At 35.7% G+C, this 55,139-nt stretch overlaps 3 protein-coding genes and 1 pseudogene across 3 annotated transcripts; 3 read left to right on the forward strand and 1 right to left on the reverse strand.

The window, feature by feature from the left end:
* The first annotated feature begins 10,679 nt into the window (after window positions 1-10,679).
* On the forward strand, window positions 10,680-11,739 carry LOC120140520. Its single transcript, XM_039155492.1, has 3 exons — window positions 10,680-11,459; window positions 11,602-11,688; window positions 11,734-11,739. Exons 1-3 carry the CDS (start codon window positions 10,680-10,682, stop codon window positions 11,737-11,739), a joined length of 873 nt encoding a protein of 290 aa, XP_039011423.1.
* Window positions 11,740-23,173: 11,434 nt separating this feature from the next.
* Window positions 23,174-24,754, forward strand: LOC120140496 (annotated as a pseudogene).
* A 1,337-nt stretch (window positions 24,755-26,091) lies between these two features.
* Window positions 26,092-27,311, forward strand: LOC120140497 (berberine bridge enzyme-like 8). The gene has a single exon (XM_039155477.1). The coding sequence runs from the start codon at window positions 26,106-26,108 to the stop codon at window positions 27,204-27,206; it is 1,101 nt and encodes a 366-aa protein (XP_039011408.1). The 5' UTR covers window positions 26,092-26,105; the 3' UTR covers window positions 27,207-27,311.
* A 5,515-nt stretch (window positions 27,312-32,826) lies between these two features.
* LOC120140500 (CEN-like protein 1) lies at window positions 32,827-33,664 on the reverse strand. The gene is made up of 4 exons (XM_039155479.1): window positions 33,458-33,664; window positions 33,319-33,379; window positions 33,158-33,199; window positions 32,827-33,069 (listed from the first exon to the last, which is right to left on the reverse strand). The coding sequence occupies exons 1-4, from the start codon at window positions 33,656-33,658 to the stop codon at window positions 32,852-32,854; spliced, it is 522 nt and encodes a 173-aa protein (XP_039011410.1). The 5' UTR covers window positions 33,659-33,664; the 3' UTR covers window positions 32,827-32,851.
* Between the last annotated feature and the right edge of the window lie 21,475 nt (window positions 33,665-55,139).

Below are 55,139 nucleotides of genomic sequence, written 5' to 3' on the forward strand. Positions count from 1 at the left end.
AGCTATGAGCTTATATGAACAGGTGATATGAAAATGTATATGTGAAATGATACAAGTGAAAATGCCCATGTTATGTGTAAAGAGAGCTAGAGATATAGTTAGCATGTCAAGAGTCGATGGTTCTACGTGGTCTTTCGAGACATATATGTATTCTTTGGAACATTTACAGGGTTTTGTGAGACACATATGTGATCCATTGAAATATGTATATGGTTCTTAAGGAGTGGTCATTCGGGACAAATACAGTACATAGGTTCTTCGGGACAAAATTCATAGCCCTTAGTGGGACCCCATACGAGCTGTGGTGACAACATAGTGCACAACCTCAATAGACTCACATATCTACAGTTCTCACAGATGTACATGAGCTAACAAAGAGATAACAATAAAAATATATTACATGTAAAGTATATGCTTTTGTGATATGAATTGTATTACATGACTGATATGATGAATGATATGTACATTTGATTAAATGAAATGATATATTATTTTGTGTGATAGCATGACATGATATGATATGTTCATGCATGATTAAGTAGTTAGAATTATTTTAATGTGTTTAATGCCTCACTAAGTCATAGACTTAGCGTGTGAGTGTTTCACACGTAGGTTCGGGAAAGCAAGAAGAGAAGTTTAGAGGAGCAAAACAGGCCAGATTCTCCTTTCCACAATTCAGATCAGATATAGGTTTAAATTATGTATTTTGTCATATGAAATGTAGTTAGCATGTAAGATAAGAGATTTGTACTGGAAATACTCTGATCAATTTGTAAAATCATATGTTTTTATATAATAGAAATTATTTGGGTTTTAGTGGAAATGTCTAATTGAATTTCATTGAATTTTGTCAAAGTAAACGTTTTGAACGATCAATGTGATACCTTGGACTCGTATCGGGTCGGGTACGGGTTGGGGGTATTACATTTAATGATATTAGAGCTAAGGTTTAGCCGATTATAGGTTTAAACCAAAGTCAAATGAGGTTTAAAAATGTGTACATGCCAACTAAAAGTAAAAATTTCTGATCTAATAGTGTAAGGAGTATGCTATCTTGCTAATAGAATAAGATTTGTATGATGTAGTAGGAATTGATTATAGAAATTGTCAAAGTAAAGTAAATCGATAACTGACAAATCTGATGGTGATAGCAATTCACCTGCCCTGGCCAGGCAGGATGAAGAGCGGAAACCTCAGAAAATGTCTTATAAGATTAAAGGTTGATTTCAGAAAGTTGAAATCATATTAGACTAGTGAAATAAGATCTTTATTGTTTTGAATCGGAAAAGCGATATGAATTAGTTTTGTTAGTATGTGGATAAGATAGAATATGGTGAACAAGTGTCACCATAAGAACGTTAAAAAGATCGAATGACATGGTGAGTACTTATAGAAGAGCTCAAGGATAAGTGTATCAGTGACAAGTGTATAAGATGTATAAAGTCAGAGCTTATGAGTTTGAAACGAAGTGATAGTATTGATCATAAACAAGAGTATGTTTATGATAAGTGTTTGCAGTTAAGATGGAAAAAGTTAGCATTGGCTAACCAGAGTATGTGATAAAAATGTACTGGAATTATAAGATTATAAGATATTGTCAGGTTATGATAACCAAATATGAAATGGATCTGGATACAGATGTATATTTGGATCATAGTAATGTGGTATAGTAAAGGAAAAGGATGTAAGGATTAGTATATTTGAGTAAAGCTGATGATTGATAAGAAGAGTTTAAGAATGAGTATATCAATGATTAGATTATAAGACAAAGGAAGTCAGAATGTTGAGTTTGAGCAACGAAAATTACATAATGTATATTATTGGTTGATTAGGGCTTATGCCCTAGATTGGATAGATGTTATTGACTAGTTGACAGAGTAAAAGCGATAGAGTTATAAGATTGAAGGAAAAAGATAAAGTTGAGTTAATCAATTATGATGTGAATATGAATATAGTTGTGTATTCTGATCAGATAGCTATGATGTAGAAAGGAGATGAGTGTTTGCATGGAACCTTAAGGAAGGAAAATACAAGTATAGGAAATGATAAAAAATGAAGTTTTGTATAAGTAAATTGGGTTATCAAAGTTATGAGGATGTAATGAAGATTGGTACATAGAGATGAGTATAGATGATAAGACAAGAGTATGTGAACATGAAATGAAAGATATGATTTGTGTATAAGGAATAAATAAAGGAATAATGGAATAAAGAAATGAAAGTGATTGAATTAAAGGATCAGATACGATAAAGGTTATATGGAAGTGTAGATGATAATTTTGATATAGAAGTAAGAAAAATGTGCAAGGTGATGTGAAAAGATTCTTTTAAGTGTATGTTGAATCATATTTAAAGAAGATTTAAGGTCGTGTTCTTGTTTAAATGATGATGGAAAATGAATTTGGTTATTATAAGGTGGTTAGAGATGGATTTATGATGTTAAGTGATGAAATGAACGATAATGTCTATATAATGAGTGACATTATATGGATTTTAGAAATGTCAAAGGAAAATGCAGAATCGAAGGAGATAAACGACATAAATGGATTGAGGTTATGGGTTATTGTGTATATGATAAGTGACAATAGATAAATGTATAAAGGAAATCGGCAATTGAAGAAATAAAGGAAGAAAAGATTAAGTAAAGGAAGTAGCATGAGAACATTAGAAAATATGTTCTTATTGATATGTTCAGTGAAAATTCGAGGACAAATTTTCTTTAAAGGAGGGGAGATTTGTAACATCCTCAATACCGGGTTTGTGATCAAATTGTAAAGTTTCAGAATTTGGTGACTAGAGTAGAACCATGGATTAGTTCAATGATTTATTTGAAAATAAATCATAAAAGTTGTTAGTAATTATAAGATGAATTGAAGGGAAAAATGGTCATTTGATAAGAAAGATTTTTATTTTTTCCTTATAAGATAAGGAAATCACGTGGGAAGAGACAAAAGGTTTCAGAGTTCTCTTCTCTTCTTCATTCTTCATACGTGAAGGCTTGACTCAAAGGTGAGTTTCTTTGTTTGTTGATTATTTATTGATTTTAAGGTTGGGTTATGATCATTAGATGATAATTAAGCTTAAGGAAAGCTTAATTTATTCTAAAACAACAAGATGAAAGATATAGAAGAGATTAAAGAAAATGAGTTTTTAGATGAATTCTTGGAAAATAGTTAATAAGTGAAATTTGAGAAGGAATTTGACTTGTCATCATTAAGAATAAGAGATATATGAAGTTAGAAAGGATTAATAAAAAAGTTGAAAGTTTAGTAAGATTTTTAAAGTTTAAGACTCATGATGAGATAGGGAAGATAAAGATGGTTTATATGGATATAAGTTGGTTTAAGTAATGGTAGTGGAATTTAATGACATAATAGGGGCTTAAATAGAAGAATTGATGTTTTTCGGGCTTAAAAATGAATTATGGGCTATATGCATCGCTGCACATTCAATGTGCACCGATGCATCAAAAGTAAATCTCCAGAAATTTTTCAGTGTGTATCGATGCATAGGAAGTGCATTCGTTAACCATTTTCGATCAAGTTATAATGAAGTGAAGACTATTCCTGTTAAGAGGTTCGATATCCCGATTAAAAGACTCAGTGCTGCCACAAGAAGGATGATTGAAAGTCCGTTTTCAGAAGAGGAGATATGGCTCACTATTTTGTCTTCGAATGGTTTAAGAGCGCCATGTCACGGACTTAATCGCTCAATAAGCCTCGTGCGGCCTTAGCTCCTTTTCGCCCCTCGCGATAGCTAAGTCAGCCTCACTCGAACTCGTGCTAGAGAAAGGATTGGCAAGGAAACAAAGAAGAAAGAAAAGAACTTATAGAGAAAGCTTGTTGAATGCTTGAATGCTTACAACTCTTGGATGATTTACAAATGAGGATTCTACACCTATTTATAGCATCCCACCTCCTCAATGGACGGTGGAGATTGATTTGATCCTACGGTAGAGAGAGATTCTCTAGAATTCTCCATTATTTCTTACCTAACATGGAAGACTCTAGAATGCTTCTAGACTATGTACAAGTCTTGAGTGTTCTAGAATAATCTACACTATTCTATTAACCTCCAAGACCAATTGTGGCCCAACATAGCCAAAATAGCCCAAAGTGTGGGGAAAAGGCCCAATTTCGTGACATTCTCCCCCACCTATTCTGGCGTCGTCCTCGTCGCCTCGTACGCTTTGAGATGTTCTTCGAACTGCCACAAGTCTTCAGCTAGTTCCCATGTTGCCTCGGACTCTGGTAGTCCTTTCCACTTGATTAAATACTCGGTACGCGGTGGGACTCCTCTCTTGCGGACCGTCCTGCTTGTGAGCACCGTTTCCACCTCTTTGTCATAAGACTTGGTTACTACGGGAGGTGCTCGATACGAATACCCTCGGCTTGGGTCTTCCTTGTCGGCATGATATGGCTTGAGCATACTTACATGGAAAACCGGATGAATCTTAAGTGTACTTGGCAAGTCTAAGCGATAAGACACTTTTCCCACCTTGGCAAGTACTTGGAATGGTCCCTCGTATCTCCGTATTAGTCCTTTGTGAACGCTTCGGAGGGCTTTGAATTGTTGTGGCAAAAGCTTCACAAAGACTAGGTCTCCAATGGAAAACTCTCGATGTCGCCTCTTCTCATCCGCCCATTTCTTCATCTTCTTTCGTGCTTTCTCCAAACATGCGCGGGCGATGTCGGCGTTCTCCTCCCATGACTTAGCCATCTTGGCGGCCCCGGGACTCTTACCCTCGTCAAGTGGCATTGTCAGTGTGTGCGGCGTGAGCGGTTGTTGTCCGGTCGCAAGCTCGAACGGACTCCGGCCTGTGGCTTCACTTCGTTGCAAGTTATAAGAGAATTGGGCGACGTCTAGCAATTTAGCCCAATCTCGCTGGTTAGCACTCACAAAGTGCCGCAAATAACACTCCAACAAACCGTTCACCCGTTCGGTCTGCCCATCAGTTTGAGGATGAAAGCTTGTGGAGAAATTTAACTCGGTTCCAAGGAGCTTGAACAATTCCGTCCATAGGCGTCCGGTGAATCGAGGGTCTCGATCACTAATGATACTCCTTGGTAAGCCCCAATGCTTCACGACATTCTTGAAGAATGCTCGCGCGGCCTCCTCCGCAGTGCAATCCTTGGGGCATGGTATGAAAGTCCCATACTTAGAAAATCGATCCACGACGACCATGATCGAACCGTATCCCTCGGACTTGGGTAATGCACTAATGAAATCCAAGGTGATCGCATCCCAAGGTCTTTGGGGGACTGGTAAAGGTTCCAGTAATCCCGCCGGCTGTCGGTTCTCTACTTTGTCTTGTTGGCACACAAGACAAGTCTTCACGTAAAGCTCCACGCTATCCTTCATATGGGGCCAAAAGTATGCCGTCTCTAGCAATGCCATAGTGCGCTTTTGACCCGGATGACCAACCCACTTGGTGTCGTGACACTCTTTGACAAGATCTCGCCTTAAGTTGTCCCACTTTGGAACATAGATTCGTCGTCCCTTGGTGTAGAGTAGACCGTCCTCTACCCAAAACCGTTGGGTTTTGCCATCGCTAGCCAGCTTTACTAATTCTCTTGCCATTGGATCTTGCTCAAGGCCCTCCCTGATGCGCTCCAACACGGTTCCCTTGGCTAGAGAGATCGCGGCGAGCTCCGCCTTTCGACTTAAAGCATCGGCTACAACGTTGGCTTTGCCCGGCTTGTATTCCAACGTGTAGTCGAACTCGGCTAGGAAGTCTTGCCACCTAGCTTGTTTTGGTGATAGCTTCTTTTGGGTCTGAAAGTAGCTCGTCGTCACGTTGTCGGTCTTGATGGTGAAATGCGCGCCGAGTAAGTAATGTCTCCATACCCGCAAGCAATGGATGATGGCCGTCATCTCCTTCTCTTGCACCGTGTACCGTCTCTCGGTGTCATTCAGCTTGCGGCTCTCAAATGCTATCGGATGCCCCTCTTGCATTAATACTCCCCCGATAGCGAAGTCAGATGCATCGGTATGCACCTCGAATGGCATGGTAAAGTCGGGTAAGGTCAAGACAGGTTCTTGGCTAACTGCTGCCTTCAGGTTCTCAAAGACCTTCTGACATTGTTCGGACCACTCCCATGCCTTCCCCTTCTTGAGTAGGTCCGTCAATGGTGATGCTCGCGCCGAGTAGCCCTGTATAAACCGACGATAATAATTTACTAGACCAAGGAAGGACCTCATCTCACTTACCTTGGTCGGCGGCTCCCACTCGGTTATGGCCTTGATTTTGTTCTTGTCCATTAATAGCTTCCCGTGGCCGATTACATGTCCAAGGAAGTGTACTTCCTCGGTGGCAAACGTGCACTTTTCTTTCTTGACGTATAGCTCGTTTTCTCGAAGTATCTTGAACACAATCCTCAAGTGGTCTACATGTTCTCTGATGGAGTTACTGTATACCACGATATCGTCCAAGTACACCACCATGAACTGGTCCAAGTACGGTTGGAAGAGCTTGTTCATGAGCGTGCAAAATGTTGCCGGTGCATTGGTTAGACCAAAGGGCATGACCAACCACTCGTACGATCCGTATCGGGTGATGCATGCAGTATTTGGCTCGTCGCCTTCTGCTATTCGAACTTGGTAGTAGTCTTTTTGCAAGTCCATCTTCGTGTACACCTTGGCTCCTCCAAGTCTGTCAAATAAATCGGCAATCAAAGGGATCGGGTAGCGATTTTTAATGGTTACCTTGTTAAGTGCTCGGTAATCGACGCACATGCGCAATGACCCATCATGCTTCTTTTGGAAGAGTACTGGTGCGCCATACGGTGCCTTCGAAGGTCGAATCATTCCCATATCGACTAACTCCTTGAGTTGTCTTCGAAGTTCCTCAAGTTCGGGTGGGGCAATTCGGTAGGGTGCCAGGGCAGGCGGCTTGGCATCGGGTTCTAACTCGATCTTGTGATCCACCTCACGCCTTGGTGGAAGTTTATTTGGTAACTCGGGCGGCATCACGTCCTTGTTTTCCTCTAAGACTTCACGGATGATTAATGGTAGGTCATCCGTTTTCTCGATCTCGTCATCTTCCTTTAGCATGGCCAAGTAAGTAATGTCCCCTTTCTTGATGCCTTTACCAAGTTGTATGGCCGAGAGTTGTGTGGCATCTCGACCTTGCTCTTTTGGTACCTCGATCGTGGGGATCATGCAAGGAGACCCTTTCTCCAAGATGCAAACAGAACTAAAGGAAGGCATAGGGATAGCGGTTACCTGTCGGAGAAAGTCTAACCCCAAAACGACCTTAAAGTCATCCATGGGAATGACAGAAAAGTTCACTTGGCCCTTCCAAGTGCCTAAGCGTAGCTCGACCCCTTGTGCCACGCCATGGAGTGGTACAGCTTGTGTGTTTACCGTCTTGAGCCATCCTGTGCTCCCAGTGTACTTTAGGCCCAAACGGTTGGCTTCGTCTTTAGACACGAAATTGTGGGTAGCTCCCGTGTCCACCATGGCTCTTGTCGGCTTCTCGTTGATCACCGCTTCCACATACATGAGCCCATTACTTGATGTTGGTGTCAATGGCTTGGCCTTCAAGGCGTTTAGAACTTGGAGTGACCCCATCTCGGCTTGAGACTTTGTGTCTTGACGATCGACGATGGCAGACAATGAACCAAGTTTGGGACAGCTACTCATCGGATGCGGTCCTTTACACAAGAAGCATCCTCCTTTGGGAACGAAGGCCTTTTTTCTTCTCTTCATAGTCCCTTCGGCCCGGACGTCGATCACGATCTCCCTCTTTAGTTTGTGGCCTTCGGGTGATCTCGGTCTCGGTTGCCTTGGTAATTCTCCCGCCGTTCTCCCCCACCTTTGGCTGGATACTTATCTTTATTTTTCGTTGCATTGGTGTGGGAGTAGGGTTGGAAGTCGACGAGTGACTCGGCGATGGCAATGGCCTCATCAACCGTTTTAATGTCCCGACGGTGCATCTCTTGCTTGGCCCATCCTTGTAGTCCGTCAATGAAGTAGAACAAGAGATCTTCTTCGGACATATTGGGAATTTGAAGCATAAGGGTTGTGAATTCTTTCACATAGTCCCGCATAATACCTCGTTGCTTCAACTCCCGTAATTTCTTGCGAGCCTCGTAGACCACATTCTCGGGATAGAAGTGCTTCTTGAGTTCTTTCTTGAACTCATCCCACGTATCTACCCGACAAGCTCCTCGCTCAATGTCGGCATGTTTCCTACGCCACCATAACATAGCAGTATCGGAAAGATATAAGGCAGCGGTCTTTACCTTGGCGGCCTCGTCGTTAAGGCTGATTCCCTCAAAGTATTGCTCCATCCGCCATAGGTAGTTTTCGATTTCCTTGGCGTCCCTTGCCCCGTTGAACCCTTGCGGCTTGGGGTACTCGACCCTCGGGGTGGAGACATGGTTAGCACCCCCGCTAACGGCGGCTCTCTTGCAGAGCGTCAAGTCCTCCCGCATCCCCTCGATGCTTTCACGGACGGCTTGGATCATATCCTCTAGCTGTATGAACCGAGCTTCCACCTCGTTGTTGGTCTCTTCGACATTTTCTTTGAGTGTGTCAACTTGCTCCAAGACATGGTCCTCCAACGTCTTGAAGTCGTGCTGGACCATTTCCAGCTTCTCGCCAAACTCTGCCACCATCGGTTCCACGGAAGTGCTCTCGCGGGCCTTACTTTGGTCCCTCTTCTTATTCTTGTTGGTGGGTGCAGCTTCTCTTCCACATTCCTCAGCAACAGTCGACTCGTTCGAATTTCTGACCATTCCTACAATACACGTGCACGATATTGACGCCTTTACCGGCTCTGATACCAACTGTCACGGACTTAATCACTCAATAAGCCTTGTGCGGCCTTAGCTCCTTTTCGCCCCTCGCGATAGCTAAGTCAGCCTCACTCGAACTCGTGCTAGAGAAAGGATTGGCAAGGAAAAAAAGAAGAAAGGAAAGAACTTAGAGAGAAAGCTTGTTGAATGCTTGAATGCTTACAACTCTTGGATGATTTACAAATGAGGATTCTACACCTATTTATAGCATCCCACCTCCTCAATGGACGGTGGAGATTGATTTGATCCTACGGTAGGGAGAGATTCTCTAGAATTCTCCATTATTTCCTACCTAACATTGAAGACTCTAGAATGCTTCTAGACTATGTACAAGTCTTGAGTGTTCTAGAATAATCTACACTATTCTATTAACCTCCAAGACTAATTGTGGCCCAACATAGCCAAAATAGCCCAAAGTGTGGGGAAAAGGCCCAATTTCGTGACAGCCAGGTCCGGATGGCTTCAGCTTGGACTTTTTCAAGAAATTTTGGAAGGATATTAAAGCTGATGTGTTGAAGTTTATGGAAGACTTCTATTGGGGTAAAGTTACTGATTTTTCTTTTAATAACTCATTCATCGCTCTCATTCCGAAGAAAATTCAGGTTGTCTCTCCTGAAGACTTTAGACCAATTTCTCTGGTGGGCAGTATGTATAAAATTATAGCGCGTGTTTTAGCGAACATAATGTCTCCTTGTTTAAATAAAGTGATTGATGATAACTAGTTTGTGTTTATGGCTGGTAAACATATTTTAGATTGTTCTTTGATAGCGAATGAAGTTCTTGATGACCTATACAAAAATAAGAGTTAAGCTATTCTAGTCAAGGCAGATTTCAGCAAAGTATACGATACAGTCGACTGGAGGTTTCTGAATTTGATATTAAAGAAAATGGTATTTGGTAAAAGATGGAGGAATTGGATCAACATTTGTATTTCTACTCCCAAAATCGTTATTTTAGTAAATGGGTGTCCTTCTAAGTTTCTCTATTAAGAGGGGTCTTAGACAAAGATGCCCGTTGTCGTCGTTTTTGTTTAATATTGTGGGCGAGGCTCTTAGCAGACTGTTAAACAAAGCGGTTTCTCTTGGTCTGTGTGGAGGAGTAGTTATTGGGCAAAGAAGAACGAGTGTTTTCCATATCCAATTTGCTGACGATTTATTTTCGACAGCAAATGAAGAAATGATCAAAAATCTGTTTCGAGTCCTAAAAATTTTCGAACTGTCTGCTGGGCTGAAGTTAAATATGCAGAAGACTAATTTATTCGGAATTAATGTGGTTGATAGTATAGTGCAAGGTGGGTAAAGTTGTTTTCTCGTGGTTGGGCAAGTCTGCCTTCAACCTATTTGGGGCTTCCATTAGGCTTCAAAAAAAATATTAAGGTGATGTGGCAACCTATAGTGGATAAAATCAAAACGCGTCTCGAAAGTTGGAAAGGTAAATTACTTTCTCTCGGGGGACGTATAACTTTGATTAAATCTGTGTTGGTGAATCTCCTGGTATATTATATGTCCCTTTTTTCGATCCCTAGCTCCATTGCAGAGATTATTAACAAATGCATAGCCAGATTCATTTGGAATGTAAAGGATTGCAGAGGTATTCACTGGATTAAGTGGGATACGGTATGTGGTCCGAAGTCTCGTGGTGGCCTAGGTTTGTTTGATGTTAAGATTAGGAACCGAGCTTTGTTGAATAAATGGATTTGGCGATTTAGTGAGGATAATGAAAGCTTATGGAAAAAGATTATTGTTGCTAAGTATAATTATGAGTCGGATGCGATTTTGCCTATTGGCGTTAGCTCACGTATTTCATCAGGGGTGTGGTATAATATAGTGAAGCATGCCTATTTGAATGCTGACGCTTTTTATCTGAAGTGAGGTGCGTTATGGGGAATGGTCGCAGAATCAATTTCTGGAATGATCATTGGACTGAATTTCTGTCATTAAAAGTAGCTTTTCCGAGAATTTATGGAATTGCTATTAAAAAATCTGGTGCCATTAGTGAGTTTGGGCAGTGGGTGAATAGTGACTGGGTATGGAACATTGAATTGAGGCGTAATTTGTTCGTATGGGAAATGGTTATTTGGAGTAATTTTATTCAAGTTCTGAATAGAGGTACTGTTGCTAGTCCAGGTGTTGATAGATTAAAGTGGCTGGGTTCTTCAAATGGTAAATATAATTCTAAAACTTACTGTATCAAGCTGGAAACGATAAATAAGTCGGAATACCATATTTGGAATTATGTTTGGAACAAGTTCGTTCCTCCAAAAGTGGCTGCTTTTGTTTGGAAAACTATTTATCAAAGGCTGCCGGTTGCATCAGAATTGGTTAAGAGGGCCATCACTTGCAATGTTAACCTTTTGTGCTTGTTCTACAAACATACTACAGAAGATGTATGGCATGTGCTCTGTCATTGTGATTTCGTCTGGCAAGTGTGGCAACGATGGTGCTTGTTATGGAAAGTTCAGTTAGTTTTCCCCATGAAAGTTAGAGACCTATTAGAAATATGGTTTTCTCAGAGAATTAGAAGACATGTAAAGGATTTATGGCAGCTTGGATTTTTTGGATTGATCTGGCAGATTTGGTTGTGCAGAAACAAAGCAAGGTTCAATGGATTGTCTTTCACTGTGGAGCAGATATACAACAATGTTTTATTACAGATAGGGGTTTGGGCTAATATTTTATGGCCGTCGTTAGTTCCATATGTTGTCGATTTCGTTCAAAGCCCGGATTCTTTTATTTTTAATGATTTTGATAAGCTTGTTGCTTTGTGTGTTGTTTAATTTCTTTTCAAACATGGTTGCACAGGTTACATTTGAGCCAAAACTGAGGTTGCAGTTCTGTTTAAGTTCGTGCTTGGTCATGCGCGTGTTAACCATAGGGGATCGACAGCAGGTTTGAGGCTTAGATCTGGTTGGGTTACTGATGTTGTTTTCACAGGTTTAAATTGATCAAATACTGAGGTTGTAGCTCTGTTTAAGTTTGTGGGTGGTTATGTGCATGTTTAACCTGTGTATTCCATAGGGTCTCGATAGTAGGGTTGATGAATAGCTCTGTTGGGGTTACTGGTGGTGTCTTTAATTATGGGTTCTTTTCTGTTTTATTGTAACATGAACTTTGGTGGTTTGATTATCCCTATCTTAAGGTTCACTCTTTTTCCTCCATATAGGTTAGAGAGGTTTTTTAATGAGGACCTTGAGGTAGTGCACTTTGTGATCCATATAATATAAAGTACCCTTCTTTAAAAAAAATCTATTTAATAATTGAGAAGGTCAGATTGAAGCTACCAGGCCCTCTATCTAATCCCAATCCCAATCCCAATCAATCCCAATCCCCATTTGTATAATGACACAAAGAGACAGTCTATCTGTCTCAAAATAAAAATATTATAGATCAAATCAAATTAATTTTTTGTCTCATCTAAATCAAATTTGAGTATTATCTCATTTAGTCATAATTTAATTTATTGTGAATTTTAAAAAAAACAATTGATTCAAAACTCGATTCAGTTTTTAAGATAAAAATCTATATATACACCTACATCTACTCTAACTCGACCTATAATCCTTAGATTCTTATATTAAAAGTTAACATATACTTAAGGATATTTAAACGAAGAATGAATTGAGAGGATACTAGTATAATTGTATCTCTTAAAAAATTTAAATTCTTATATATTTTAAATATTGTTTTTAAAATATTTTATTAGTAAATCAAATTTTATACTTCTAAACTTTTATAAATTTCCATCCGTTAAATTTCAAATATATATTTTTTAAATTCTTATACTTAAATATAAATTGTTTCGTTTATCTATGTTCAAATCAACAATCTCCAAGATATTACAATAACATCAATATAAACAAAATCTTATTAACCCATTATTCGTTTCCTTGGAAAGTCAAATTTAGCAAGGTGGTTAGGAATTTTGGTCCTACAATTTTCTTTGAAATGAATATTTAATTAAAATTTTTAATTTTAAAACAAATCCCACATATCTTCCTTTGTTTTCTTAAACATTCTTTATAAAAAAATATTTTTAATATTTAATTTATACATATTGACGAGATAATTTATATTTAAATTTTATAAATGTTTTTCTTAATAATATGATTTGTAAAATTTAAACTTAAACATTTTTAGAAAAATGTAATGTACTTTTCCAAAAAGATGGTTGAATTTTATCAATATATGACTAGAAATTTCAATTTGGTTGATTTTTCACACGAAGGACTAAAATAAAATAATTTCAATGGCATGGTGAGGTTGAATGTATGCTCTTTGAGCCGTAACATGCACCGTAAAGCAAGCACGTCAATTTTGAAGCTCGGCTTCGTGTGGAAGCGTAGCGAGCAAGGTGAGAATCTTCCAAACGAAGGGCATGCAAAAGATTTCACTTCAGAAAGAATTTCTGCTCGTGCTAAACTGAAATTCTTCCATCGCTACACCATTGATGAAGGGCATGCACAAATATTGAAGGTTGTGATGCTCATGTGTGTCTAATTTGGTTCATGATTGTGAGGTACTAAAAGTAGAATCTTCTCAACGAACACAAACAAACTACATTCCTTAACGAACGAACACGAACAATAAATTTTTCGTTCGTTTATGTTCGTGTTCGTTCATTTGTTCGGTTAAAGTTAAACGAACGAACATAAACATACTCCGTTCGTGTTCGTTCTGTTCGTTTACAAGCCTAGATCATCCTTATAGTTTACCATTTTAAATATTATTGTTTAAAAGTTAAACGAACGAACATAAACATACTACGTTCGTGTTCGTTCTGTTCGTTTATGACATAATAATTGAACATATATAATATTATTGTTTAACATAAAATAAATGTTAAAATAATGTTTAAAATTTTAAAATAAATATAAACTAGTATAATTTAAATTAAATAATATAATCTATTTAATGTAATTATTAATTTAATCGAGTCACTTGAAATTGGGAAACAAACTAACAAAAACTATATTTAATCTATTTAATAATTGAGAAGGTGCTACCAGGCCCTCTATCTATCCCAATCCCCATTTGTATAATGACACAACGAGACAGTCTATCCGTCTCAAAACAAAAATATTATAGATCAAATCAAATTAATTTTTTGGCTCATCTAAATCAATTTTGAGTATTATCTCATTTAGTCATAATTTAATTTAGTATGAATTTTTAAAAAAAAAATCAATTGATTCAAAACTCGATTCAGTTTTTAAGATAAAAATCAATATCTACTCTAACTCGACCTATAATCTTTAGATTCTTTTATTAAAAGTTAATGTATATACTCAAACGAAGGATGAATTGAGAGGGTACTAGTATAATTGTATCTCCTAAAAAAATTAATTCAAATATATTTTAAATATTTTATTAGTAAATCAAATTTTATATTTCTAAAATTTTATAATTTTCCACCGGTTAAATTTTAAAAATATATTTTTTAAATTCTTATACTTAAATATAAATTCATTCGTTTATCAATATTCAAATCAACAATCTCCAAGATATTACAATAACATCAATATAAACTAAATCTTATTAAACCATTATTCGTTTCCTTGAAAAGTCAAAATTTAGTAAGGTGGTTAGGAATTTTGGTCCTACAATTTTCATTGAAATGAATATTTAATTAAAAAAATTTAATTTTAAAACAAATCCCACATATCTTCCTTTGTTTTCTTAAACAATCTTTATAAAAAAAATATTTTTAATATTTAATTTATACATATTGACGAGATAATTTATATTTAAATTTTATAAATGTTTTTCTTAATAATATGATTTGTAAAATTTAAACTTAAACATTTTTAGAAAAATGTAATGTACTTTTACCAAAAAGATGGTTGAATTTTATCAATATATGACTAGAAATTTCAATTTGGTTGATTTTTCACACGAAGGACTAAAAGAAAATAATTTCAATGGCTAGGTTTTCATTTGAATTTCACTATTCTAGGCTGGAAATCAACAAAATACAAAACAAAAGGAAGAGCATTCAACGCAATTGAAGAAGACAAATTTGATATTGATTCATAATACAATTTAACCTTAATTGACTCCACTTTATCACTGTTCCAATGAAGAGCCAAATTATTATTTTAAGAGAAAATAACCTCAGTTACCGAAAATTTCTTATAATATACGATTTTGACCAATTTTTTTTGATTTGTCAAAATGACCAACAAAATCGCAATGTGATCTCCAGTATCGCAAATCAGTTTCCAGATTCGCAACGCGATTTTGACTATCGCAATGCGAATATGTAAATCGCAACGCGATAATACATAATCGCAACGCGATTCTGACTGTTGCAACACTGAATTTCAAATTCGCAACAAATTTTAGTTTCGCAACACAAATGTTTTGGGTATATAACTACGCAACAGAAGCAACTCATAACCTAAATCCCTAACTCGCAACTCATTCTATCTCCATCTATCACTCTCTCCGGCGACATCCGTTCCTATATCCAACGACATCCTTCCCCATCCGACAACAGGTTTTAGTTTCGCAGCTCGTTTGTTTAGTAAATTAATTTACAATAATGAAATCATCTAATGTTGATCATGTTTGGATAGATTTGTGTTTTGGAGGGTCATGGGAGAATGTTCATGGTGTTTTACAATATATGCCTTTACCCATGAATCTTCAACTAAAATTGTCATTAAAAAAGTTAACTTATGAAACTCTAATGCTACGTGTTGCAAATAAATTGAATTTAGAGCCCTTAAGTGGATTTAGGCTATCTTATCAGAGAAAATGTAAAGTTTATTTGTTAACCGACAATGAAGATGTTGAACAATTCATTGCTTACATTAGTGTTTCGCAAGATGATGTTATATTGTATGTTGTTGAACCTAGAAGTAGTGAAGTTGGGTCAGTAGCGGGTAGTAATCAACTAAGTCTTTCAACCCCAGTTTATGGTGCTCAAAATTTAATGGTTCCACCACAATTTCATCACCAAGCAAATTTTGTTTCACCACATTTCCAATATCAAACACAATCTCAAAACCCACAATATTTCCCTAATCCAAATCCCAATAAACTTTTAGCACCAAATTCCGGTTTTCGTATTGAGCAGTTAGACGATGATGAGCCAACAGAAAAAATTGTGAGTACTAGTTAGTATTCGAAATTTGATCTTGGTCAATACCCGGACTTTGATCTTGGTCAATACTCGAATTTTGATGATGTTTCATAAGAAGAAACAGACCCTGCGTGTAATGATTTTGATATTGGTCAATACCTGAATTTTGATGATGAAACAGCCGCTGCCGAGGAAGATGTTGTTGATGATAATGAGGAGGAAGTTACGACTGTGAATGAACATGTTGAACATCAATTCTGTAATTCATATAACCCTGAAGAAGAAAAAGAAAAAGAAGAAATCCCCGAAGAAAAGTCCCCGAAGAAAATGCCACGAGAGTATAATTGGAATATGCCAGAATTACTTCAGATACCGGAAGAAGAGTTGGTAAAGATAGCAGTTGATTGTTACACAAAAATTATTCGTATCAAGAAAGATGATTGTTTTGATACAAAGGAAGACTTAAAGGTAGCTTTGTATACGAAATGTGTGGAAGATGGCTATCAACTAAAAGTTAACAAATCAAGCAAAGATCGTTTCAAAACAAGGTGTATGATTGACAAAAACTGTACGTGGCATATGATTGCAAAGAGGATAAAAGATTGTGAAATGTTTCAAGTTAGGACTTTTATTGATAAACATACATGTTCAAGAACCCAAGTTTTTCCTCACCATAGACAGGCAAACAAAAAGGTGTTGGGTGGTTTTCTGGCTGAGTTAATGTTTTTGAATGGCAGGGTATATCGGGGACATGAAATTATGACTGACATGAATGCTTGGTTCAAGATTAGTATCTCATATTCTCAATCTTGGAGAGCCAAATGTTATGCCTTGGAATTGTTGAGGGGGTCGCCAGAAGCATCGTTTGCCCAACTGCCGGCTTATTGTCACAATTTAAAGCTGAAAAATCCGGGTCGGTAACTCATATCAAAACAGATAGAGATGGACGCTTTGAGTTGTTGTTTATTGCCATTGGTGCTGCTGTTAGTAAATCAATATAATTTTGTTGACTCATTTTTGTTAGTTACATGCATTTCACATTTAAATGATTATATTTCTTGTGTATATGATTTTGTAGATTCGTTCGTTTATTACTTGCATGCGCCCAGTTATTATAGTTGACAGAGCACATTTAAAAGGTCGATACCTTGGAGTAAACTTATTAGCAGTAACCATGGATGCTAACAATGGGATACTGCCAATAGTTGACAGAGCACATTTAACAAGGTCGATACCTTGGAGTAAACTTATTATGTGTATTTTATGTGTAAACTTTTAACATTTTCAGTTAGGCATGTATTAGTAACTTGAGTTTGAACATTGCTATGATCTGTTCAGTTGTTATCACTTATTACACATTCATTTGAATATCGCAACGCGAATTTGATTATCGCAACGCGAATTTGACTATCGCAACGCGAATTTGACTATCGCAACGTGAATTTGATTATCGCAACGGGTATTTGACTATCGCAATGAGAAAATCGCAAAGCATATTAGACTATCGCAACGCGAATTGACTTTCGCGTTGCGATTTTGGCTTTCGCATTGCGATTTTGAGTTTAGCGTTGCGAAAGTGTACCTTCAACAGGTCTTTTGCCTTCAATATGATGCAGATTAAAATCAACAAATCAACTTTTACATTTCAATCAATTAAACAAGCACAAATAAGAATTATTTACACATCAATATTAAACAAATCAACTTTTACAAATCAATTTTTTACAAATCAATTAAACAAGCAAAAAATGCTAATATTCTTATTTTCCTCATCAATTAAACAAATCATACTTTTAAGAATCAATTAAACAATCAAAAAAGTGTACCCCAGACAGTTGTTTATGCACCCATACATCAATTTCACGCAGCTCACTTCAGGATTAACCTGCAGAAACCAAACATTTGCTCAAATATCATTTTCTACACATCTAAAACCAACAAACAACAAATTATTATTGAATTCTAGGTACTTAACAACACTTGCATTTGACTTACAAATTGTTTATGGACACTTTCATAACGCGGATGCAGGTAGGCAGCGTCTCGCATATATCGCTCTAGCCATAAAATGCCGAAACCACAAGCCTACTGCACCTCTATCTCTATCGGTGGGAGGTAGAAACTGTGTACTTCCTGTCGTCAAACGCTCCAAGCACATGCATACGAGAGGAACACAATCCCCTATGGCTTCCGTCATTTGTTGTGGCACGGTCTCGTCTCTGATAACTGTAACATTGAACTTCTTTGTCTTCTTGTTTCCAGAATAAGTCCAATAATTAATCGCATCCAAGAATTTAGCCAAATGAGAGCTCCATCCCTTAATAATATCTCTCAAATCAGACAATGATATGTAATTTATCATGTTGTCATATACTATTGTCTTCAGGGATGAGAGCTGAAGCTCGACGAGAAGCCAATGAGTACGTTCCAAAACAGGGATAAACACCTGCAATCATAAGTAATAATTCAAATTGCGCACTTATTTATGAACACCTTTAAAATATTTATAAAAAATAAATACTAACCTTATCGACCTCCCACCATGCATGATAAAGTTTAGCTTGTCCATTACCCAACACATATGATTCCTGTCGTTGATTCTTTAAGTGAACTACGTGAAAAGACGTCGGCATAATTGTATATCGCGTATTTTTTTTTATTGTTCTTCAATTTCCTTACTATTAGAAGACGTGACACCCATGCATCAATATGCTGTTTTACAAAAAAAGACATATATTAGTGAATTACATAAATTTAAAAAAAATAATCAAAATGAAATATAAGAAGAAATATAAGACTTACCCTCCATCGAAATAGCCTTTATCTTCAACCCCTAATAACACACCCCACCAAGACCGATCAATCAACAAATGCATATCATCGTTGAGTTTGTATATGTCAGCGTAACACCCTTGGCTCCGCTCATGTAGATAAAAATCAACTGCGGTCTTAGCCCAAAGGGTATTATCCAGAATTGTTTCCGGTAGTTATTTCCTCTCCACTTCATCTGCCGGAATGGTACTGGCCGGTAACTCATACGAAAGCCAAAAGTCATCCATCATGTCCGGCACATGAGGGGGTTTCTCAATAATTCGACATATTACGCCGTATGAATCGGGCTCTTGAATGGTGTGAGGGACCTCTTCAACGATGACAGGGGCCTCTTGAACGGTGGGAGGGGACTCTTGAGGGATGATAGGGGCCTCTTGAACGATAGGATAGGCCTCTTGAATGATGACAGGTGAGTCGGACTTCTTCTTACGGAGTCTTCGCACTATTGGGGTGAACGGAGACGTAATGGCACGTGCACGCCGTCTGATGCGTGAACCCCATCGTGTAAGAAAAACCTGACGTAAAACATCCACCTTATCGGGTCGCTAAAAATAATTATTAATACATAAATCAGTAAATAAACAGACATGATATTAAACAGTGAAAACAAAGACAAATATATTTCAAACTTGCACGGTATTCACCCAAGTCATTATTCTATCATAGTTCACAAAATGCATCAGATAACATTCCGGAAATAAGCACTTATAAACATTTAAAAGGACATGATATAGGTTTAGTTCATGTTCAAGGACAACATAAAGAGTAGTAGTTTATTCTTGAAACTTAAATTTACAACACTGTGAAGTTAGTATTTGTCTTTGTCTTTTGGTTTAAGTAATCCAATCCATTCAAGTTTCAATTTGCAGAAGAAGAATAGTTTCTGAAACTTAAAATCGCAACACGAAACTTAAATCGCAACGCGAAATAAAAATCGTAACGCGAAATTAAATTCGCGTTGCGATAGTCATTTTTGCATTGCGATTTTCACGTTGCTTTTTTTATTTCGCAATGCGTTTATCCCGTTGCGATAGTCATTTCTGCGTTGCGATTTAAGTTTCGTGTTGTGACTATTCTTCTTCTGCAAATTGAAACTTGAATGGATTGCATTACTTCAACCAAAAGACAAAACAAAGACAAATACTAACTTCACAGGGTTATTTTAGAACTGTTTAGCAGTATTGGCAGTAACCGAATGAATTTACTAAGCAATCTAAGTGAAATGGTTAATCTAAGTGAAATTACGAGTAAATAAAGTTAATTATGAAAAATCTTAAACTTACCTCGTTGCGTAGAGTATGAACCTTATTTTGTAACGATGCTACCATCTCACGTAGAGCCGCTACCTCATCACGTAAAGTAGATACCTCGTCACGCCATGCACCATTGTCATCGCGTAAAGTATCGACCTCCTCACGCAAGGCATTGACCTCATCATGTAACTCCCCTAACTCATCCCGTGGAGGTGGAGAACAGGGAGATAAATGTTGTGGCATCTTTTCCGGTCGCCTATCATGAGGTGATGGTGGAGAAGAGGCTCGATGATGTGACAGAATAGGTGATGGCTCTCGTTGTAGAGGTATATAGTGTGGTCGATCAGGTGATGGCTCTGGGTGAGGTGATGGCTCTCATAGTGGAGGCTTCTCATCATCTATGCCATCAAAAAAACGCTTACTAGCTTGCCACCAATCAGTGGCAAGCTCAGCCTCCGTGGGTGTCAGCCTCTGTAATGGAGTGTTGGCCTCCTAACAATATAAAAGCAAAAACAAAGTTAAACGTGTACTAGTAATAACTTGTTTATATATATGGTAGTATTTGTGTTAACTTACATCATTTATTGTCGTATACCGTAGTAACTCTTCCCAAATCAACAGCCGATGTTTCCTCTTCCAGGAAATAGCTCTAGAAATATCATTTGAAGTTTTTAATGCATATGTCTGCATGTCGGGAAAAGCCTCAAATATCCAAATCTACAAAAAATATAATACACAAACATTAGTAATTGTTAAATAATTAATTATAATTTTGGAAATATTATATAGAAATTCTTACCTTAAAGGCCCAAATAAAGCCTGACAAAGTGTATTTGGAACCATCGCCACACAAACATTTGCGGTCATCAAAGGCAGACGACAACTTATTCCAGGTAGCTTTCCATAGATACGAACCCCACGGAAACAGGTTCCATGCATTTAGGTCCTCTACCAATAATATTAGGTCCTTAGGAATAGGTTGTCTGGCCTCTCTGCCTAAAAAGCCGGCATGCAAAAGTACTAAAAGGCATACTCGGACAACATCGACGTCATCCATCCGAGTAAAACCATCTTTCTTATTCAATAATCTCGTCAAGTCATCGACGTATAAATTTGGCTTCTCCATTGACAGCTCAGGAAAAACCCAGGATAACCATGATGGGCCGGTAATATGACTAGTGTATCGACCTACATCATCGTGTCCGAAGCGTAGACCATTGATTAAGCAAAACTCCTCCCGCCCAAAACACGTATACGCCGGTGGAAAATGAAACAATATCTCTTCATTACCACATTTTATACTCTCGGATAGATCGCTAGTCATAGTCTGAAGCCACAAATGGGTCAACATAGCATCTCCACCCGGATGTTATACTTTCAGCCATGGCCCGAAGTAAGTATCCTCAAACAATGTTCTTTGTAAAGGTGAAAGCTTCTACGCAATTGTAGTGACTAGGCTTATTTTATTCCTTAAGGTCAATTGAGCCGAAAAAAAGTTCTACAAAAACAATAAACATACCAAGTTAGATTAAAAACTACACTGTAAAGATATACCAAAAACAATAAAGAGTAGTAGTAGTTTATTCTTCAAACTTAAATTTGCAACACTGTGAATTTCGTATTTGTCTTTGTTTTTTGGTTGAAGTAATGCAATTCATTCAAGTTTCAATTTGCAGAAGTATAATAGTTTCTGAAACTTAAAATCGCAACACGAAATGACTATCGCAACGCGAATTTGACTATCGCAACGAGATAATCGCAACGCGAAATGAAAATCGCAACACGAAAATGACTATCGCAACACGAATTTGACTATCGTTGCGATTTTCATTTCGCGTTGCGATCCTCGGTTTCAAATAGTCATTGTCTAAAATTGAAACTTGAATGAATTGTATTACTTCAACCAAAAGACAAAACAAAGACAAATACTAACTTTACAAGGTTAAAGACTAAACAGTTTAGCAGTATTGGCAGCAATCGAATGAATTTAATAAGCAATCTAAGTGAAATGGTTAATCTATTATTGAAATTACCAGTAAACTTATCATCAATTTCAATATGAAAAACCTAATAATAATGCAAAATTTTCAAAATAAAAATAATTAAAAAACTAACCCTTGATGGTTGATTTGGTTGATTTTCCATTTCTGATCGTGAATGATTGTGAGGGTGGCTCTGAGAGATGGAGATAGACATATTTCGCCGGAGATAGGGACGGATTTCGTCGGAGATGGGGACGGATGTCGCCTTAGAGAGTGAGAATGGAGATGAGTCTGAGTTGTGATTTACGATTTTAGGTTAAGAGTTGCGATTACTGGATGTATTAATATTCGTGTTTGGAATTTGAAAATAAAATACGCGTTGCGATACTAATGGCGCTTTGAAAATCGCATTGCGATTTTGTATTATCGCGTTGCAATAGTCAGAATCGCGTTGCGATAGTCAAAATCGCGTTGCGATACTGGAGATCGCGTTGCGATTTAGAGATCGCATTGCGATTTTGTTGGTCATTTTGGCAAATCGAAAAAAAGTTGGTCAAAATCATATATTATAAGGAATTTTCGGTCACTGAGGTTATTTTCTCTTATTTTAATAGTATAGGGTGATTTTAAAATAGTATTTGTTAAAAATTGATATTAATCATTGATAAAGCACACACATTAGGCAGATGCATTTGTTCGAACTCAAATGTTAAAAGGAAATTGTCAACTAAGGTTACTTAATAAATTCAAGAACCACGCCAATTTAAAATAAAAATAGAAAGTATATCAACTTAAATATTTGATTGAGTTATTAAAAATATTAAAATCCCGTATTTGTGATTTTTATATATAAGTATAATTTTATATTGATTATTATTTGAATGTCAATATTATTATGGTCGTTTTTTTATTAATTTAGGTGATGATAAGGTAATATATATTTTAAATATTCTTAATCAATTGATAATGAAAACTCAAATGTCCTTATAATCTTGATACTTGAATTTGGGACCTATAAAAACAATAATCATCCCTTAAATCGATAGTTTGGTCGTGCATGGTCGTTATTTATATTTGCAACCGTGCCCTAATGTTAGTTTTTAAAATATTCACGTAATCTAGAACAAATTAAAAGTTTTAGGTAGGTCCAACTTTTCATTCTATGTACTACTATATATATGGTAACTCTACTTCATTTTTCACAACTCACAAGTTCTAACAAAATGAAATCTCCTTATTGCTCATCGATCGTCTTTGTTTTTCCCATCCTCTTGATCTCATTTTCATGGGCGACCGAAGCTCAGTCGCATGAGAAATTTCTTCAATGTCTTTCTCTTCACTCGAACGATTCATCTCCTATCACTAACCTCATTTACACACAACGCCATGATACATATTCATCCATATTGGAATCTTCCATTCAAAACCTTAGGTTCGCCACAAACGCTACCGCGAAGCCTTTAGTCATCGTCACACCTTCGCATGCATCCCATATCCAAGCAACTATCCGTTGTTCGAAGCAACACGGTTTGCAGATTCGAACTCGAAGCGGCGGTCACGACATGGAAGGTCTTTCATACGTTTCCGACGTCCCGTTTGTTGTGGTCGATTTGGTTAATCTTCGTACGGTTGACGTCGACGTCGAGAATGGCAGTGCATGGGTAGAAGCCGGTGCAACCATAGGTGAACTCCAGTACAGGATTGCTGAAAAAAGTAGAACCCTCGGCTTCCCAACTGGTACTTGCCATACCGTCGGCGTTGGTGGCTACTTTACTGGAGGAGGGCATGGCCCTTTGTCTCGAAAATACGGTCTCGCCGCCGATAACATCATTGATGCTCGACTTATCGATGCTAATGGCGAAATCCTCGATAGAAAATCGATGGGGGAAGATCTGTTTTGGGCGATCCGAGGTGGCGGTGGAGGTAACTTCGGGATTGTTCTTGACTGGAAAATAAAGTTAGTTCCTGTTCCATCAACCGTGACTGTTTTCACTCTCACGAAAACCTCACAACAATATGCAACCAAAATCATCCATCAATGGCAATTCGTTGCACCCAATCTTCCCGAAGATTTATTCTTTCTCCTCACCATATCTGGTGCTGGAAATGGATCAGTTCAAGCTACATTTAGAGCTTTGTTTCTGGGGAGGGTTGATAATCTCGTTTCATTGATGGCAGAAAGGTTTCCCGAGCTTGGATTAGTGAAACAAGACTGCACGGAAATGAGTTGGATTCAGTCTGTTGTTTACTGGGCTCAATTCCCAGTAGAACCCACAGAGATTTTGCTGGATAGAAATGCATCAGCAAATCGTATTTTAAAGTGAAGTCTGACTACGTAAAACAACCGATCCCAGAATTTGTATTCAAGGGAATGGGGCGGTGGTTCGAGGAAGAAGAAGGAAGAAATGCGTCGATCAACTTGGTCCCATACGGTGGAAGAATGGATGAAATCTCGGAAACTGAAACTCCATTTCCTCATAGAGCTGGCAACCTTTACAACGTCATGTATGCTACGGGTGAAGTGGAAGAGATTTTGGATATCCGAAAGTATATAAATTGGATCCGAAGATTTTATCGTTATATGACTCCTTATGTTTCGAAGTCTCCACGAGAAGCTTACATTAATTACAGGGACTTAGACATCGGAGTTAACGATGAACACAAGACAAGTTACGATCAAGCGAGCACTTGGGGTTTTAAATATTTTAAGAAAAACTTTGAGAAATTAGTGAAGGTGAAGTCGTTGGTTGATCCTGAAAATTTCTTCAAGCATCAACAGAGCATACCTTCAATCTAGTGTAGGAGAAGAAATTTCATCGGCAGTATTATTAGTTTCTTCAGTACAATAAAGATAAAGTTTTTCGAATCAATGTTCTATTTATTCAAAATTTAAACACTTGGCATTGGTGAAAATTTGAAGGAAAGTGAGGTAGGAAATTCAAAATATTAATTACTATTATTTTCAAACAGTAAATATGATCCATTGAAATAGTCGGGCCGGCCATGTATAGTCAACTATCTTCTTGATCCAGAGTTATACCACAATAAACTTGTTTAGTCAATTCAATTGCAACTACCCAGTCAATCTCACACAAAATAATCCTTGTCAGTGGATATATTATCATCTTGGTCCAAATTTATTACTAGTATTCAATTTAAACATGAGTTCAGAAAACAAATCACTACACTGAAAAATAATGTATTATCTTATCAGGGACTTCAAATATAAATAATAGATATGCCACGAATAATCATTTTTATTATTATCTTATCGGTCCAAGATTTTAATAAGTCAAAGAAGACTGCTATACTTAAAAATTTTCGTATGTTTGGTAAGACTGAACCAGAAAACATAACTTACTTCAAAATTTGTAATATTTAATAAATTGATAAAAATATACTATATAAATTAATAATTAGTGTCAAGGTTCATGATTTTGGAGGTAGATCATCATTTTTCCTTAAAACCATAAAATATGCATTTATTGACTTCATTCAAAATTTTGTTATTTTTTAACAGTTTAATCAGTTTTTCTTTTCTTTTTGCCAACATAGTGAAACCCATGTAATGTGGTCGTGGGATCGAGTCTCACGGTAAACAATTCATAATTCTGACTGTCCGAGATCTTCCACGGAAGCTATTCTCTACCTAGCGTTGGGGGCAACCTACTACCTTACCTCTCCCCTCACCTCATTACATATGGGAATAGGGTCAACTAATTTATAATGAAACCCATGCATGATGCAATCATACCCCGTAACATATGATATTATATTCTCATTGCCGGACTGAAGAGTGCAAATATAAGAAACAAAAGGTGAAATTTTTATAATTATCACTTACGTAACATAAATTGTGAATTTGAATCTTCGTATTTTAGTTGTGAACTGAACCAAAATAATACTACAGTTGATTTCGACATCCAAACCTTCCATTTCTTGGGAAAAAGAAAGAACAAAATTTTCAATGAATAAATCTGAAAACTTCATAGTCAAGGTTGAATTTAATTGATGGTCAAGTATGAATGGTTCAAAATCATATATAAAAAATACACATGAGGCGCGTTAAGTATCCAGTTTCTGCTAAACGATGCTATAAATATGGAGCTTTCTCGTTTCATTTGTACACACAGGAAGAAAAAGTAAGCTTAAGAAATGAAGTCCCCACAGTTTTCAATGTTATTCACTCTTGTTTTGACTGCTTTCTTCTCGTTTTCATGGGCAACTTTGCCTCATCAAAGTTTTCTCCAGTGTCTTTCCCTTCGTTCAAATGATTCTTCAATTTCCAAACTAATTTTCACACGAACAAATTCTTCGTATGGATCTGTTTTGGATTCTACGTTATGGAATCTTAGGTTCAACTCAACCAATACCCCGAAACCTTTGGTCATTGTAACACCAACGCAGATATCCCATATTCAAGCAACCATTCATTGTTCCAGAAAACATGGGCTACAAACAAGAACCAGAAGTGGTGGCCATGATTACGAGGGTCTCTCGTCTATCGCCAAAGTCCCTTTCATTATCATCGACTTGGTTCACTTCCGATCGGTGGATGTTGACGTTGAAAATAGAATTGCATGGGTTCAATCCGGTGCGTCGCTCGGTGAACTTTATTATAGAATTGCAGAAAAAAGTACTAAACTTGCCTTCCCAGCTGCCGTTTTCCATACAATCGGCGTCGGTGGCCATATTAGCGGCGGAGGTTTCGGGTTACTGCTCAGAAAATACGGCCTTGCCGCTGACAATGTGCTAGATGCTCAATTCATCGACGTAAACGGAAGGGTTCTCGATAGAAAATCCATGGGGGAAGATTTGTTTTGGGCTATTCGAGGCGGCGGCGGCGGTAGCTTCGGGATTGTCCTTTCCTGGAAACTAAGTCTGGTTCCCGTTCCGGCAAACGTGACAGTGTTTTCCGTCACCCGGGTCCTCGAACAAAACGCGACCGAAGTCGTCCATCGATGGCAATACATCGCTCGTGATCTTCCCGATGAAGTGTACTCAACCGTTATACTGAGAGGCATTAATTCAACTCAAGACGGGAGGAAAACAGTTCTAGCGATCTTTAGTTCATTGTTTCTCGGCACAATTAACGAGCTTCTTCCATTAATGGAGCAGAGATTTCCCGAGCTAGGATTAACAAGACAAAATTGCACTGAAATGAGTTATATCCAATCGCTTATGGTAAACAACGGACTCCCAAACCAACCATTGGAGATTTTGCTTAATTGGACAGTGCAAAACAGTGCTGCATAATGGATAGAAATAAGGTCATGGTTTTAATCTTCTGTCTGTTTTTGCTTTAATTGTTAGCAATGGAGCTCAAAGTGAACTTTATTAGCATTGAGAAATAAGAATACCTTTGGGTTTAATAATAATAATTAAGTTTTTAATTCACACTAATATCAAATTTAAAGTAAATACTTATCAGAAAATACAATGGCACCCACAAGGCAGTAACGCGACAAAATCTGCATTTGAGCATTATATCTGAACGCAGACAGGAGAATCGAAACCTAGTTCTTACATAATGACTGTCACCGAATCTAGCAGACGACAGCGTACAAGATTGATTCTTATATATTTGTAAAATAATCTCACAGGAAACATACGTGTCAAATCCTAAATCCAGGAGAGATCGATAATGTTTGATTCTTAATATTAGTAATTTTTTCTTCCTTTTTCTGATCTGGATTTTTATATCTATATATTATTATGTATGGACTTGTTGGATCATAAACTTGATCCATTATGGGAGCCTAAACCCAAACTCAACTAAATTGATGTCATGCTTACATTATTTAAGTAAAGATGTCATTGCTTACATCATTTAAGTAATGATGACATTGCTTACATCAATTTAGTTAGGTGAGAGTTAGGTATTTGTTGAATTTGTAATAGTTTAAATTAGTTTATTTGTGTGGTGTAGGATTATTCTTAAGTAGTATAAATACCCCTTCCCATTATAGTTTAAGCATCAAGAAAAATTAAGAGCTTCTAAGTGAGTGAAGAAGCAAAGTCTTATAGGAGTGAGTTGTAGTTCTTGTTTTTGAGTGAAAGTGCTCTTGTAATATTTCTTTGAGTTTCAATAAAAGTTGTTTGTGTGAGTGTTTTATTTCCAACAAAGTGGCATCAGAGCGAGTTAGAAAGATCGAAGGTCTCGACGAGAGGAATTCGACGCCGCCAGAATTTTTTCAATCTAAGTTCTGACGCACCGCCACGCACCGTCGGAAGACTGCTGCCAGAAAATCGAGTTTGACTCACCGAGTTGGAGCCCCTTTATCGAGTTGTCCAAGTCCCTCCCAAGGTTTTTTTGACGTTCCGGATTCATCCGTGCAATCTGATTTTGCAAATTCTCATTATATTGAGAGATATGGCAAATGGATGGCACTATTCCAAGTTCCGACACTCAACAACAATAACTACGACAATTGGAGTATCAAAATGAAGGCACTTCTTGGATCACAAGATGTATGGGATATCACAGAGAAAGGCTATAATGAGCATGCGGATGATGATGCTTTTGCTACTCTTACACCAGATCAAAAGACAACTTTGAAGGATTCAAGAAAGAGAGACAAGAAGGCTCTCTACCTCATCTATCAAGCATAGTTGATGATGGTTTTGAAAAGATTTCAAGTGCAAGCTCTAGCAAGGAAGCGTGGGAGAAGCTGCAAACCTCTTACAAAGGATCCGAGCAAGTGAAGAAGGTTCGTCTCCAAACATTAAGAGGTGAATTTGAATCCTTACATATGAAAGCATATGAGTCTATTTCAGATTATTTCTCAAGAGTAGTAGTTGTTTCTAATCAATTAAAAAGAAATTGTGAAAAGTTAGAAGATGTGAGGATAATAGAGAAGATACTCCGTTCGTTGGATCCCAAATTTGAGCTCATCGTCGTGACGATTGAAGAAACTAAAGACTTGGAAGAAATGACGATCGAACAACTCCAAGGATCATTGCAAGCATACGAAGAAAAGCATAAGAAGAAGCATGAGTTTATTAAGCAACTCCTCAAGTTGCAACTCAAGGATATGCATGAAAGCCAACGCAATGATAGAAACCAACATGGCCAAAGCAGAGGTAGAGGTTATGGACGAGGTGAAAGTCGAGGTCGTGGACGAGGCTGGAATTCCAACAATAACAATTCCAACAACAACTATGAGAAAGGAGAAAGCTCAACACGAGGCCGTGGAAGAATCAATCCGAACTCAAGGCATGACAAATCTCAAGTTCGATGTTATAATTGTTAGAAGTTTGGGCATTATGCTTCAGAATGTAGAGCTCCCAACAATAAAATTGAGGAGAAGGCCAACTACGTGGAGGAAAAGACAGATGGCAAAGAAACTCTTCTTCTAGCACGAAAGGAAACTGATGGTGGCCAAGCAAATTCCTGGTATCTTGACAATGGTGCAAGCAATTACATGTGTGGAAGGAAAAACATGTTCGTAGAGCTAGACGAGTCAGTAAGCGGAAATGTTTCGTTTGGAGATGATTCCACAATAGCAGTGAAAGGGAGAGGTAACATTCTTATCCGTTTGAAAGAAAGAAGACATCAATTTATTTTAAATGTCTACTATGTGCCCAATATGAAAAGTAACATCTTAAGTTTAGGGCAACTGGTAGAGAAAGGTTATGATATTCATATGAATAATTATAATATTTCTATAAAAGATGATAAGAATTACTTCATTGCTAAAGTGTCGATGTCAAAGAATAGAATGTTCTTGATCAACATACAAAATGATGTTACAAAGTGCCTGAAAGCTTGCTACAAAGATGCATAATGGCTTTGACATCTTCGATTTGGGCATCTCAATTTTGGAGGTCTAGAGCTGTTATCTAAGAAGGAGATGGTGAAGGGATTACCACGCATCAACCATCATGACCAGCTTTGTGAAGGGTGTCTAGTCGGGAAACAATTCAGGAAAAGCTTTCCAAAGGAGTCAGAGACAAGAGCCGAGAAGCCACTTGAGCTCATCCATACCGATGTGTGTGGACCGATCAAGCCAAGCTCTCTCGGTAACAGTAACTATTTTCTTCTCTTCATTGATGATTTTTCAAGAAAAACCTGGGTATATTTCTTGAAACAGAAGTCAGAAGTTTTTGAAGTCTTCAAGAAGTTCAAAGCAGCAGTAGAGAGAGAAAGCGGTAGAAAGATCAAAGCCATGAGATCCGATCGAGGTGGAGAATTTACTTCCAGGGAGTTTCAAGAGTTCTGTGAAGCAAATGGAATTCATCGACCAACGACAGTTCCTAGATCCCCCCAGCAAAATGGTGTGGCAGAAAGAAAGAACAGAATAATCCTCGACATGACACGAAGCATGCTCAAAAGCAAGAAACTACCCAAGGAATTTTGGGCGGAAGCAGTAGCGTGTGCAGTCTACTTGACAAACCGATCTCCAACAATAAGTGTATGGGGAAAGATACCGCAAGAAGCATGGAGTAAAAGAAAGTCTGACATTTCCCACTTGAGAACCTTTGGAAGTATAGCCCATGTTCACGTACCAGACAAGAGAAGAACGAAGCTTGATGATAAAAGCGAGAGTTTTATCTTCATCGGCTATGATGCTAATTCAAAGGGCTACAAGTTGTACAATCCAGACAATAAGAAGTTTGTGATTAGTCGAGATGTGGTCTTCAACGAAGAAGGAGAATGGGATTTTAACTCTCATAAAAATGACTTCAATTATTTTCCTCAGTTTGAAGAATATGAGCAGACAATGAGGGAACAACTAGATGAATCTCAACAAGAGCTTGCAACTCCACCCACTTCACTAACATCAACCACTCAAGGAGACTCATCACCTTCGTCATCGTCAAGTGGGAGTCAAAGTGAAAGAGTTGTGCAACGCACAAGAAGCCTTAGAGATCTCTATGAGGTAACTGAACGACAAGATAATCTTACATTATTTTGTCTGTTTGCCGATTGTGAACCAGTGAGCTTTCAAGAAGCGATACAAGAAAAAAAATGGAGAGATGCGATGGACGAAGAAATCAAGGCCATCGAGAAGAATGACACATGGGAACTTACCTCACTTCCCAAAGGATATAAGGCGATAGGTGTCAAATGGGTGTACAAAACAAAGCAAAATGCCAAAGGAGAGATTGAAAGGCACAAGGCGAGGCTAGTTGCTAAAGGCTATAGTCAAAATGTTGGAATTGACTATGATGAGGTATTTGCTCCTGTTGCTCGATTGGAGACTATCAGACTAATCATTTCTTTGGTAGCTCAAAACAAGTGGAAGATACAGCAGATGGATGCAAAGTTTTCCTTCTTAAATGGAGTTCTTGAAGAGGAAGTTTACATTCAGCAACCATCAGGCTACGAAGTCAAAGGGCACGAAGACAAGGTGTTGAAGTTGAAGAAGGCTCTTTACGGGCTAAAATAAGCACCAAGAGCATGGAATAGTCGAATCGACAAGTACTTCCAAGAGAATGGCTTCAATAAATGTCCCTACGAGCAAGCTCTATATATCAAGATCAAAGATGGAGATATTTTGATCGTGTGTCTCTACGTGGATGATTTGATCTTCACCGGAAGCAACCCAAATACGTTTAAAGAATTCAAGGATATGATGATGAAGGAATTCGAGATGAAAGACATGGGACTCATGGCGTACTACCTTGGCATTGAAGTTAAGCAACAAAAGGATGGAATTTTTATTTCACATGAAAGCTATGCAAAGGAGATACTGAAGAAGTTCAAGATGGAGAACTGTAAGCAAATAAGCACACCAACAGAATACGGGATCAAGATGTCCAAATATGAAGAATGCGAAAGTGTAGATCCAACATTCTTCAAAAGTTTGGTGGGAAGTCTACGCTATCTAACTTGCACGAGGCCCGATATTCTTCACGCAGTTGGATTGGTCAGTCGCTACATGGAATCTCCAACAACCACCAATTTTAAAGATGCAAAGAGAATTTTTCGCTATCTGAAAGGTACAATTGACTTCGGCTTGTTCTATTCAGTTTCTAATGATTACAAGCTTGTTGGATATAGCGACAGTGATTGGGGTGGAGACATAGATAATCAAAGGAGCACTACTATATTCGTATTTTTCATGGGAGATATTGCTTTCACATGGATGTCAAAGAAACAACCGATTGTCACATTGTCCACTTGTGAAGAGGAATATGTTGCTGCTACCTCATGTGTTTGTCATGCAATTTGGCTTAGAAATCTATTGAAGGAGATAGGTTTGATACAAAAAGAGCCTACCAAGGTTTGTGTGGACAACAAGTCAGCCATTGCCTTAGCAAAGAATCCAGTATTCCATGATCGAAGCAAGCACATCGACATTCGCTACCACTATATAAGGGAGTGTGTTGCAAGAAACGATGTGGAAGTTGAATACGTGAAGTCACAAGATCAAGTTGTCGATATTTTTACCAAGCCACTGAAAAGTGAAGACTTCATAAGATTAAGGAACTTACTAGAGGTCACAAGATCAAGTTTAAGGGGGGTGTTGGATCATAAACTTGATCCATTATGGGAGCCTAAACCCAAACCCAAACTAAATTGATGTCATTGCTTACATCATTTAAGTAAAGATGTCATTGCTTACATCATTTAAGTAATGATGTCATTGCTTACATCAATTTAGTTAGGTGAGAGTTAGGTATTTGTTGAATTTGCAATGGTTTAAATTAGTTTATTTGTGTGGTGTAGGATTGTTCTTAAGTAGTATAAATATACCTTCCCATTGTAGTTTAAGCATCAAGAAAATTAAGAGCTTCTAAGTGAGTGAAGAAGCAAAGTCTTATAAGAGTGAGTTGTAGTTCTTGTTTTTGAGTGAGAGTGCTCTTGTAATATTTCTTTGAGTTTCAATAAAAGTTGTTTGTGTGAGTGTTTTATTTCCAACAAGACTATGGACCATGGATGCTTCCCGCCATAGTCATCTTCTTCTTGCGGCAGTTTCTCTCTGGGCATTGAAGTACACCGCTGCCACAGGGAGGCCCAAACCATTCTCGATTGAGAACCTCCTGGTGTTGAAGTAATCCCTCCAAGACGGTGGACTCACCGTTCTTCTTCCTCTCTGTTTGAACAGTACGAATACGTATCTGTGGATGCCGACTGCCGGATTTTGGCTCTCGTAGCTAACAATTTCCTTCCCTGCACTCGTCGTTTAAAATCGATTTGAGCCCCAAAATTATGTAGGTTTTATAGGCTAAAAAGTACATATGCATATTTTGAAACTCACCAAATGAAGCATCGGTAGTACCAGGGATGTCAGTCACCATCCTGCAACACAAACATACGTGAATGGAATACGTTTTAGAAATCTCATACTTTATATCTAACTATATATACATATTGAAGAATATATATGTATACATATATAGAGAGAGAGATGGAGAGTTGATATTGATGCTTCTCTCAAGAATGAGTCACTAGGGCTTGGAGCATCAGGATCTGTCATGATCTATAAAGGTAGAAAAGAAGATAAAAAACAAATGCATATATAACCGTACAATGCTAGGGTTTTTTTTGCGGGACTTACGAATGTGTAAGCAGCTCTCAAATCGTCACCGCCGATGTCGACCCGAGGTCGAGCAGCGATTACCAGAGGCAAAAGCTCGTGGCCATTGGCGAATTGTTTGTTGGTGTTGTAAGTTATGGTCATTTGAACACTTGGGCTGAAGTTGTCCACCACTTCTCCTATAACTCTTCCAACGGTTAGTGGGTCGGGAACCCTTGACATAATGAAGTCGAGACTGGAGAACTAGAGACAAAGTTATTTATGTTTTGAAGGGGCTTCGATGCGATGAGTTTAGAAGATACATGAGAGGTTTTATAGATAAAAAGAAGAGTGAAAGAGATCTAAAGTGAGCTTATGTTTGAAGCATGTTTCAAATAGTGGAATGCAAACGCTATAGCGGCCACTATTTTGCAGTGTCGTTGCCGTCCGAAACTGATATTGACGATTTTAAGGGTGGATAACAGATTCATGTCGATAGCGGTATGTGACGCTCGTAATTTAACCGGTAATGGCATATAACGCCAATAACGGGAGTTTTTTAGAATATATGATTTTTTTTCTTTATTTACATGTTTATCATCACGGTGTCTACCACCGTTGAATATGATCGACGCTCGAAGGAGTTTTTGAGAGTTGGAAGATGGGAGTTGGAGAGGATAAAGGCAAAGCTTATGAAATTTTCTTCTTTTTTAATTGAAAGAGATGTCCACGTTTAGACTTTTCTTCACCTATTAAAATATGATTTTCAATTCAAGGAAAATATAGATTGGGCTGTCTAACTCCTACTCCCACTCCCATTTCATATTTTTTTTATTTTTTAATAAATTCTAAAATATATTTTCAAGGGATATATTAATTTTTCATCCTCCCACCTTTTAAAATTTATAATTTAATCCTAAATTTAGAATGTAAACTTTAGTTTTTTTAATTTAGTCCTAATTTTAATAATCTAAATTTCTACAATTTAAATTTATACTTTTATTTTAATTCTATTTAATTTAATTATTTTGTATTCTTTAAGTTTATTCAAATTCCATTCAACATTTCAACCTTATTTTTTTATATTTCATTACATTTTATTATCATGTTAAACTAATGTATAATTCAAATTCAATAATACATTAATTTTTTTTAAACTTTATGTATATACAAATTTTAAAATTATTGAAATTAAAGCACTCTAAAATTCATTTAAAATATCTCTTTATAATTATAATTATAATTATAATTATAATTATTATGTTTTAAGATAAGTTGTGTGAAATTTTTAAAAAATTCATAACCGCGACACCCGTAGTGACCACGATGGCATCCGTTGTGTCCGCAAACACGACGCGGCCGCAAACACTATTTAAAATCATGGTTTGAAGCTTAATGATTCGAAGATGCTTCACCATTACCGACACGTGTTGGATTAAGTGTCGATGAATTATACATTACCGAGAGTGCTTTCCCGTTCAACCGGAATTCAATATTACTACAAATATCCAAGGAATCTGGAACAAAAGCAATGCTTCAACATTTATGAAGAAGACATGTATATTTCGGGAGACATCAAGAAATTAACAGCTGGACGGTTCGGATTGCTTGTTAGGATACAAATATGCTTATTTCGTGACAATATTTGGAATCTAACACTTAGTTGGCTTATGGGGTTCGTTAGAATAAATTAGTTGACCCTATTCCCATACGTAATGGGATAAGGGGAGGTAGAGTAGTAGGCTGCGCTAATGTTAACTTTTTTTCCCACTTGCATATAATATCTTCCAACAAATGGGATTTCAGCTTTTGTATGGGGGTTTCACTCCATACGCAAACAAATTTATAAATTTAAAAAGGGAAAGGAGATATAGAGTATCATTTAGCTTAATAGGATGGAACTTCTTTTAAGCTAAAATTTTATGTTATGAACGAAATAAGTTAAATTAGGAGGATCATCTTATAATGAATATATATTATTATACAAATAATGATTCATTAATAAAGATATTATATTTTTTTCTTATTTTTTGAGTAAGGAAAATTAGGACTGTCACGATGATTGGTTCATTTACAAGCTCTTCACATTTGGGATACAATAGAAGATGATTATGAAATTCCTCCATTTGGGAAAATTAGGACTGAGCAACATATAAGTTTACAGGGACCGAGTCCAGAATTTGTGTTGGACTAAAACATAAAATCATAAAAATTGGGAGCTTAAAGTTTAAAATTTTGAGATAAAAATATTTAAAATCAATTATTAAAACCTCCCCGGCGAAAAATACAAGTTACTTTGAAGGATCTAAAAGACTTAGTATCGAGAGCTGATATAGAAGGATCTAAAAGGCTAAAAGCTGCCATGTTATTTTCATGGCTGTCCCGTAAGTGTTGTTGTAAAATCTAAGCTTACTATATATATATATATATATATATATACCAATCATACTTTGAAAATAAAATAAATTAATATATGATGTTATATGTAGATTTAATAGTTAATTAATTTGTGATATATGATATTAATTCCGTTGTTTTTTTATCAATCAATATCGTATTAATAATTTGATTGACTATGAAACTATCAAGTCAATAAATGTATCAATTTAATAATTATTTCTAAATTTAAATAGAGTAAAGTATACAAATAGTCTTTCGACTATAAGATGTTGTTATGTTGAGTCATCGATTATTAAAAATTATAAAATGATTTCCTAACTATAAGGAGTTGTTTTGTGGAGTCCACCGACTGTTAAAAATTACAAAATGATCAATCGACTATTCATTATATTCCAAACTCGTCCTCTTTCATTAAAAATTTAATGGTCGTCTGGGTTAGACGTTAACATGCTTATTGAAATATGATAATCATTTGAGATTAAGAGATCATATTTTATCATATATGAGTCACTAGGTTAACATACAACTCATACCAAATGACCAGGTATTATTTGATTCCAAAGCTAAAATCCCTTCATTCATGGCTTGAATCCAAGCAGGATTTTGAATGGCTTCTTTATAAGTCTTAGGCTCAACCAAATGAGAAAGATAATAAAGATAAAGTTGAGTTTTAACATATAGATGAGGATAAGAAAGAAAATTAGAAATAGGATAAGTACCTGGAAGAGAGGAAGATTAGTAGGAATGCACATAATCATGTAACCAAGCAGGCTATTTTTTAACCCTAGCTAGTAGACTGCCTAGGAGCAATATGAATGTTACTGGGCAAAGAATCATCAGAAATAAGAGGTTGAGTTTGAGCAGGAATTGGATCAGAATGAGCATTTTTTGAAGCTTGAGATGATACAAACTGATATGAAGAAACAAGAGGTATAGAAGAGGAAGAGGGATGTAAGGAAGAAGCGGGCTGAGTAGGCTGAAAAGGGATAACCAGAAAATCTGAATGAGAAATATCTTGAACAGGAAAAAAATGTGAAGAGGAAGAAGTAGGAAAATGAAAAGGGAAAAATATCTTCATGAAACTTCACATCTCGATTAACAAATAAGGTTTTTTTATCAAGATTGAATAGTAGGTATCCTTTTTGAGTTGTCAAATATCCCATGAAAATGGAAGGTATAGCTTTTGAAGAAAATTTGTCTTTGTAGTTTGGTTGAGTGACATAGCATAAACAACCAAAAACCCTCATATGGGAAATGTTAAGTGGCTTACCATAAAGAAGTTTGAAAGAACTTTGTCTAACTAAAGAAGAAGAAGGCAACCTATTGATTATGTAACAAGTTATGTTGACACATTCTCCCCAAAATTTAACAGGAACTTTGGAATGAAATTTGAGGGCTCTAGCCACCTCTAACAAGTGTTTATGTTTTCTTTCAATAACACTATTTTGCTGAGGAGTATGAACACGTGAACTTTGATGAATAATGCCTAAGGAAGAGAAAAAAGAGGAACATTCATTGGCAAAGAATTCAGAACCATTGTCACTTCTAATGAATTTGATTGTGACTGAAAAATAGTTTGTGACATAGGCAAAAAATTGTTTTAAATAAAGAATTGCATCACTCTTAAGCCTCAATAAGAAAACCTAGGACATCCTTGTATGATCATCAATAATGTTGATAAAGGACCTATAACCACTATGAGTAGAGATCCTATAAGCCCCCATAGGTCAATATGGATTAAACCAAAAGGTTTAGATGCCCTAGAAGTACTGTGTGGAAAAGGTAACCTAGACTGTTTAGCAAGAGGGCAAATTGAGCACTTATATATACAGTCAACATGAAACTTGTAAGATTGTAAGTATGGTATTTTATGCAAATTAGATAAAGAAAAAATTCCTAAACGAGCATGTCAAAGCTTAGTATTATTAACATTTGAATGACTCATACAAGTTGAAGAGGCAGAGGCTGAAGAACATGGAAAAACAGAATTACAATGAAAAGTAGAAGAAATACCAGAACCAAAAGTAGAAACATCAAAAAAATACAGCCCTTGAGACTATCTACCAATCCCCTTCATCCTTCCAATGGGGAGATCCTGTAGAATGCAAAAATCAGGGTAAAAAGAAATAATGCAATTAAGTTCTTTAGTTAACTTGGAAACGGATAAGAGGTTATGAGAAAATTTAGGAACAAACAAAACATTGATAATAAAATGATCATGGTTAAGGCAAAAAGAACCTATATGCGTGATATGAGTTGTTTGGCCATTGGGTAAATGTACAAGCCTAGATTCTGAGTTATACGAAATAGGAGAAATTAGCCTTTGAAAATCAGATAACATGTGGTCAATGGCCTCTGTATCCAATATCCAATTGAAAGAAAGACTAGTCAAGCCAGTTTTGTCAGAAACAGTACCTGCAAGGTTTATTGTTGAATCCACGGAAGGCTCCTTATTCAAGAGATCGAGAATTTGGTTGTACTGAGCGCGTGTAAACACAGGAGCAACATTAGGAGAACTGAAAGCAGCAACATGTTGTGGATGAAGACTGGCCTAATTGTGAGAACCAAGAACAAATCGATTAGAAGCCAAAGCCACCTGACTCCATTTCTCCTTGGAAAATTTGAAATTGGCAGGAAAACCTATTAATCTGTAGCAATTCTCACGCTTATGTCCTCAAATCTTACAATGATCACACACACCAGTAAACCGCTTCCGATCACCGTTTCCAACAGAATTGGAGTACATAACAGAGACATCAGAGATAGGAGAAAGACCAGAAGAATGAACCCTCTGCGATTCCTCTTGAACAAGCATTGAATACGCGTGATTTACAGACGACAATTGTTGCATAAGTAGGATCTAACTTCGCACAGCAGCATACTTCTCATTGAGACCCATGATAAATTGAAACATTTTATGTTGAGCATGATGAACAGAGGTGTGTTGTGAAAGTTCACAACCACAAGAAGAAACTGGAAATAAGGCTTCATACTCATCCCAAAGTAACTTTAAACGAGTGAAATAAGATGATATTATGGAATCACCTTGAGTTAACAAAGCAATTTCACGATGAAGGAAGAACGTCCTAGATCCATCGATCTTATCAAATCTCTCTTTCAGGTCTTGTCAAAGCAAAGAAACACTGGACACGAAAACAATACCAGTCGAAAACTATTTACTCATCGTATTGAGAATCCAAGATTACAAGAGCATTGCATTTCTCCCATTGTGAATGCAGGAATTTGTCAAAATTTTCTTTACGACAATCACCAGTAACAAAACCTAACTTATTTTTCGTAAGCAAGACAATCTTCATAGATCTGCTCCATACACCATAATTCTCGACGCCAAGAAGTTGATGCGAAACGAGAAAACACCCAGGTGCATCAGAAGCATGCAAAAAAAGGTGATTGAAATCGAGCACGGAAGTCTCCATAGCAAAAAAATGAAATAGAGGAAAAAGAGGAAAGAAAACCCTAAAACAATTTTGACCGAGTGTTGAACACAACAAAGAGAAGTGAATTCACGGGAAACAGATCGTATGACTCATGATACCATGTTAAAAGGAATATTTACTGAAAAAGTGCTTCATCTATTTTTCATCTCAAAATAATGTTTACAAGGCTAAGACATTTATATACAATCACACTAGCTGTTACTAATCTAACTAACACACTAACATATTAATAACAAACTAATTGACTAAATAACTGACAGCTAACAAATACGTGCTTTTAACACGTGGTTTATTATATATTCCTGAACCTGATATCACTGTTAAAACTCATAACATAAAACCTGGAAAAGAGAAGCCTGTATTGTCCTGGAAACGACGACTGTGCTAAGTAGTTGATATTTCCTAGTGTTCTCTTTGTCTGTCTTCAAGCTTCACTTTTAATCAAGTTTTCTGTCTTATACTCGCTCTTTACGTGACTGATTTATTGGTTTGACACCTTTTCTATTCGAGGCAGTAAGGCACAAATTTTATCTGAAACTGCTCACTGGCAACCTGAGTTAAGGTTCACCGTACCCAAAGGCAGGTCTTAAACAACGTGTATGTTGGAAAGTTGTGATTTTGAATATGTTAAAAATCAATTCAATACGTAATTTCAATAACATGCTCTACACATTGTTGATTATATTTTTTTAATTTTTAAATTATTGTATAAATTCAATATTTGACATTTAATGGAAATATAATTCAGTAATAAAGAAATTATATTTTTTCTTATTTTTTGAGCAAGGAAAATTAGGACTGTCACGATGATTGGTTCATTTACAAGCTCTTCACATTTGGGACACAATAGGAGATGATTATGAAATTCCTCCATTTGGGAAAATTAGGACTGAGCCACATATAATTTTACAGGGACCAAGTCAGGAATTTGTGTTAGACTAAAATATAAAATCATAAAATTTGGGAGCTTAAAGTTTAAAATTTTGAGATAAAAATATTTAAAATCAATTATTAAAACCCCCAGGCTAAAAATACAAGTTACTTTGAAGGATCTAAAAGACTTAGGTGGTGTTTATTTTCACTGTTTAAGGTCTTTAAAACTCTTATGTCTGCGCTGCGCAGACATTGGGCTTCGCAGACCGTTTGTTTTTTAGAAGACAGAAGCTCTTCTAACGTCTGCGCGTCCTCTTCTTGGCGCAGACGTGGACTTATGTCTTCAAAGCTCTTCTAACCTCTTCAAAGAACCATTTTTGCTATTAATTTTAAAAAAATTATAAAATGTCATTAAATTTAATGAATTATTACAAAATAGTCACTATAATGTTGTAATAAATTATAAAATTTCGATAATATAATAATTATTTTATAGTATTTAGATAAATTTAATAATAATTTTATAATCTTTTAATAAATTTAATAAGTATTTTATAATTTTTTAAACTTTATTGACGAAAATGATCATTTGTATATAACTCAACGATATCTAATATACTTTATTTGAAAAAAAAATATTAAACTTAGTAAAAAATAGTATACAATTAAACTTAGTAAACTTTTTTTTTAAATATAAAAACTTAGAAAATCACGGGAACATACAATTATTAGCATTAAAAGATAAAATAAATGTTTTAATAAAAAAATATTCATACTATTGAAAAATCTGATTTTTATCATTTAATTCTGGTAAAGTACGAAAGTCCCTTTATACAGAATAAATAAATAAAAACAAATAATATATTTTTTCTAAATAGAAAAATACTAATTGATGTATATTATATGGAGTTATATTATTTTTTGATGTTACTAGAATCGGATTGTACCACTCGAATAAATTAAGATGATTTAAATGATATTATAAAATTGAGTATTGATATATTTGTGAATCAATAATAATTGAGAATTAAAATATAATATTAAAATCAAACAGATTGAATTAAAATCAAATTGATTTCATTATCGATTGATTTAATAATAATTTTTAAAATGATATATAATATTAAAACCAAAAATCTAATAGTCCGTAGATGTAATAATTTATAATAATAAAATTTGTATAATATATTTTTTCAAATAAAGTATATTAGATATCATTGAGTTATATACAAATGATCATTTTCGTCAATAAAGTTTAAAAAATTATAAAATACTTATTAAATTTATTAAAAGATTATAAAATTATTAACAAATTTATCTAAATACTATAAAATAATTATTATATTATCAAAATTTTATAATTTATTACAACATTATAGTGACTATTTTGTAATAATTCATTAAATTTAATGACATTTTATAATTTTTAAAAAATTAATAGCAAAAATGGTTATTTGAGTATAGTTTAAAAAATTAGTTTATTTATATTTCAGTTTATTTTAGCAGTCTGCAGACGTTAAAAAACAAACAATATTCTTCTTGTAGACTACAGACTTTTAGTCTACCTCTTCTGCTGCAGCTGCTGCAGATGCCTACAGATGTGGTCCACAGACTGCAGACCTTTTACCTCTGCAAAATCAAACACCACCTTAGTCTCGAGAGCTTATATAGAAGGATCTAAAAGGCTAAAAACTGCCATGTTATTTTCATTGCTGCCCCGTAAGTGTTGTTGTAAAATCTAAGCTTACCATATATATTACCAATCATACTTTGAAAATAAAATAAATTAATATATAATGTTAGATGTAGATTTTAACAGTGAATTAAGTTGTGATATATGATATTTAATTCCGTTGTCTTTTTATCAATCAATATCGTATTAATAATTTGATTGACTATGAAACTATTAAGTCAATAAATGTATCAATATAATAATTATTTCTAAATTTAAATAGAGTAAAGTAAAGAAATAGTCTTTTGACTATAGGATATTGTTATGTTGAGTCGTCGATAATTAAAAATTATAAAATGATTCCCTGATTATAAGGAGTTGCTTTGTCGAGTCCATCGACTATTAAAAGTTACAAAATGATTATCCGACTATTCATTATGTTCCGAACTCGTCATCTTCTATTAAAAATTTAATGGTCGTCTGAGCTAGACCTTAACATGCTAATTGAAATATAATAATCGTTTGAGATTATGAGATCATATTTTATTTTATCTTAGTCAGTAAGTTAACATACAACTCATATTGCATTTAATTTTTTAACGGAAAATGACGAGTTTGGAACATAATGAATGGTCGGATGAACATTTTATAACTTTTAATAGTCGAGGGACCCAACAAAACAACTCCCAATGGTCAGAGTACCATTTTGTAAGTTTCAGTAGTCGGGAGATTCAACAAAGAATTATCTTATAGTCAGAGGACATTTGTGTGCTTTACCCATTTAAATATTGCTTTTAAAAAATAGATATCTATTATTAAATTTAAGTGTTAATTTATATAATGAACCTAAAATCTATGAGCAGTATTTGCAAGCGAATTTAGGGTATTATAGGAGTGAGATGGATCAAACAGAATTGGGCGCATGGACCCAGAATCTTACTCTCAAGAAATGGGCCTCCACCTTTAATTGATTTGTAGGGTTGGAGTTCAAATAATCTCTTAGCCATTTTAGTCAACGCCAAGAATAGAGAGTATAAGATAACCCTTTGGATCCTTGTGGGGATGTGTCTGTTGAAAGCCCCATGTGCTTGATAAAATATTACCTGAAGAGCTAGTTGAACTGCAGCAAATCATGACCATCTTTTTAATGTTCTTCAGCCTCAGTTTCAACGCCCTTTACATTATCTACAGTTTCCCCCCTTCAATCATGGAGCTACCCCACGATTTCTTGTTACGCCCCAATGGCCAGGGCCGCTACACTTTCCCCTTTAGATAACATCAACATCCACTTAGGATATTATCCACCCCAACAGTTTTCGATTATTTCCGCATCTCTCTTCGATCAAACGAGACATTCCATTAGCTACAACATGATTATATTTTCAATTTTTTAAGCTTAGAACAAATAAAATTCAAATTATACCTATCTTTTCTTATTTAGTTGCCTAAATTTTTTTGGTTAATTTAGGTGTTTAAAATTTCTAATATTATCATTTAAGTACTTGACTGTAATATACGTTCAAAAATTCCGTCAACCACTCAAAATGTGACGAAACTTTTATAAATTGTTAAAATTATTATTTTCTAAAAACACATAGAATTATTATTATTTTTAAAAACCTTAAAATATTTCTAAAATCTCAAAAAATCTCAAACTCTTAATCCCAAAGCATTCATCCCACAGATCACCTACCCACTCGTCTCTAGGGATGAGCAACGAAATTGAGAAAACCGAAAAATCGACACGAACAGAGTAAAACGGTTTGGTTCGGTTTTCGGGTTGATTAAAACATTCAAATCTTCTAATTCGGTTCGGTTCGGGTTTTCTATACGGAACCCATTTGTTCCATATTGAACCGGATAAAAATATTGGTTCAGTCTCCAGCCGGTTACCCACTTAGGCACTTACCCTTAGGGGCTGTTTGGTTCAAGGAATGTGAGATTCCCATGAGAATGAAATCCACATTCCAATGTTTGGTTGGTCGGGAATCTCATTCCCGATAATGTTTTATTACTAATAGTAGATTTTTTGGGGTATATTACCGAGAATGTCATTACCTCCATTTCCTTAGGTATTGTTTGATTACCGGCGTTTTGGACTAAAATACCCTAATTTTTTTTTCAAAAATATCATTCTTCTGTCATTGAATAATAAAAATTCTACGAAGGTTAAATTACAAATTTATCCTTAAACTATTTTAGATTTACAAAAAATCTATAATTAAAATTTTATATGAAGTTCAGGGGTTAAAATAAAATTTTACCATTTCATTAAACATTTTTATATTTTCAATTTTGTAAAAAAAATATATAAAAATTTTATGAATTTAATTTTTTTTAAAGAAAATATATAAATATTTTATGAATTTAAATTTTTTAAAGAAAATATATAAATATTTTCCAACTTCTTAAAAAAAAATATAATAAGGACAATTTGGTCAAATATACATTCCAATAATATTTTATTCTTTAACCAAACACGGTAATCTTACATTCCTGCTAAACCAACCAAACACAAAATACAACATTCTCAGTAATCCCCTGATAATCTTACATTCCCACTGACACCCTTACGGCCTTACCCATAAGTGATTAAGCGGTAATACAAAAAAAAACTAAATCTAAATAGCAATATTTTCTCCACTCTTCTCCGGCCCGTCACTCAGCCCTCGGTCGTTATTGATTCTATGAACGATCTGACCATCTCGATCGTATGGCCGCTTCTCTTCCTCTTTCTGGTCCACGGTTCTCACTGCTTCTACCTTCCCGGTGTCGCCCCCGAAGACTTCCAGAAGGTAGACTTCCGGTTCCTCCCTGTGTTTTTTCTTTGTTTTGCTTGATCTTGTTTGAATTTGCCGGAGAATAATAGGATTCAAATAAGATCTTTCCTAGAGGGAAAATTAATGAAATTTTTGTGTTGGAAATAGAAATAACTTGTGCTAGGTTTTTTCATTAGAATAAGTTAACTATATTTTTCACTTGTTGATTTCGTTTTCGGTTTCATTATTTTATTTGAAAACGTTGAGCGTGGACTGATTTAGCTAATTTGTAGTTTTATTCCATTTTTGGCTTTCATCTAAGGCATCTGTAATTGTACTTTATGCTGATCATTTTCTTTAATGCTACCTAGAATAATTGTTGGTTAAGATTTAGGAACTGTATCCTAAAAAGAGGTTTAATATACACAATCTGGTTTTTAATTTGCATCTTCACTCTAACCTCTTTTGCTTTTGATAGGATTCATATAGATCGCCACTAGAATGTAGTTAATGAAAAATATCGATTTTTTTATTTTTATTTTTACTTTAGAGTTTAGATTTTAAGGAGAACTGTAGAAGTTCAAGATGGAGAACTGTAAGCAAATAAGCACACCAACAGAATACGGGATCAAGATGTCCAAACATGAAGAAGGCGAAAGTGTAGATCCAACATTCTTCAAAAGTTTGGTGGGAAGTCTACGCTATCTAACTTGCACGAGGCCTGATATTCTTCACGCAGTTGGATTGGTCAGTCGCTACATGGAATCTCCAACAACTACCAATTTTAAAGATGCAAAGAGAATTCTTCGCTATCTGAAAGGTACAATTGACTTCGGCTTGTTCTATTCAGTTTCTAATGATTACAAGCTTGTTGGATATAGCGACAGTGATTGGAGTGGAGACATAGATAATCGAAGGAGCACTACTGGATCGTATTTTTCATGGGAGATACTGCTTTCACATGGATGTCAAAGAAACAACCGATTGTCACATTGTCCACTTGTGAAGCGGAATATGTTGCTGCTACCTCATGTATTTGTCATGCAATTTGGCTTAGAAATCTATTGAAGGAGATAGGTTTGATACAAAAAGAGCTACCAAGGTTTGTGTGGACAACAAGTCAGCCATTGCCTTAGCAAAGAATCCAGTATTCCATTATCGAAGCAAGCACATCGACATTCGCTACCACTATATAAGGGAGTATGTTGCAAGAAACGATGTGGAAGTTGAATACGTGAAGTCACAAGATCAAGTTGTCGATATTTTTACCAAGCCACTAAAAAGTGAAGACTTCATAAGATTAAGGAACTTACTAGGGGTCACAAGATCAAGTTTAAGGGGGGTGTTGGATCATAAACTTGATCCATTATGGGAGCCTAAACCCAAACCCAAACTAAATTGATGTCATTGCTTACATCATTTAATTAAAGATGTCATTGCTTACATCATTTAAGTAATGATGTCATTGCTTACATCAATTTAGTTAGGTGAGAGTTAGGTATTTGTTGAATTTGCAATGGTTTAAATTAGTTTATTTGTGTGGTGTAGGATTGTTCTTAAGTAGTATAAATATCCCTTCCCATTGTAGTTTAAGCATCAAGAAAAATTAAGAGCTTCTAAGTGAGTGAAGAAGCAAAGTCTTATAAGAGTGAGTTGTAGTTCTTGTTTTTGAGTGAGAGTGCTCTTGTAATATTTCTTTGAGTTTCAATAAAAGTTGTTTGTGTGAGTGTTTTATTTCCAATAATACTATGGACCACGAATACTGCCCGCCATAGTCATCTTCTTCTTGCGGCAGTTTCTCTCTGGGCATTGAAGTACACCACTGCCACATGGAGGCCCAAACCATTCTCGATTGAGAACCTCCTGGTGTTGAAGTAATCCCTCCAAGACAGTGGACTCACCGTTCTTCTTCCTCTCTGTTTGAACAGTACGAATACGTATCTGTGGATGCCGACTACCGGATTTGGGCTCTCGTAGCTAACAATTTCCTTCCCTGCACTCGTCGTTTAAAATCGATTTGAGCCCGAAATTATGTAGGTTTTATAGGCTAAAAAGTACAAATGCATATTTTGAAACTCACCAAATGAAGCATCGGTAGTACCAGGGATGTCAGTCACTATCCTGCAACACAAACATACGTGAATGAAATACGTTTTAGAAATCACAGACTTTATATGTAACTATATATACATATTGAAGAATATATATGTATATATATATATAGAGATGGAGAGTTGATATTGATGCTTATCTCAAGAATAAGTCACTAAGGCTTGGAGCATCAGGATCTGTCATGATCTATAAAGGTAGAAAAGAAGATAAAAAACAAATGCATATATAACCGTACAGTGCTAGAGTTTTTTTTGTGGGACTTACTAATGTGTAAGCAGCTCTCAAATCGTCACCGCCGATGTCGAGCAGTGATTACCGGAGGCAAAAGCTCGTGGCCATTGGCGACTTGTTTGTTGGTGTTGTAAGTTACGGTCATTTGAACACTTGGGCTGAAGTTGTCCACCACTTCTCCTATAACTCTTCCAACGGTTAGTGGGTCGGGAACCCTTGACATGATGAAGTCGAGACTGGAGAACTAGAGACAAAGTTATTTATGTTTTGAAGGGGCTTCGATGCGATGAGTTTAGAAGATACATGAGAGGTTTTATAGATAAAAAGAAGAGTGAAAGAGATCTAAAGTGAGCTTATGTTTGGAGCATGTTTCAAATAGTGGAATGCAAACGCTATAGCGGTCGCTATTTTGCGGTTTCGTTGCCGTCTGAAACTGATATTGACGATTTTAAGGGTGGATAACAGATTCATGTCGATAGCGGTATGTGACGCTCGTAATTTAACCGGTAATGGCATATAACGCCAATAACGAGAGTTTTTGAGAATATATGATTTTTTTTCTTTATTTACATGTATTTATCATCACACGGTGTCTACCACCGTTGAATATGATCGACGCTCGAATGAGTTTTTGAGAGTTGGAAGATGGGAGTTGGAGAGGATAAAGGCAAAGCTTATGAAATTTTCCTCTTTTTTAATTGAAAGAGATGTCCACGTTTAGACTTTTCTTCACCTATTAAAATATGATTTTCAATTCAAGGAAAATATAGATTGGGCTGTCTAACTCCTACTCCCACTCCCATTTCATATTTTTTATTTTTAATAAATTCTAAATATATTTTCAAGGGATATATTAATTTTTCATCCTCCCACCTTTTAAAATTTATAATTTAATCCTAAATTTAGAATGTAAACTTTAGTTTTTTTAATTTAGTCCTAATTTTAATAATCTAAATTTCTACAATTTAAATTTTATACTTTTATTTTAATTCTATTTAATTTAATTATTTTGTATTCTTTAAGTTTATTCAAATTCCATTCAACATTTCAACCTTATTTTTTTATATTTCATTACATTTTATTATCATGTTAAACTAATGTATAATTCAAATTCAATAATACATTAATTTTTTTAAAACTTTATGTATATACAAATTTTAAAATTTATTGAAATTGAAGCACTCTAAAATTCATTTAAAATATCTCTTTATAATTATAATTATTATGTTTTAAGATAAGTTGTGTGAAATTTTATAAAAAATTCATAACCGCGACACCCGTAGTGACCACGATGGCATTTGTTGTGTCCGCAAACACGACGCGGTCGCAAACACTATTTAAAATCATGGTTTGAAGCTTAATGATTCGAAGATGCTTCACCATTACCGACACGTGTTGGATTAAGTGTCGATGAATTATACATTACCGAGAGTGCTTTCCCGTTCAACCGGAATTCAATATTACTACAAATATCCAAGGAATCTGGAACAAAAGCAATGCTTCAACATTTATGAAGAAGACATGTATATTTCGGGAGACATCAAGAAATTAACAGCTGGACGGTTCGGATTGCTTGTTAGGATACAAATATGCTTATTTCGTGACAATATTTGGAATCTAACACTTAGTTGGCTTATGGGGTTCGTTAGAATAAATTAGTTGACCCTATTCCCATACGTAATGGGATAAGGGGAGGTAGAGTAGTAGGTTGCGCTAATGTTAACTTTTTTTTCCACTTGCATATAATATCTTCCAACAAATGGGATTTCAGCTTTTGTATGGGGGTTTCACTCCATACGCAAACAAATTTATAAATTTAAAAAGGGAAAGGAGATATAGAGTATCATTTAGCTTAATAGGATGGAACTTCTTTTAAGCCAAAATTTTATGTTATGAAGAAATAAGTTAAATTAAGAGGATCATCTTATAATGAATATATATTATTATACAAATAATGATTCATTAATAAAGATATTATATTTTTTTCTTATTTTTTGAGTAAGGAAAATTAGGACTGTCACGATGATTGGTTCATTTACAAGCTCTTCACATTTGGGATACAATAGAAGATGATTATGAAATTCCTTCATTTGGGAAAATTAGGACTGAGCAACATATAAGTTTACAGGGACCGAGTCCAGAATTTGTGTTAGACTAAAACATAAAATCATAAAAATTGGGAGCTTAAAGTTTAAAATTTTGAGATAAAAATATTTAAATCAATTATTAAAACCTCCCGGCGAAAAATACAAGTTACTTTGAAGGATCTAAAAGACTTAGTATCGAGAGCTGATATAGAAGGATCTAAAAGGCTAAAAGCTGCCATGTTATTTTCATGGCTGTCCCGTAAGTGTTGTTGTAAATCTAAGTTATATATATATTTCATACTTTGAAAAAAATAAATTAATATATGATGTTATATGTAGATTTTAACAGTTAATTAATTTGTGATATGATATTAATTCCGTTGTTTTTTTATCAATCAATATCGTATTAATAATTTGATTGACTATGAAACTATCAAGTCAATAAATGTATCAATTTAATAATTATTTCTAAATTTAAATAGAGTAAAGTATACAAATAGTCTTTCGACTATAAGATGTTGTTATGTTGAGTCATCGATTATTAAAAATTATAAAATGATTTCCTGCCTATAAGGAGTTGTTTTGTGGAGTCCACCGACTGTTAAAAATTACAAAATGATCAACCGACTATTCATTATATTCCAAACTCGTCCTCTTTCATTAAAAATTTAATGGTCGTCTGGGTTAGACGTTAACATGCTTATTGAAATATGATAATCATTTGAGATTAAGAGATCATATTTTATCATATATGAGTCACTAGGTTAACATACAACTCATACTGTGTATAATTTTTTTAACGGAAAATGACGAGTTTGGAACTTAATAAATAATCGTATGAATATTTTATAACTTTTAATAGTCGAGGGACCCAACAAAGCAACTCACAATGGTCAGAGGACCATTTTGTAAGTTTCAATAGTCGGGAGACTCAACAAAGAATTATCTTATAGTCAAAGGACCATTTGTGTGCTTTACCCATTTAAATATCGGTTATTAAATTTAAGTGTTAATTTATATAGTGAACTAAAAATCTATGAGCAGTATTTGCAAGCGAATTTAGGGTATTATAGGAGTGAGATGGATCAAACAGAATTGGGCGCATGGACCCAGAATCTTACTCTCAAGAAATTGGGCCTCCACCTTTAATTGATTTGTAGGGTTGGAGTTCAAATAATCTCTTAGCCATTTTAGTCAACGCCAAGAATAGAGAGTATAAGATAACCCTTTGGATCCTTGTGGGGATGTGTCTGTTGAAAGCCCCATGTGCTTTATAAAATATTACCTGAAGAGCTAGTTGAACTGCAGCAAATCATGACCATCTTTTAAAGCTCTTCAGCCTCAGTTTCAACGCCCTTTACATTATCTACAGTTCCCCCTTCAATCATGGAGCTACCCCACGATTTCTTGTTACGTCTCAATGGCCAAGGCTGCTACACTTTCCCCTAGAGGGATTGTCTCATGAAATGCGACTAATATACGGTTAATATACGGTATTATCTGATATATTAAAAGATATTTAATAAATACAGTTTAGCGTTACTATTATGTTGACAGACTAATAATATTTTAGGTAGAAAACATTAAAAACTATTAAAAAATTTGGTAACCGATTAACTTTGGATATCGGTAAGTATCGATACATACATATAAGTGTCCATACTTATTTCACTATAGAAAACATTAATTTAAGGTTATTTTTTTAGTGAGTTTTAAGATATTAATTTAGTAATTATACATGTCTAATGGTTTATTTTTATGTTACGATATATATTATTATTAAATTAAAAATAATAAACATAGATATTACATATTTATTATTATCTTTGGTTAAAATTGTTAAATTTAAATTCTAAATAATATTTTATAAAATATCAAAACAATCAAATAATTTTTTGTGTAAATGAAATTATTAAATTAATATTGTAGGTGAAAAACATGAAACACTATTAAAAAATTTTGAAACATAAATTACATAACTTTCAACAAAGTATCGATACATTTTTATAAAAAGTATATATACTTTCAACATATCAGGTAAAATTTACCGGTTTTATCATAATGAAACTGATTTTGTAAAAAGGATCGATACTTTACAATATAACAGGTAAACCTATGATGTAATAGGTAGCGCTTATATAATATAATAGGTAGCGCTTATATAATGTAACAGGTAGCGCTTATATAATAACATAGGTTAATTACTGGAAACATTATCAAGCACTTCAACATATCCGATAAATTTTATCGGCTTTGTCGTAATGAAACTGGTTTTGTCATATTTTTACTTGTTATATTGTTAAGTATCGATATATTTTTATAAAGTATCGATACTTTATAGGCGCTATTACTGCTTTTCTTTTAAATTCCAAAAGTGTCGATACTTATTTAAATGGAATCGACACTTTCAACATATCCGGTAGGTAGTTTAATGTAATAGGTAGCACATATTTGTTTTACCGTTTACATTATTATACTTGATAATGTTTCCAGTAAATAATCGATTATGTTATCCTTGATAATTCCAAAAGTGTCAATACTTATTTAAATGGAATCGACACTTTCAACATATCCGGTTGGTAGTTTAATGTAATAAGTAGCGCCTATTTTTTTACCGTTTACATTATTATACTTGATAATGTTTCCAGTAAATAACCGGTTATGTTATCCTTAGTAATATTTTAGGAGTTTACCTAATATATTGTAATAACAAATTAAATAATTAACATATTTTATTATATAAGCACTACCTATTACGTTATATAAGCGCTGCCTAATATGTTATTGTGCTTGATAATGTTTCCAGTAATTAACCTATTTTATTATATAAGCGCTACCTATTACATTATATAAGTTTTATCTAATATGTTATTGTGCTTGATAATATTTCCAGTAATTAACCTATTTTATTATATAAGCGCTACCTATTACATTATATAAGCGGTACCTAATATGTTATTGTGCTTGATAATGTTTCGGTTAAATGATATAACATAATCAGTCTAAATTTTAACCGGTCACGCCATTTTTTAGTCGTTTTTTAAACGCCACACCGCAGAACTTCCATAGATAACTTCAACATCCACTTAGGATATTATCCACCTGATAACTCCGTAAAAAGGTCATATTTTGGGACATTTTCACTTAAGTTATTGAATGTCTAAGAGCCCATTTAGGAGAATTTAGATGCATTTAGGAGCATATAGTTGCATTATATTTGCCCAGTCAACCACCCAGGCTGGACCATTGCCAGCTGCCCAGCAGGATCACTGTCAGCTCTGCCCGATCCTCACGTGAATTAAGCATGATTTGGGGTATCTTTGGAATTTTGACACCAACCTTTAGGGTTTTTCTCCCCCTATAAATAGAGGATGAAGCCACAATGTTAGGGGAGAGAGATACAAGCCGCCAAGAGCAAAAAATTTAGAGAAAAAGTTCTCCGTCAATCCGATTTGCCGTGGCATTTCTCATCTGACAAGCTTGAGGGAGTGGCGTTCTAAGCATCCGAGAGGAGCTAGTTCGATAGGGGCAGTTCGTGGTGGTCGAAGAGAGCATCCAGCAGTGCATGTTGAAGGCTTTTCCTCCTTCCCTTAGTTATTTGTTTTTATATTTTGTTATTTGGGTTGTAATGAACGAATGATACTTTCTTTGTGCTTGTTTATTTCGAACCCCACCATGAACTAAACCTATTTGGTGGGAGTTCATTCGGATATTTAAGTTATATTTCAATGAATGGTTATTTTTCTATGCTTTATTCTGTTTTGTTTATGAAACTTAATGCCTTAAGATTGTAGGAGCTACGAGAGTAGCCGTTCCTCAGGAGGTTTTTAGGGTTCGAGAGAATACCTTGGCAAAATATCCTTAGTATTCGAGAGAAACTAGGGAGGAACTACATAAACAAAGGGTTCTAGGTAGTAACTAGGCCTAATCCACCTTAGAGATAAGACTAGGATTTCATTCGACTAAAAGGAGCTGTGAAAAAAAATGATAGGTTAGATGTTAATGCTGCCGCAAAAAGTATTCCGAGACAAATTCTGTTATCTGAACCAATAGGATCACTGCAGGGGTTTACACCAATCGGTTTTGCCAGGGCATCTTCAATCTGTCGAGTCCCTTACTAGAGATAGCTTAGGGCACCTTAGGAGACTCTGTCGGGCAGACTAGGCATAGAAGTAAAACCATTATGAGAAGTAAACTTAGGTTTTCCAGATTGACTCCCATCACTCATTCCCATTGCTGCTTGTCGTGTGAGAAAGCTAAAGTTCTATATTTATTAAATCAAATATTTGCATTTTATTTTGCCTTGACATTTCCATTTGCTTGCACGTATCACAATTTAAATTGCCACAACATATCCAATTGCTACCGCACTACCATCATTTTATTTCCGCATCAGTCATTCTATTTTGCCACAATATTCTCATTTGTATATACCATCACTAACTTTGCTTAGGTGACAAAGTAAAGTGCCTTTACAAATCTATTTGATTTCTCCAATTCCCTATGGAGACGATACTCAACTTATCACTTTATTACTTGTTCGATTGTGTATACTTGCACACATATCCGCACTCATTTATAGTACTCACAAACTGCGGACAAGTTTTTGGCGCCGTTGCCGGGGAATTGGCAACTTGAAGTTAAATTGATTTGTCATTACATTTTTATTTTACTTGTTCATATTTTCTTTTCAGTTAGCTTTACTTTTTACTTTCTTTAATTTTATTCATTTATTTTTCTAGGTACATGACCAGAAGCAACCCTGAAGAGCCATTAGAACCGATTGATCCTGAAATCGAGAGGCTTTTTAGGCAAAGAAGATGCGCTCAACGTGTAAAGATGTACCAAATCAAAAATCAAGGCATTGGTCATGAGGAGGATCAGAATGCCGAGGCAAATCTAAATGCTGGGAATGCAGCCAGGCCTCGTGCCATTCGGGATCACTTAAACCCGATCTTAGATGACTTAAATCCTGGAATAGTGGCCCCAGAAATTCAGGCAGCCCACTTCGAGCTGAAACATGTCATGTTCAATATGTTGAATTCCATAGGGCAATTCGGGAGCATGCCAAATGAAGATGTCATACAGCATATTCGTAACTTTTTGGAGTTATGTGATTCTTTTCACCAACAAGGGGTGTACAAAGATGTTCTGAAATTAAAGCTATTTCCATATTCTCTGCGTGACCGAGCAAGGGTGTGGTTAAGTGGCGTTCCAGCGGGTTCAATGGAGTCGTGGAATGATTTGTGCAAAAAAAAATTTGTTGCGGTATAATCCTCTGAACATGAACACCCAACTGAGGAACGACATTGCTTCCTTTCGTCAAGCTGATGACGAATCAATGTATGAATGATGGGATCGATACAAGGCATTGCTTCGCAAGTGCTCAAACCATGGTTTTCAAGATTGGACACAAGTGGTGATGTTCTACAATGGAGTAAACGCACCCACAAGGATGATGCTAGATGCCTCGGCAAATGGGACGTTACTTGACAAATCACCAGCAGAGGCATTTGAAATACTGGATAGGATTGCCACCAACAATTACCAATTTCTATCTACTCGGCTTGGACTTGGGTGAAAATCACATGGAACTTTCGAGCTAGACTCTAAGGATACGGTGTCCGCCCAACTTGCTGCTATCACCAATATGTTGAAGAACTTACAAAGGCCAAGCGAGGTGAGAGAAGTAAAGGCATCCAATTCAGCATGTTTGTTATGCCACGGCAATCACAATGAGAGTGACTGCCCGACCAATCAAGAATCCATTAACTTTGTGGGTAACTTCAACCAAAGCAACAACAACCCCTATTCAAACACCTATCATCCTGGATGGCGTCAGCATCCAAACTTTTCATGGGGAAATCAATGAACCAGCAATGCCCATCAACCAGCTCGGCAGTAGAATTACAATGACTCCCAGAATTATCAATCTAATATGCCATGGCATAATTCTAACAAGGGAGGGCCATCTTCATCGACCACAAGTTCTTTGGAAGCCACAATGCAAGAGTTCATTGCAACAACGAAGACAATGCTGCAAGACCATGCGACCTCCATCAAAAATCAAGGAGCCCTGCTTCAAAGTCACAGTTCGTCATTAAGGGCGCTGGAGAGTCAGGTTGGTCAAAT

This window comes from Hibiscus syriacus, unplaced genomic scaffold (assembly GCF_006381635.1).
Source record: "Hibiscus syriacus cultivar Baekdansim isolate YM2019G1 unplaced genomic scaffold, ASM638163v2 tig00110785_pilon, whole genome shotgun sequence".
In the NCBI taxonomy this organism is placed as follows: domain Eukaryota; kingdom Viridiplantae; phylum Streptophyta; class Magnoliopsida; order Malvales; family Malvaceae; genus Hibiscus; species Hibiscus syriacus.

Bases quoted from the DNA above. Each gene is read 5' to 3' on its own strand.
- LOC120140520 (XM_039155492.1), top strand. From the start codon at position 10,680: ATGGGGAATGGTCGCAGAATCAATTTCTGGAATGATCATTGGACTGAA. The intron at 11,460-11,601 runs GTTTGGGCTAAT...ATGGTTGCACAG, and splicing joins ATGTTTTATTACAGATAGGG to GTTACATTTGAGCCAAAACT.
- LOC120140497 (XM_039155477.1), top strand. From the start codon at position 26,106: ATGAAGTCCCCACAGTTTTCAATGTTATTCACTCTTGTTTTGACTGCT.
- LOC120140500 (XM_039155479.1), bottom strand. From the start codon at position 33,658: ATGTCAAGGGTTCCCGACCCACTAACCGTTGGAAGAGTTATAGGAGAA. The intron at 33,200-33,318 runs CAACTCTCCATC...GTTTGTGTTGCA, and splicing joins CTTGAGAGAAGCATCAATAT to GGATGGTGACTGACATCCCT. The intron at 33,070-33,157 runs GTGAGTTTCAAA...CGACGAGTGCAG, and splicing joins TACTACCGATGCTTCATTTG to GGAAGGAAATTGTTAGCTAC.